Raw genomic sequence first — 72,089 nt, forward strand, 5'->3', positions numbered from 1 at the left:
AATCCCATTTCATGGAGGGCCCTCCTCAATGAGATTATCAGACAGCATTGTGGGGTCATTAATGCACCATTCAGTCTCTGTAGAGAGAAGGTACAATGCCTCAAAATACATACACTTTCTCACCCTGTGGCTCTTGCATTCCTTCTGCAATGTTACCTGAGCCTTGGAGGACTCGATACAAGTCTCCTTTACTGTTAAAACCTAAGCATCCCCTGATTTTCTGCTTTGACACATTTTGAGAATCCTCACCACCTACTTCCATGTCCCTGTAGGAGGTTCTGGGCTAGCAATGAGAACGGCACTCATACTTCATCCAACACTTCCTCTGGAATGTTTCCTGGGCCCTGTCAGATGTGATAGAGATGACTCCTCTTGTGCTAAGTAATTGGCTTTCTTTTCTTGTCACACTAATAAGTCTTGGGTCTCCCCTTCATTTGTTGCCATCTGTAAAAAGCTGAGTTTGAGGGAAGAATGGATCATAGGGTATAAGTGTAGGCATTTTGTAGACTTTTGATGGGCATTACCTCTCCTTTTAGCCAAAGTACAGTGGGAGCTTTCCTCTGTGTTCTCTGAATTTCTAAGCTATAGGCTCTGACTTGACTCTCAATTCAAGTATAAACGCCCTTACACTGATCTGACCTATTACCCAGTCAGAGAGCAGTTGATTACCCCCATAGCCTCTGTGCCAATTTTACGCTAGTACATACATTTTGTCTTAGCAAGATGATTTTGTAGTTTATAGGATTCATTACTTGTTCATACTATTTAGTGACTTTTATCCATTCAGTTCACGTAACTGTAGCCTATGTTGTCTTAAGCAACAGGCCTTTCTGGTGGGTAACCCAAGCACTTTTCCAATGGTCAAAATTAACTTTTGTGGCCTCATGGGTCTCCCAGACTAATAGTTCCCTGTGTGGAGTAATCTCATTTTGGCACTGGTATTTACCAGCAAGATTCTGTGGTTTTAGGGACTTGTGCCCAAACTATCCCTGTCATTTTTTAAAGAACATTCTTTTACTTTTCTGAGGAAGGTTTCATCATTAGTTTTGTAGATTTCTTCTTCTTCCCTTCTTTACCCATTCCCCTCCATGTTCACCCAACCCTTTTGTATTCTGTCCTTTTAATTGCCTCCCTAGTTTTATACTTCTGTGGTGGTTTGATTCAGGTGTCCCCCATAAACTTGGGTGTTGTGAATGCTAGCTCTCCAGCTGATGGATATTTGGGAATTAATGCCTCCTGGAGGGAGTGTATTGTTGGGGGCAGGCTTATGTGCTTTATAGCCACTTTCCCCATGCCAGTGTTTGGCACACCCTCCTGTTGCTGCGGTCCACCTTATGTTGGCCAGGGGGTGATGTCCACCCTCTGCTCATGCCATCATTTTTCCCTGCCATCGTGGAGCTTCCCCTCGAGCCTGTAAGCCAAAATAAATCTCTTTTTCCCAGAAGCTCCTCTTGGTTGGGTGATTTCTACCAGCAATGTGAACCCGGACTGCAACAGTAAAGTGGTGCCAAGGAGTGGGATTGCTGCTAGACACCTGAATGTGTGGCTTCAGCCTTTTGGAGCTGATTTTCAAGAGGAACATGGAAGGAGTTGAAACCTTGGCCTAAGAGATGCCTTGCAGTACTGTAAGTATAGCTTGATGGACTAATCTGATCAGAGCTGAAAGACCCGAAGGCAGTAAGAACTATGGACTTTGAGGTTTGGCTTATGAGGGTGAGAAAGAGCTTTGCTTGGACTGGGCTAGCAGTCTGTGTGAGAAGTTTGCTCTTGTGCCCATGTCCTGAGAAGTTGTGCAGGGTTGCTTTGCGTAGAAATGAACTGGTGTGTGCAGAGGGATATGGCACAGAAAGAAAAATCTTTGGGTGAACTGTTGCCCGTTTGGCTGCAACTGAAAGATTACAACCTTTGAGACTGGGCTAGCTGACCTGCGCTGGGGTAACGAGAAGGATGTAGACTCTTGAAAGGGCCTGAGTGCTCAAGGAGTGTCCTGTTCTTCAAAGTCTGCTTTATTCACCCCAGATTAACAAATTGGCACCCCACCTGGTATCGTGGAGTATAAGAAATGCTGGAAAGAGGGTCATTGAGTTTGCAACATGGTCTTGTGTTTTGGAAATGCCCGTGGGCAATGTGAAGTGGGTTTGCTGGTTGCCTCCATAGAGACCCCATGGGGCCATGAGGATGAACTGTGGCTTGTATGTGGAGACCCAGTGGAGATGCCGGGACCATGAGATGGCTGCCAAGAAGAGCTGCTGGCCCCGATGAAGTTTCCCATGACTGAGATTAGCCTAGCTGGAGGGGCAGAATTGGAATGCCAGAGACTTGTTGCTGGTTAGAATTGTTGGACTTAAAGATTCGTCACTGGCTGGAGTTGATGGACTTGAAGCTACAGAGTTTGATGTTTGCCCTGGTTGTTTTAAATCTTGTATTGGTTGAGTGTTTCTTTGCTATTCTCAGTGCCATCTACTGCAGTGTGAATATTTATTCTGTGCCATTATGGGTTTTTTGAGGTTACTTTTTTTGGTATTATGGTTCAGTTAAAAGATCTTGGACTATGGAGATGTATGAACATCATTGGGATTGATAAAAACTATGGGGACTTTTAAAGTCAGAATGAATGCATTGTATTTTACATCATTTATGGATATCAGTTTATGGGGGCCAGGGGTGGAATGTGGTGGTTTGATTCAGGTGTCCCCCATAAACTTAGGTGTTGTGAATGCTAGCTCCCCAGCTGATGGATATGTGGGAATTAATGCCTCTTGGAGGGAGTGTATTGTTGGGGGTGGGCTTATGGGCTTTATATTCATTTTCCCCGTGCCAGTGTTTGGCACACCCTCCTGTTGCTGTGGTTCACCTTATGTGGGCCAGGGGGTGATGCCCACCCTCTTCTCATGCCATTGTTTTTCCCTGCCATCGTGGAGCTTCCCCTCGAGCCTGTAAGCCAAAATAAATCTCATTTTCCCAGAAGCTCCTCTTGATTTCTACCAGCAATGTGAACCCAGACTGTAACAACTCCTCTGATCCCTCCCTGCCTTTTCTCTTTTCAACCTTTATTCTAGCTTCCTTACCACTATTACTGAAGTTTACTACAACTTACAAGTAAACCAAACGTTTCCATGTTAGGATCTGCATATAAGCAAGAACATGGGACATATTTCTTTCTAAGCCTATGTAACCTCACTTAGTAGAACTTTTTCAAGATCCTTCTATTTTATTGCCAATATTATAAACTCTTTTTTCTTACCACTGAGTACAACTCTATGATGTATATGTACCACATCTTCATTATCTAATCATCAGCTGATAGGCATCTGGGCTGATTTTATTTCCTAGGTTTTGTGACTAGAATAACAACAAACATGTTCAATTGGGAGTCTCTACAGGAGAGACTAAAGTATTTTTAGCTATGTGTTTCCTGGAGGCAACAAATGGCAGGATCCTGCCTTTTAATCCAGTCTGCAAACCTGTGTATTTTGAACGGTGCATTGAGGTCATTGATATTAAGAGTTATTATGGAAGGGTGTTCATTTATTCTCACCATTCTTATTTTCTAGTTTTTCCTGTTTTCCTTTTACTCATTTGTTTTAAGTGTTATTTGAGTGTGGTTTATTTTTTTCTATTCCTCCTGTGTGTGTTTTGCTTTCTCTTTAGCATTAAGAATTCCTTCAATTATTTTCTGTAGAAGTTGAAAAACTTGTTTCCTGGTCTCTGCTGCTGCTGCCTGGCATGCCTGGTGGGACAATGCTGGGTGTTGCACAGATCACAGGTTGCAATCACCTCAGTGGGATTCTGGCCGTTTTCCTCCTTTCTGGTGGGTCTTGGTCTCCCTGGCTTCTCCGCTGTGTCTTAAAATAACCTATACTCCTTCACTTTTCAGAAGAAGACTGTATTTTTCTGGGGTTTTTCTTAAATCCCTCCCTAGGTTGGTTTGGTGTGGCTCCTATGCTGCCATCTTACCTGGAAGTCCATGAAAAACAACCACCCATTTTTTGATACTCATTTGTTTTTACATTCAGTCTTCTACTCAGTTCTTATTGATCCTGCTCCATTTTACTCAGCTGTCTGTTAAGGTGTATTTGCTGCTTCTCTTTCATTTCATTAATCCATTTGTTCATGGCTTCATTAAACTTATCAAGTATGCTTATGGTAATTGCCCTTTTGAATTCTTTGGAGATTTTTCTAAGTAGTTATTAAATTTTTGTTACTTTTTTATTTATTTGATGGGGAGGGGGTGGATAATGGGAACATCAGGGCCTCTAGCCATTGGGAAAAAAAAATTCTAGAAACATACACCACTTTGTCCATGTGGTGTACATGGGTCCTAGTGAGAGTTCCACTAGGGGACTAGGCATTCTTATTGGGCGTATCTTGCCTTGGTTTCTTGTGTAAACTTGTTTTGCACTGGGTTTTGCTCATCTACAGATAGTTCTTTGTCTTGCTGACAGTGCAACAACTCTTGCATAGCCCATGTTTCATGGCCTGGGGAGTCTTGATTTGGGTGAGTGTGGGCTTATGGTCAGTCCACATGTCTGGGATGAACACACTGGAACATGAGCAGACGTTTTTTAATATGCAGTCTCCATGAAGATCCAGACTAGGGAAAGTGACTGGCTTTGGATTCCCTACATAGGGCAGAGCTCTTGTGCAGTGCTAATGGGCCTGACCCCCTGTCTCAGTGTGCACAAGTTGGGGTTGTACACATGAGACTGAGTGTGCACATAAGTGTAGCACACTGACCTGGACCCTGGGTCACCTTGTCAGTGCCCTGGGCTGGTGACTGCATTGAGCAGCAGTGTCCCTACAAGGGTGGCACAGAATTGAAGGCATGGGGCATCAATGCCAAATTTGACTGATTCTCAATCTGAGTGTATGGGGGTCAGGGTTGTACCTCAGGGATTAAGTGGACCCAGGAAGGGGAGCACTCACCTGGTCCATGAGTAGACTGGTTAATGGCCAGGGTTATGGAATATGCTGGAGAGTGTGATCATCTCTGGTGTCCCTTCTCTGGCAGTACAGAGAGGCAGGCCAGGCAGTGAGGTAAATATCAAATGGGCATCATGCCACCTATGAACTTGTATGATGGTTCCTTAGTTATAAAATAGCTTTTAAATCTCATTGTCAGTTGCCTTCTTTCCTGGTCAACTGGGGTCCTATTCAGAATGTCCTTCTCTAGAGCTGCATCTGGATGTATTTTTTTTTCTATATATATTTATGAGATTAAGCTCTTACATCAAGGTATTTGGTCCATTTGAAGTCTGTGATCTCCCTTGCTTCAGCATGGGTTACCCTGGCCAAATTTGAACATGTATTCCTTCTGAACTTTCTGGATCATGCCTTGCCCCAGGCTTGGTCTGGTTTGCTCTTCCTGTCTTCCCTTGTCTCTCTTGGCCTTGCTGTCTTCCTTGCCTTGAATTGTACCTGGCCCTAAATCACAGCCCATCATGCATGACCTGTCCTGTTCTTCCCTTTTGCCTTCTGCCTGCTCTGCCTTGCCATCTTCATTATCTTCCCTTCTACCTGTCCTGCCCTGGCATTCTCCATTGCCTGTCCTGGCTTACCATCTGCCTAGCCTGCTCTTGAGTCCTCACCTTGGCCTAGCCTGGCTTTATTTTCTCCATTGCTATGAGTTCCATCTTGCCTGACCATGCCTGCCCCGACCTCACCTGGCCCTCATAAAACCCCTTAACTAGGCTTCTTACATTCTCCTGCACATGCCTTCCACCTGTCTTCACTCACCTGCTTGCCTTCCACCTTGCCAGACCTTGTTATCCCTTGCTAGGCCTGGCTTTCCCTGAGGGCTTGCCTCGCTGTCCTTCCCTTCAGTCCCTTTGCCTTATACCTTGCCTGCTTTTGCCTGGCCTGTCTTACCTCTATCCTTGCCTGGACTTGGCTTCCTCCTGTCCTTCCCTGTTTTGACTTGCCACTTGGCCTTACCTCTTACTTATCCTAGCTTTTCAACCACCCTTTCCCCTTAGGCCTTGTTTTCCCCTTGCCTTGGTGATCTTGTGTTACCATACTCTTCTTCTGCACTTAACTGGCTCCTGGCCTGGCCTATCTTGGCTTCTCTTCCCTTTCGCTTACCTGGTCTTGCCTGGAATAACATTCAGCCTGGCCTGACCTTGCCTTCCTCCCTTCCTTGCCTGGCCATGCCTTCCCCTTGCTGGCCTCGTCTTGTCTTCCCCAGCCCTAGCCTGCCTTCTCCTCTTACTCTCCCTCAGGCCTGTGTTGCCTTACCTCTGCCTTCTGTCTGGACTTCATTCTCTTTGCCTTCCACATCGCATGGTCTTGGGACCTCTGTTTCTGTGCTTTGTCTCAAGTGTGGCCTTGTCTTCTCCTGAATGGATTTGCCTTCTGCCTCCCTTTTCTTGTCTGGTCTGTTCTCCTGTCCCTTCATCTTTGCACTTGCCCATCCTTCTCCCGTGTCTGACCATGCCTTCCTCCTGTCTTTCTCAGGCCTCCTCCCACCTGCCCTTGCCTTCCCTTTGGCTTGATTCAGCCTTGGTTCCCCCTGTCCTGTCCTGGATTCTCCCTTGCCTTCCCTTTGGCCTGGCTTTTTCTGGCCCATGTTTTGATTTTCTCCTTCCTTGTTGAGCTTCTTGCCTACCTTCCTCCTTGTCTGTTCTTGCTTGGCCTTCTCTTCTCCCTAGCCATGTCCAGCATTTCTTTCCCCCTCTTGTTGCATTTCACCTGTCCTGGTCTTGCATTCTCAGGTCCTAGACGGACCTTGTTTTCACCCTTGCCTGGCATTCCATATTACCTGGCTGGAGTTTGCCTGGTCTCTCCTTTCCATCCCATGGATTGGCCTGGCCTGGTGTTCACACTGACTGGGCCTGGCCTTGCCTGTTCTTTTGCTCTCTCCTTTGTCAGACCTAGCTTGCCTTCCTTTTGTCTGGTTTGGCCCATCCTTCTCCCTTCCCATGTCTGGCTTTGTTTTTGTTTTCCCCTGTCCATCATCCCTGGCCTTGGCCAGTTCTCACTTTTGCTTTACCTGGCAGTTACCTTTCCTATAAGTTTGCTTTCCTGTGACCTTGCCTTCTTACTTCCTGTCTAATGAGTTTGTATCTCAGTACATAGTTGAATTCTCTTAGCCTTTTTTTTTTTTTTTTTACGATAGGGTGTCACAGTAGCCCAGGATGTCCTATAACTGACTCTGTCACCAAGGCTGAGCTCAAACAGTGATTCTCCTGCCTCAGCCTGCATACTGTTGGGTTTAAAGGTGTGAGCCTGCTGTCTGGATAATAACTGATATTACCTCCTTCTTTCCAGGACATGAGTTACTGCCCCTGCTTAAAGCTGTGGAGCCCTCTGCACCTGACATTTCAGAGGCTGTCTCTGCAAGCAAATGGAGTGATTGGGTGCAGAGAGGGGATTGGCTAAGAGGTATCTCTACAAGAGGTAAGGTGCACATCATATACATACAGTGAAGAAAGCAGGGGTCTCCCTGCACCCCACAATTCAGAGGTTTCTGTCTTCAGAAACAAAAGCAGCAGCTCATGTGTTTCCCAACTCTCAGGGAGCCTCAGCACTACTTGTTTGCTGGGGCATTGGGCAGTGTGGGTGGGGAGCCCATCCCTTCCTAGAGAAGGAGACTGAGATAGTCTGCGTTCTAGCTTAACCCCTCAGCAGAAGACAGTGACACATGAGAATGTGACCTAAAGATAAGTTAGTGGCTCCTCACAGGTATGTACTCTGGATGAACATGGTGTCCTCTGCTGGTGAGGCCACACTCCACCCTTGCTATCTGTCTTCCAGCACCTTCCCCTGTGTGTCCAGCATCCACAAAGGTTTTCTGTGGAGCAGGTCTCTTGCTGCAGAGCATGTCCATGTGGAATGGTTGTAGTGGTCACCTCCTGGGTCCTGATAATCTGGCCTGTTCTTGCATAGATCAAGACCATTGGTAACTTTTTGTAAACCTAAGCCCACTAAGTACAATCTGTTCAGGTTCTGTTGGTCCATTTCCTTGTCAGTTCTTGGCCATGTAAGTCTTCCAGAGGTCTGCAGGGAATCAGCTTCAGTAGCATGCAATTTGAATTCCTATAATCATTAATAATGGTGAACATCTGCGTTTCATTTTATTTTTTTTGTTTGTTTGTTTTTTCAAGGTAGAGTCTCACTCTAGCCCAGGCTGATCTGGAATTCACTATGGAGTCTCAGTGGCCTCGAACTCACAACAATCCTCCTATCTCTGCCTCTGAAGTGCTGGGATTAAAGGCATGCACCACCATGCCTGGCTTCATTTTAAATTTTTGAGGGAGTTTTTAGAGGTTAATCAGGCAATTACTTAGTTGCTGTAGGTTCTCTTTTCCTGAATGCCATCTGCCCTTTCCTATCACTTGCATTTGCTTGGATTTGTCTTATTTTTTTGTGGCTGTTCTTTGTAGATGTGAATTCTGAGTTGTGGATGACTTCTCTGAGAATGTTGAGGAGCTTCCCTTGGGAAATAGTGGTCTATGCAAGTCCCAAAATTACTATTGCTTTGTAATGATGTTGGGTGAATGGGAGATCAATTCCACTTGCCACTTTCGAGGTGTTTGATCCTTATTACTTTTTTCTGAAACTGCCTACCTGGTTCTGCTTTACACCCTGCCTTCCTTTGGCCTGGCTAGGCATGGCCTTGTCCACTGCTCACATGGCCATGCTTTGCCCTAACCTTCATCCCCTCATGTTTCACCTAACCTTGTCTTCCTCTAGGTCTGCATTTCCTCCCCCTACTAGCCTTCTTCCTGATTTTGTCTTCATGTACATGGAATAGCCTTCCACCTTGCCTGGCCTTGTCCCTCCCTTATATTCCTGTAGAAGCTGAGTTTCAGATTCCATCTGGGTATTCTCTGAGTGCTGGCAAATTGAACCTAAGCAGCAGGTTTTGCAAGCAAGTGCATTTCATTTCCCCAGCCTCTGTTTTAAGCAGGGTCTTAACCTGTACATCAAGATGACATGTAACTCATGGTGTAGGTTAGACTAGCCTCACAGCTGTGGCAATGTTCACAGCCCAGGCTCCTGTGTCATGGGTTTACAAGCTTGATCTAACATGCCCCATTTACTCTATCTCCTTTGGTCCTGTATGTGTATGAACATAAATTTGATATTGTCACTAGATGCTAAAATTATTTTGATATCTTCTCTGTCTCTTGGAGGCATGTAGCAATGCCTGTTATCATTTTTATTTGTGACACCTTGCTGGGGCAGTGACTGGATAGTCCATGGTAAGAAATCAGGATACTAATGAGTTTATCCTTTCTGTGCAGGATAATCAAGAACAAAGTATTATGGAGACCTAAGTACCAGTACTAATGTGACTGATAAGGGCCAATAGCAATTGTAAAAGTGGCTTATATTAGTTGGTGAAAAAAAAAACTGTTGAAATTTTTTTTTAGAAATTTTGTTAGACTACAGACTAGCCTGAGATAAATTGTTTGAATGTCTGAATCTTTTTCACAGTTTTGAACATGTGAATTGTATGTAGTAAAACACACTCAAACAATTTATAGTGATAATTCTTCCATTTTATTGACACTAATTTACATTGTACATTTTAATTCTACTTTCCTTACATTTATTTGTCTGTTTTATAACTTATTTTTGAACAGTTAGATATTTAAAAGTTTTCCCTTTCTTATTTTCCATTTAAGTATATAGAACCATAAGAGCTAAGTTAAAATAATTATGGATATTAAAGAATTTTTTTGTTTTCTGACATGAAATACATTTCTACAATATATATTTTTAATTTTTTATTAATTACTTTTGTATTCACTAAATACAGTCAGTTTGGTACCATTATTAGGCTCATCTGTGACCTACCCCCACACCTTGGCCCCTCCTTGTTGAAGTATATGGGTCATGCATTCTGGAGTTAGCCCACAGTTATTGGTACAATAAGTGTCTCTGCATATCATGACCCAACATGTGTCTCTGACATTCTTTCTGCCCCATCTTCCGCAAAATTTCCCTGAGCCATGTTGGGTTCATTTGTGGTCTGCTTCAGTGATGAGATGTTGGGGGCCTCTGGGTCTCTGACTCTCTGATTTGGTAGGAGTTGATTTTTCTCTGTGTTGATCTCCTTCACCCTTGTGCTGGTACCTGGTTCACCAAGAAAACAGCACCCTTGCTTGTTTTGCCAGTTGTTCTTAGTTTCAGCCGGGGTCCTTTTGAGGTATGGTGGGGTGGCTGTCTCCTTAGGGTCTACATGTGTCTGAAAAAGAGAAGCGGATTCTCCAATGGAGAGTAAGTTAGAACCAGGGCAAATGAGATAACCCTTACTTTTTTTTATAGAGAATTTATTTTTTTAATTAATAAATTTATTTATTTTAAAAGATAAAACTTTCTTCTTGTATGTCAGGTAGTTGCTATAGCAAGAGAAAGCTGACTAGCACATGCCCCAAGAAGAGTCTCCTTCTGTGAGAAAGATCCTACCAAGAATTAGGAATTTCGGGTTCCTATGAAACACTGGTTTACTATTCTAAATTATTTGTTGTTTTAAAATTATTATTACATTTATTTTCTACAGACTGTGTGTTAAGTCTGGAGATTTGTTAGTGATTCCTCGAGATGTCAAGGAAATGGTGGTGGGGAGAATGGATAGATTTCATGACATCCTTTAATTTTCTGGAGAATACAGGTAAAGGAAAATTGACAAAGTTCTTTATAAAACTAACCTGATCCATGGTGACCATAGTTGATTATGCAGAGCATGATTTAGAACCTCAGCAGTGAGTGCTACCATTATGGCCTTCATTCTGCTGCTTTTGGGTTTTTTTTAAAAATTAGTTTTGTATTCAGCAAATACGGGCAGTTTTGGTACCATTATTAGGCTCATCCTTGACCTGCCCCTCCCCATTGGCTCCTCCTTGTTGAGGTATATGGGTCATGCATTGTGGAGTTAGCCCACAGTTATTGGTACAATAAGTGTCTCTGCATATCATGACCCAACATGTGGCTCTGACATTCTTTCCACCCCTCTTCCACAAAATTTCCCTGAGCCATGTTAGGTTCATTTTTGGTCTGCTTCAGTGATGAGGTGTTGGGGGGTTCTGAGGCTCTGGCTCTCTGATTTGGTAGTAGTTGATTTTTCTCTGTGTTGGTCTCCTTTCCCCTTGGCTGGTATCTGATTCATCAGGAAAACAGCACCCTTGTTTGTTTTGCCAATTTTCCTTAGTTTCAGCCAGGGCCCTTTTGAGGTATGATGGAGTGGCTCTCTCCTTAGGATCTACATCAATCAGAAAAAGAGAAGCAGATTCTACAACAGAGAATAAATTAGCACCAGGACAAATGAGATAACCCTTACTTTTTATAGAGAATTTAATAAGTGTTGGCCCTGTTGTAGCCCACAATTTATGGTAGCTTGATAATGGAGATTGGGCTTATGTTTGGATATGGTTTTGACTTGTTTCCCAGATCCAGCTATGAGTCCCATACCACTCATGGGATCAGTTAGCCAAATCAAGAGCAGCTGGTTCCCCACCATGGCTGTGTGCAACTATTGCACTTGTGTGAGCATCGCAACAGGTTATTTGCTGCTAAGTAGGTTAGACCATGAGTTGCTTGGACAGATATTGGTCATTTTTTGCCAGTCACCTATGTAGAACCTTGTAGCACTAGACATGCTGACTGTCTGGGGACTGACTCTCTTCCAGCTTCCAGCCATACCATTCCATTTTATGTGTCGACCACATAAGGTGTCTTCAGCAGTAGGGTCTTACCACTAACCTTTGGTGGGTCATCAAGTACTTGTTCTGAAATCCATCTTTCTTTTAGGAAAACTTGTAGGTCTTTCTGATCAAAACCTCATTGTGGATGATAGCCACATGCTGGTACTGGGAATTACAGGTCAGTGGCCACTAAGAAAAGGAAGAAAAAAAGATAACTAATATACGAGAGCTAGAGAGAAGAGAGGGCAAGTGTGGGGGAGAGAGAGAGAGGGAGAGGGAGGGAGGGAAGCTGTAGAAGATTAAGGTCAGCCTTCATCATACCGTCTCCAATGTCTTGTGGCTCAGGTATTCCCTCTAAGGGTATGGTGAAGGTTCAGCTATTTGGTCTGCCTTTTAGGAAGTAGAATTTTATGGTACCATTGTTGTTTGGGTCTAGATTTGTGTTTCCCATCCCTCCGTTGCCCTCCTCTCCCTTGGCTCCCTTCCCACTCATCCTATTGTGTACTCCAGGAGATGATTACTGGGTATGTAAGGCATCTTGGTTAGATTTGGGTTCAGTGCTGTAGATGAGTGAGACTATGTGGCGATTTTTTTCTGTGATTGGTAAGTTCACTGAGAATGATCTGTTCCAGGTTCAACTATTTTTCCTCAAATTTCATTATGTCATTTTTTCTTACTGCTATATACAATTCTATTGTGTAGATATACCACATCTTAGTTATCCATTCTTCTAGTGATGGATACCTGGGGTGATTCCAGCTCTTAGTTATTATGAATTGAGCTGCTACAAACATGGTTGAGCAAATCTGTCTGGCCTGTGTTTTGAAGGTTTTAGGGTAGATGCCCAGTAAGGGAATAACTGGGTCTGTTGGTATCTCTATAGTCAGTTTTTTCAGGAGTCTCCATATTGCTTTCCAAAGTGGTTATACCATATGCATATGCATATGGTTATCCAGTTTGTCCAGCACCATTTGTTGAAGATGTTGTCTTTTTTCCAGCCTATATTTTTCAGGCCTTTGTCGAATATCAAGTAGCTATAGTTGCTTGACCCAAACTCTGGGTCCTCAAGTCTATTCTATTGGTCTATACTCCTGTTTTTATGCCAGTACTATGCTGTTTTTATTACTATGGCTTTGTAATATAGCTCTAGATGAGGTATGGTGTTGCCACCAGAGGTATTTTTTTCTGAGTATATGTTTGGATATGCGAGGCCTTCTGCCTTTCCATATACAATTTGAGATCATTTTTTCTGTCTCTATGAAAAACACTGTAGGGCTTTTAATTGGAATTATGTTAAGTCTATATATTGCCTTTGGTAGGAGTCATCTTCACAATATTAATTCTACCTATCCAGGAACATGGGAGGTCTTTCCATTTTCTCAGCTCCTCCACAATTTCTTTTGTGAGTGTATTTATGTTTTCGTTGCATAGATCTTTCACTTCCTTGGTTAATGTTATTCCAAGGTATTTTTTGTTGTTGTTGTTGCTATTGAAAAAGGGGCTATGTCTCTTATTTCTTTCTCTGTATCTTTGTCATTTGCATATAGAAATGCTACCGATTTTTGTGCATTGATTTTGTATCCTGCTTCTTTGCTATAGGAGTTAATTGCCTTCAGGAGTTTTGGGATGGAGTCTCTCGGATCTCTTACATATACAATCATGTCATCAGCGAATAGAGCTAACTTAACTTCTTTCTTTCCAAATTGTATCCCTTTTATTTCCTTCTCCTCTCTTATTGCTTGAGCTAGGACTTCCAGTACTATATTGAAAAGTAGAGGCAAGGACCAAAAATATTCAGCAAAATACACACTTTTACTAAAAAGTGTGGTGTATACGAAATTGAAGCAGCAGCGGAGAAGTAGGAGAGATCCAGAGCATCCAGAGCCTGCACAGGCCAGCAAAAGCGGACCCGGCAGCTCGGCCAACCACAGCGGTGGCGGGGCGCACCAGAAAGCCGCCAGGCTTGGCTCGAGCTGCAGGAAAAGCAAGGTGCGGGAGCTTCCACTCACACTGGCGCTCTCCGCAATTCAGGAAACATGAAGGGAGAGCGGCAGTGAGCAGCGGAGGAGCAGAACGTGAGGTAGAAGAACATGTGGAACAGCGAGAGAACCAGAGCAGCTGTGGCTCCCTCCCCTCCCCCACCGCCTGAGCCCAGCTCCAGCGAACAGAGCAGTGTCCCGGGACCCGGCCTCGCCAACTTGAGCTGAAAGCGGGACCCAAACAGGAGCAGAGTTCGGCAGCAACATCAGCAGCTCCGGAACCGGTACCAACGGCCCCAGCAGCAGCAGACCCAGGAGCGGCAGCAGCAGCAGACCCAGTAGCAACAGACCCAGGAGCAGCAACAACAGCAGACACAGCAGCAGCAGCTTCAGCAACAGCAGTGGCTCCAGAAGTGGCAGCTACAGCAGCAGCAGCAGCAGAGGCAACAGCAGCAGTGGGCCCAGCAGCAGCAGCTTGAGCTGCTGACACACCCAGCAGAGGCAGCATTCGCAGCAGCAGTTCTAGCAGCGGGGGTGCTGATCTGCAGGGCCACAGTTGCCAGGCTTGGTTTGCCCCCCAGGAAAAGCCAGTGCCCAGCTCAAGAAATCAGAACAGCAGCCCGACGACCCAGGCAGCAACTTGACTGAGACCAAACTCATCCAAGATAACTGGGATTGCATCAGGGAAGGGTCTCACTTGGTCACAAGCTGACTTGGATCCCTCGACAGACCAGAAATCTTAACCTCTATATTGATAGAGGATCTGGTTGTTATAATAACAACTCTGGCATATATACTTGGGGCTGTTTTTGACTGAATGGGTACAGTGTTTAGTTAACTTTTAGAATCTACCTGTGTTTTATTCCACACAGCCTACTTGAATACTCCCATAGCAGGGAAACTCAACCTCTAGGAGCACCTTTGTAGATACTCTCAGAGTCTTAAGAGCCACATCTAACACCTTAAGCTCCTACCCTGAAAATATATAACATCAAACTAATTGATACAGCTAAGAATACCCAGCTAGCTAGAAAATGCAAGCATTAACTTAATCCAAGATGCAAAAATATATACATTATAACACAAGAAACACTAAAAAGCAAGACGATATAAATCCACCAAAAAGCATTAATGCATCAGAAATGACCTCTAGTGAGAACGAGTTAGAGGAAATGCCTGAAAAAGACTTCAAAAGAATGATTGTAAATATGTTCAAAAAAGTCAGAGAACAAATCAAAGGAGTCAAAGAGGAACTTAAAGAGGAAATCAAAGGAATCAAAGAAGATGCAGGACCCCAATTTCATGAAATAAAGAAGGCAATACAAGACATAAATAAGGAAATAGAAATAATAAAAAAAAAAACAGTCAGAATTACTAGCAATGAAGAACACAGTTAATGAAATAAAAAACTCTGTAGAAAATCTCACCAGTAGAATGGATGAAGGAGAGGACAGAATATCTAAGCTAGAAGACCAGGTGGCAGATCTACTACAGGCCAACAAAGAGAAAGACAAACTTATAGAAAAGTATGAGTGGGAATTTCAAGATATTCGGGACACTATGAAAAGATCAAATATTAGAATTCAGGGCATAGTAGAAGGAGAAGAATTTCACTGAAAAGGCATAGTAGATGTTTTCAACAAAATCATACAAGAAAATTTCCCCCAAATTGGGAAAGAGGTGCCAATACAGATACAGGAAGCCTTTAGAACCCCAGCCAGACAAAACCTGGAAAGAACCTCTCCTCGCCATATTATAATCAAACTTCCAAACACACACACCAAAGAAAAAATGTTGAAAGCACTTAGAGAGAAAAATCAAGTTACCTACAAAAGTAAGCCCACCAGGATTACAGCAGATTATTCAACACAAACTTTTAAAGCCAGAAGGGCTTGGCGTGATATATTCCAAGTTCTGAAAGATAACACTGTGAACCAAGGTTACTTTATCCTGCAAAGTTATCCATTCAAATAGATGGAGAAATAAGGACATTCCATGACAAAAGCAGGTTAAAGGAGTATTTGAAGACAAAACCAGCTCTACAGAAAATACTTGATAGAATCCTCCATGCTGAAGAAAAGGAAAAGCACACATATAAAGAACCTAGACAAAACAAGCAATACTCAAATACTATTTAACAGAAGAGAGCACAGGTAGAGCCAGAACCACACACACACACACAAAAAAAAATGGCAAACATAAATACACACCTTTCACCAATATCTCTTAATATCTATGACCTCAATGTCCCAACGAAAAGACATAGATTTGCAGACTGGGTTAAAAAGCAGGATCCTACAATTTGTTGTCTCCATGAAACTCACCTTTCTACAAAGGATAGACATTATCTTAGGGTGAAAGGTTGGAAAATGGTGTTTTAAGCAAATGGGCCTACAAAACAAGCAGGGGTTTCTATCCTAATATCTGACAAGGTAGACTTCAGCCCAACGTTGGTCAAGAAAGATAAGGAAGGTCACTTTATATTGATTAAGGGCACACTCCAACAGGAGGACATTACAATCCTAAACATATATGCAGCTAACATGGGGGCTCCAAAATTCATCAACAGAGAGGCATCTTGACTAAATCAGATCATAGAAGGAATGGGCCTAACAGATATATATATAGGACATTTCATCCAAATGCTACAGAGTATACATTCTTTTCAGCAGCACATGGAACATTCTCTAACATAGACCATATATTAGGACACAAAGCAAATCTTAACAAATTCAGGAAAATTGAAATAATTCCTTGCATTCTCTCTGTCCACAATGGAATTAAACTACAAATCAGTAGCAAGAAAGGCTATAGAGCCTACACAAAATCATGGAATCTAAACAATGCACTACTAAATGATGAATGGGTCAAGGAAGTAATCAAGAAGGAAATCAAAAAAATTATAGAGTAAAATGATAATGAGAATACAACATATCAAAATCCCTGGGACACAATGAAGGCAGTTCTAAGAGGTAAATTTATAGCCTTGAGTGCCTATATTAAGAAATTAGAAAGGTCGCAAGTAAACGACCTATTGCTTCACCTTAAAGCCTTGGAAAAAGAACAACAAAGCAAACCAAAAATCAGTAGACAGGAAGAAGTAATAAAGATTAGGGCTGAAATTAATGAAATAGAAACAAACAGAAAAAAAAAAACAATACAAAGAATTAATGAAACAAAGAGTTGGTTCTTTGAAAGGATAAACAAGATTGATAAACCCTTAGCAAATCTGACCAAAAGAAAGAGAGAAGAGACACAAATTAATAAAATCAGAGATGAACAAGGTAACATCACAACTGATTCCAGAGAAATTCAAAAAATCATAGGGACATACTATAAAAGCATATACTCCACAAAGTATGAAAATCTGAAAGAAATGGATGATTTCCTCGATCTATATGACCTACCTAAATTAAATCAAAATGAGATTAATCACTTAAATAGACTTATAACAAACATGGAGATCCGAACAGTTATCAATAATCACGCAACTAAAAAAAGCCCAGGCCCAGATGGATTCACTGCTGAATTTTACCAGACCTTTAAGGAAGAGCTAACACATTGCTTCTTAAGCTTTTCCAGGAAATAGAAAAAGAAGGAATTCTACCAAACTCCTTCTATGAGGCCAGCATCACCCTGATACCAAAACCAGGCAAAGATAGAACAAAAAAAGAAAATTACAGACCAATCCCCCTCATGAACATAGATGCAAAAATTCTCAACAAAATATTGGCAAACAGAATACAAGAGTATATCAAAAAGAAAGATCATTCACCCTGACCAAGTAGGCTTTATCCCAGAGATGCAGGGATGGTTCAACATACACAAATCTATAAATGTAATACATTACATAAACGGGTTGAAGGACAAAAATCACATGATCATCTCATTAGACGCAGAGAAAGCATTTGACAAAATCCAACATCCCTTCATGATAAAAGTCCTACAGAGACTGGGAATAGAAGGAACATATCTCAATATAATAAAGGCTATTTATGACAAGCCTACAGCCAACATATTACTAAATGGGGAAAAACTGGAAGCTTTTCCACTAAAATCAGGAACAAGACAAGGGTGTCCACTGTCCCCACTTTTATTTAATATAGTTTTGGAAGTCTTAGCCATAGCAATAAGGCAAGAGACACACATGAAAGGGATACAAATTGGAAAGGAAGAGATCAAGTTATCATTATTTGCAGGTGACATGATTCTATACATAAACGACCCTAAAGACTCTACTAGCAAACTGATAGAGCTGATCAAAACCTACAGCAATGTAGCAGGATACAAAATAAATACACAGAAATCAGTAGCCTTCATATATGCTAACAACAAACACACAGAGGATGAAATCAGAGAATCACTCCCATTCACAGTTGTATAAAAAAAAAAATAAAGTACCTTGGAATAAACCTAACCAAGGAAGTAAAGAATCTCTATAATGAGAACTTTAAAACAGTCAAGGGAGAAATTGCAGAAGACACTAGAAAGTGGAGAAACATCCCTTGTTCCTGGATTGGAAGAATCAATATTGTGAGAATGGCAATCTTACCTAAAGCAATCTACACATTTAATGCAATCCCTATCAAAATTCCAAAGGCTTTCTTCATGGAAATAGAAAAAACAATCCAAAAATTCATTTGGAGTCACAAAAAACTTGGAATATCTAAAATAATGCTGAGCAACAAAAATGAGGCTGGTGGTATCACCATACCTGATTTTAACCTATACTACAGAGCTGTAGTAACAAAAACAGCATGGTACTGGCACAAGAACAGACATGTAGATCAGTGGAACAGAATTGAGGACCCAGATGTAACTCCAGGTAGCTATAGCCACATGATATTTGATAAAAATGCCAAAAAAAAAAAAAAACCTCATTGGAGAAAAGGCAGCATCTTCAGCAAATGGTGTTGAGAAAACTGGATGTATATCTGTAGAAGGATGAAAATAGATTCTTCTCTCTCTCCATGCACAAGAATTAAGTCCTAATGGATTAAAGATCAACATCAGACCTGAAAATCTGAAACTGCTAGAGGTAAAATTAGGGGAAAACCTTCAACATATTGGCCTTGGCGTAGACTTTCTGAATACAACCCCAATTCCTCAGGCAATAAAATCATAGAATAATCACTGGGACCTCATGAAATTATAAAGATTTTACACTGCAAAGGACACAGTGAAAAAAGGCAACCTACAGAATGGGAAAAAAATCTTCGCCAGCTATATATCTGATAGAGGTTTAATATCTAGGATATACAAAGAACTCAAAAAGTTAAATAATAAAGAATCAAACAAGCCAATCAAAAAATGGGCTATGGAGCTAAATAGAGCATTCTCAAAGGAAGAAATACAAATGGGATATAAGCATCTAAAAAAGTGTTCTATGTCACTAGTCATCAGGGAAATGCACATTAAAACTACATTGAGATTCCATCTCACTCCTGTCAGATTGGCCACCATCATGAAAACAAATGATCATAAATGTTGGCGGGGTGTGGAAAAAATGGAACCCTTCTACACTGTTGGTTGGAATGCAATCTGGTCCAGCCATTGTGGAAAACAGTGTGGAGGTTCCTAAAACAGCTAAAGATTGATCTAGCATATGACCCAGCTATAGCACTCCTAGGCATGTATCCAAAGGACTCATCTCATTTCCTTAGAAGTACATGCTCAACCATGTTTATTGCTGCTCAATTTATAACAGCTGGGAAATGGAACCAGCCTAGATGTCACTCAACAGATGAATGGATAATGAAGATGTGGCACATTTATACAATGGTGTTGTACTCAGTGGTAAGGAAAAATGAAGTTATGAAATTTGCAGAAAAATGGATGGACCTGGAAAGGATTATACTAAGTGAGGTAACCCAGGCCCAGAAAGCCAAGTGCCACATGTTCTCTCTCATATGTGGATCCTAGATACAGATGATTGGGCTTCTGCATGAGAATGAAAATACTTAGTAGCAGAGGCCAGTAAGGTAAAAAGGAGACACAAAGTGTAGAGAAAGCAAGGGAGGAGGATACTTAATAGGTTGATATTGTATATATGTAATTACAATGATTGTAAGGGGGAGGTAGTATAATGGAGAATGGAATTTCAAATGGTAAAGTGTGGGGGTGGGGAGGGAGGGAATTACCATGGGATATATTTTATAATCATGGACAATGTTAATAAAAATTAAAAAAAATTAAAATTAAAAAAAAAGAAAAGTAGAGGTGAGAGAGGACATCCCTGTCTTGTTCCTGATCTTAATGGGAATTCCTCCAGTGTCTCTCCATTAAGTATTATTTGGGCCTTTGGAGCTTTGTATATTGCCTTTATTATGTTAAGATATGTACCAACTATGCCAATTCTCTCCAATGTTTTGATCATGAAGTGATGTTGTATCTTTTCAGCGGCCTTTTCTGCATCTATTGAAATGATCATGTGGTTTTTATGTTTAAGGTTGTTCATGTGGTGTATTACATTGACAGATTTCCTTATATTGAACCACCCTTGTGTTCCTGGGATGAATCCCACTTGGTCAAGGTGGATAATGCTTTTGATGTGTTGTTGGATTTGGTTTGCAAGGATTTTGATCAGGATCTTTACATCTAAGTTCATCAGGGAAATAGGCTGGTAGTTTTCTTTTCTTGTGGCATCTCTGCCTGGTTTTGGAATTAGGGTGATACTAGCTTCATAAAAGGAGCTGGGAAGCTTTCCCTATTCTTCAATTGTGTGGCACAATTTTGGGAAGATTGGTTTGAGTTCCTACATGAAGGTTTGATAGAATTCGGCTGAGCAGCTATGCGGTCCTGGACTCTTCTTTTTGGGGAGGTTTTTTATTACTTTTTCAATCTCTGTGAGTGTGATTGGTTCATTGAGGTGATTAATCTGCTCTGAGTTTAGCTTTGATAGTTGGTATGTATCCAGGAATTTATCCATGTCCTCCACATTTTCCAGTTTTGTGGAGTAGAGATTTTTGAAATAAGTCCTGGTGATTCACCCAATTCCACTTATGTCTGTTGTGATCTCTCCTTTTCATTTTGAATTTTGTTAATTTGAAGCCTCTCCTTTTTTTGCTTGATCATATTGGCCAGGGGTTTGTCAATCTTGTTCATTTTTTCAAAGAACCAGCTTTTTGTTTTGTCAGTTGTCTTAATTGTTTCCTTGATTTCCAATTCATTAATTTTTGCTCTGAATTTAATTATTTCTCTCTTCTGGAGCTCTTTGGGTTGGATTTTTCTTGTTTTTCCAGTGCGTTTAAAAGGTGGATGGTGAGGTTATTTATTTGGGATCATTACCCATAACATGGCCTTTCCTAGCTGGCATGTTCCTATATTTAACTAACGCATTTTGTGTCTGTTGTTGCAAGGAGAAAATCCTATGACATACATAGTGTGGTACTTGATTGGGGCATGTTTGTGGACATGAGTCTCCTCTTCAAGTCTTAGGAACTGCCAATCCATGTCAAATATTGGTAGGAGATGAGGAGGCTTTTGATCTTCAGAAATTTTGAAGAGTTGGTCAATGGGTGTGCACTGTGTCTAGCACAGAGGACAACTTTGAGAATGCCCGGGTCTGTTCTGGTCAGTTCTATTGCCCTTCTTCTCGACCTCAGCCTTCATCAGAAATCCTGCAGAGCATGAGTGTTGTTGAAAACACTTGCTTACTTGTCCTTTTTGGCCATTCATTGATTTATTTTAATGCTTGAAAGAGTCCACAATACATTCTCCGTGTTTAAAAAATGTCACAGGAAAAGAGATGTAGATTTGGTTTGATGGTATAGAGAAAGTTTCCTTTACTCTAATCCCACTCAGCCTCAGCCCCCCAGTAATCACTGACAATGTGATAAATATGCTTTGTGAGAAAGACAGAGGAAAGGGAGTGACCGGAGTTAGGCACACATAAGGGTCAGGTAGAGAACATTGTGTACGAAGGTCAAAATTGAATATTTTTGTCCCTTTGTTGAAATTGAGTGACTATGAATGTGTACTTTGTTTTATTTTAATGGGGAAGAAGAAAGGGAGAAGTGAAAGAGAAAGGCATAAGAAGAGGGAGTGACGGGGGTATGCACACCTAAGGGTTAGGTAGAGAATATTAAGTAGGAAGGAAGGTCAAAAGAGTCCAATGAATGTTTTTATCCCTTTGTAGATATCAAGTGACTATGCATGTGTACTTTTATTTCTGGCTTCTCTATTCTGTTCCATATAACTATATGCTTTTTGCCAATACCATGCTATCATTGTCCAAGTGTCTATAGTATAATTTTAAGTCACAAATTATGATAATTCTAGCAGTATTCTTGTGGCATAGGCTTGGTTTGCTTATATGAGGTCTTTTGTGACTTGATATGTATTGCTGAAATTTTGTCTTTGGGACTTGGAGTTGCATTGAATTTGTATAATACTTTTTGTGGTGGTTTGATTCAGGTGTCCCCGATAAACTTAGGAATTCTGAATGGTAGGTTCACAGGTGATGGTAATTTGGGAATGAAAGACTCTTGGAGGCAATGCATTATTGGGAAAGGGTCTAGAAACTTTCTCATGCCAGTGTTTGGCACACTCTCTTGTTGCTGTTGTCTCTCTGATGTTGGTTAGGGGTTGATCTGCACCCTCTGTTCAAGTCATTATTTTTGCCTGCCATCAGTGAGTTTCCCCTTGAGTCTATAAAACAAAACAAACTCTTCTTTCACCATGAGTTGCTTTTGGTAGGGTGTGTTCTTCCAGAAATGTGAACCTGATTGCAACAGTTTTAATAATATATCCATTTCAAAATATTTCTACCAATCCAGAAGCTTGGGATATTTCTTTATCTTATTTTATTTTTTCTTGGTTTTTCAAGGTGGGGTCTCACTCTGTTCCAGGCTGACCTGGAATTAACTCTGTCATCTCAGGGTGACCTTGAACTCATGGCAATCCTCTTACCTCTGCCTCCCGAGTGCTAGGATTAAAGGCATGCGCTACCACTCCCGGCTGAATGTTTCTTTATGATCTGGTGTTTTGTATATTTTTTCAATGCCTTGAAGTTTTCTGTATAAATAACTTTTATATCATTAATGAGGCTTTTTGCTAGATACTTTTGATATTGGCTAGCTTCATAAAATACATTAGCAGGTGTCCCTTCCCTTTTCATTTGTAGAAGAGATTGAGAAATGTTGGCATTAGACTTTTCTCAAAAGTTTCATAGGTGAAGCTGGGGAAATGGTTCTGTGAATAAACTGTCTGCCACATAAACAGGAGTAACCAAGTTGGGGTTCACAGACTCCACATACAAACCAGAAGTCATGACTGGTTTCCATAATCACAGTGTGCTTTGGTCAGAGACCAGACAGGAGAATTTCCTGGAAGTTCTAATCTAGCAGATATAGCAGTGAACAGTAATGGGTACAAGACTGAGTGCCTCAAAAGGAAGTAGAAGTTGAAGGTTAACACCTGAACGTTTTCCTTAGACCTAAACACGTATACAGTGGCATGCCCATGCCCACACTCCCACACATCAACACCCGTGCACAGAAATGCACATTATGCAAATACAAGCACATCAAAAACTTTGATAGATTTCAGCAGTGATTCATTATGTCTTGGATTTGCCTTTCTGGGAGACATTGGTTATTTTTCCCATATCTGTTCAGTAGGGTTCTGTTTATGTTATTTATCTTCATGCTTAATTTTGGTAGGTCATATGCATTTAGGCACTTGCCATTTAATCTAGGTATTCCAGGGTTTTTGTCATGTATGTTTTCTGAGTATTTCCTAATGGTCTCTTATCAGGATCGATTTTAGCAAGTCCTTTTCCTGTCTCTAATTTTCTTTATTTGGGCCCTCTATGTCTCTCTACATGTGCCTCTCTCTCTTTCTTTCTTATTAGTTTGCATAGGGATTTGTCAATGTTGTTAATTGTTTTGGAGAACCAACATTTTGACTGAATCTGTATATTGTTCTGTTTTCTCTATTTTATGTGTTGGTATTGTCTCTGTTTTGTTAATCTCTGACATAATTTTTATTACTCCTTGCTGCCTGGTTTGGTGTTGGTTTCATAATCATTTAATTTGCCTTATTTTATTACTACTCAAGTCAGTCTGAATGATCAGTGTTCATTCTTATGAGTATACACTTTCCTGTTAGGATGACTTGTGTAAATCCCAAAGGTCTGATAGGATCATTTTCATTCATTTCTAGGAACATTTTAAATTTCCTTCCTTATGCCTTCTATTATTTACCATTAATTCAAAGGTGTGTTTTAAAAATATTTATTGGGGTAGAGAGACTGCTTAGTGGTTAAGGCACTTACCTGCAAATCCTAAGGACCCAGGTTCAGTTCTTCAGGTCCCAAGTAAGCCAGATGTGCTGGAGATGGCAAGCATGCTGTTTCAGGATCATGAGGAATTGAGCACCAAAGAGCTGCACAACACAGTTCCAGCCAATCTATCTCTTCCTTGGAGTCCAATGTGGCCCTTCTATAGAAACATCTTTGGCTCTCTGCGCTACGGATATCTATGGCTTTCTGTATCACATTTGTCTTCTTCTGTCCTTCACTTGTTACACCAATCTCTATGTTGACTATTCCAGCAAAAAATTGGTGTTAGTGAAGTGTTGGTCAATGTATCTGTGTTGGGAGCTATGAATCAAACCTTGGCCATGTTAACAGAAACCACCATTTAGCAAGTTAAGTTTCTACTTCCTCACCTAATATTCAACTACCAGGGTATCGTATGCTTGGCTGAATACTCTCCCATGCTTTCGGTAGCTGATGAAGAAACAAAGGCATTGCAGCCCACCACTGAATAGCGGGCCTCCCCCTCTTTTGTATAAAAGAAGGGAGGAGATGTTGCCAGCCATAGAGCAAAAGCCTCTCCATTTTGCCTGGGCCTGCTCATAAGCTGACTCATTACTCAGAAAGCTGGTCCATCCAGCTTTCTGTTAGGTACTTCTGGAACATCAGTCAGCAGACTGCTTACAGAATCTTATCTTTTGCAAAGGCCAGTTTATGGTCAGGATGTGAAGCCTGGTGCAGTCAGGATGTTAAGCCAGTGAGGCAAGATTAGATGAACACCTAATTACATCCCTTCTAGGTTTCCTGACAACTCCTTGCCCTGGTCATGTCCCCTTCCCTGTACAACTCCTTGCCCTGGCCATGTCTCCTTCCCCCTACAACTCCTTGCCCTGACCACATCCCCTTCCTCATACACCCCTATATAAACCTACATGTAAGAATAAACTCTCGAGGCCATGACAAACACCTAGCATGGTCTCCTTCTTGTGTCTGTTTGCCTTCTTTCATTCAGGTTAATTTTCCCTTCGTTTCCTTGTTCGAATACCCGCTGGCTGGGGCATATCTGAAAGAAGCTCTGGCATAGAACTGGAAAAATAAGAAAATGGGTCAAACATAATTGTTTTCTTTAAAGACCTTAAAGAAAGTCAGGCATGGAGTACAGTACACTTAGGAGGAAACAATGAACCTCTTGGAACAATGTAAAACTTGTTCTATGGCTAATTTTTCTGAATGGTGGCAATTGCAGCAAACTATGACTCTTTACCAAGAATCCTTATAGGAAAAACAACTGAGGTCAGAAAGAGTTCGATTGGTGGGGGGGGGGGGGGACCAAAGTCTAAGTAATGGAGAGACATGGGAAAGGAAAATACAAAATAAATGGTTGGGGGACAAATGGGTTTATTGGATCAGTGATTAATGGTGGAAGCCCCCATTTTGTGGTTGTTTTGTCTCTCATCTTTAACATAGTTATTGAAAGTAGCAGCTCAGGAAACTGCAAGTGCTTGACCGCACATACATGGGGAAAATGTAAAAATAGTTAATTGTTATAGAGGCCTGATGACTGTACTTGAGGTAAATAATTATGGGATTGTTTGATGTAAAGAAATAGCAAAAAATTTATGTGAATTCTGTGGAACTGTACCTTTCTTGAAGTTTGTTCTTGCTTGGCATGATAAGAAAGTAAAAGACTGAGTCTAAGAGCTGTGGCAGCAGAGCAGAGAAGCAGAGAGAGAGAGATGGAGAAACTCAGCTGCCTTCAGCACTAGCCTGTCAGCTTGCACCAGAACTTGACTTCGAGTGGTTATTGTGCTGTTCCCATTATACCTCCCTTCAGGTCCCTCCATCAAGCCAGGGCTGGACCTCCGCACAGATGCACCAGGCAGCACAGGTGTCTGGAGTTCATATGCAGTGGGAAGAGGTCCTGGCATGCCCGTTATCTCTCTCTGTCTCTCTCTCTCTCTCTCTTTCTCATCTCTAATAATAAATAAACATAAAAATCATATATTTTTCTCTCTCTCTTTCTCACTCTGTGTGTGTGTGTGTGTGTGTGTGTGTGTGTGTGTGTGATTGTATGTGTATGTAGCTCTTTTGCTGGTCCATTTAAATACCTCTGATGCACATGAAGTGAGTGGCTTTGAAATTGAATCTGAGCTAGAAGGCTTTACATGCAAGCACCTTTAACCACTGTATCATCTCTGAAGGATCAGGTGTATATTTTTAAATATTTATTTACTTGTATATATATGCATATTTTTATGTGTATGACAGGGCTTCCTTTTTATTTTTTTTTATTTGAGAGCAACAGAGATAGAAAGACAGACAGACAGAGAGAGAGAGAGAGAGAGGGCGAGAGAGAGAGAGAATGGGCGCACCAGGGCCTCCAGCCATTGTAAATGAACTCCAGATGCATGCGCCCCCTTGTGCATCTGGCTAACGTGGGTACTGGGGAACTGAGCCTCAAACCAGGGTTCTTAAGCTTCACAAGAAAGCACTTAATCACTAAGCCATCTTTCCAGCCTTATGACAGGGTTTCTTGTTGCTGCAAACCAAGGATGGTTGGGAATTGAATCTGGGTCAGAACTGCTGAATCAACCTCTCAGCTCCTCAAAGGTGTGTTGTACAATGTCCACGTATTTGTGTATTTTCTGAAGATCCTCTTGCTTTTTAGTTTTAGCTTTATTCTTATGTGGTCTAATATGGTGTAATGTGACATGTATTGCTTTTGCATTTGGAAGGCTTGCTGTGTGATCTATGATGTGGTCATTCTCAGAGAAATTCCATGGTCTACCAAGAAGAAGGTTTATACACCATCTCTCTGGTAGAATGTTCTGTAAATGCCTGTTAAATTCAGTTGGATTATGGTAGATTGCCCTTTTTTGTGATGTTTTTTTTTTTTTTTTTTTAAGTAGAGTCTTGCTCTATCACAGGCTTACTGATAATTCACTGGGTAGTCTCAAACAACCTTGAATTCATAGGCATCTGCCTACCTCTCCCTCCAGAGTGCTAGGATTAAAGGTGTATGCCACAACATCTGACAGAATGTCTTTGTCTTTGAAAAAAGAAAAAAAAATGTATGTGTATTTAGATGTGTATAAGCATGCAAGAGTCTCTTGCCACTAAAAATGCAACAGCAGACACTTGTATCATGATTTTGGTCGATGTTTTTTTGTGGGTAGCCTGGGAATTGAACCTTTTAATTCCTGCGAACGTTTCATTGGTGAGCCATGTCGCCAGCTTCTATGTCACAATTTTACACATAAATATCTTCTGTGATTTCTTTTCTTTTCTTTTTTCTTTTTTTTTTTTTTGTTTAGACGTCTTAGCTGGATTCATATCATGTGCTCCCTATAATGGGCAACTGGCAAAGCATAGTCACTTTACTAATGGTAGAAGTTTAGTTATTATACAAGCAATATTTTGGAAGAAACCTTGTCAGTTTTAATGAGTAAACCAAACAGAGCCTATAAATAAACTGATTTTTAAATGTATTTAAAGTTTCATTTATTTATTGTAATGAGAGAGAGAGAGAAGGAGGGAGGGACGATGCATCAGAGCATATAGCCATGGCAAACAAAATCTAGATGCATGTGCCATTTTGTGCCTGTGACTTATGTGGGTATTGGGACCTTAAGCTTTGCAAGCAAGTGCCTTCACTGCTAAGCCATCTCTGTAGCCCAAGAAGTGGCTTTTGAATAAAATGCTTTTCTAGTGAAGCATAGAGGTAAATGTGTGCATTACTAGTCCTCTATAGGCTAATAGATGAAGATTGCCATGAGTTAGAGGCCAGTCTGGGGCGGTTAGTGAGTTCCACTCTAACCCGAGCTAAAGACTGAGATACAAACACACACACACACACACAATAGTGCTACAGAGATGGCTTTGCAGTTAAGGAACTTGCCTGCAAAGCCTAAAGACTCAGTTTCTATTCCCTAGTACCGAAGTAAGCCAGATGCCAAGATGGTACATGTGTCTGGAAGTTTGCAGTGGCCAGACAGTCTTGCACATCCATTCTCTTGCTACTTCCTTTCCCTCTATATGATAAATTAGTAAATGAAATTTCTTAACTATATATGTTTGTAAAGGTCCAAAATAAAGTATTTTTGGGGAGAGACTTCTGATGAGTTGTCCATGCTGACCTCAAACTTGCAAGGCTCCTGATTGGCTGGGATTGAAGGCACAGTTACCCCACCTGGCTTGAATATCAGTAATTGCTTGTCAGCAAATACAGCCAGAGTGACCATATCAATGAAGCCTTGGACAGAATGCACTAAACGTGAACCTGTAATTTGTACAGAGAGGTATGTCAATGAAACTGGGACAAGACAGAGCACCTGTACAGGCAACACTGGCAATACTCAGGTGAGAGATGATTGTGGGGGTTCAGGTGTTGGCGACAGCCTGGGCTAGTGAGACAAAACAACCACACAACAACGTGGTGCACAGTGAGGAGTGAAGCGTGTCACATTGTCTGCTGTGGTCCTTTACATCTTCTGAACAATACCACCGTGTGGCAGTTAGCAGTCCTACTAGGAAGACAGTTCAGGTCACATAGGCACATCCCAAGCAGTGAGGGCATTTAGAGAGGATTTTTAAACACTTATTCTCAACATCAAGTTCATGAGTGAATGTTGACATTGAGGGACTCTCACACCAAAGTCCTAAAAGTCACTATAGGCAGAACATGATTGAAAAGTTTAGAAGTTTAAAATCATTTGTTGTCATGTATTTATTTATTTTGATCTGGGATTTAAGCCAGGAACTTTCTCCTGAGCTGTTCCCTGAGGCTAAATAATTCTGTGAAAAAAACAAAGAAATATATAAAGTTGTTTTAGATATGTGGAATTAGACATGTGACCTTTGCCATTTTTTCATTCCTAGGAAGGTTTTTTTTCTTTTCATCTCAGGTCTGAAATGCATTAATGGTTCTGACTGAGTATGTACTCTGAAAGCATATGAGTAGTCTTAGGAAGAATATGATTGCAAAGCCCTAAAGCCACTTTTACTTAAAACCTACTTCTGATGCAAAATAGGACATATCATTTTTGTTGAAAACCTTTTATTTTCAAGCAGAGAGAAAAAAAGGAGAGAGAATAAAAGAGCCATTGAGCTTAAACCTCCTGCTGAGGCAAATGCACATGCCACTTTGTTCATACGTTTTATGTGGGTACTGTCAAGCTTTGTAAGGAAGCATCTTTAACATTGTGCCATGTCTCTGGCTCTTTGATATTTATATCAAAATCCATATACTTTAAAAATCAGAATGAACTAATAGAGCCTAAATTATGTGCCCAGCACTGTCTGTAACAACTTTTAATAGCATGGTTATAATAAGAATACATTTGTTTAAAAATAAAAGGATCTTGGGCTGGAGAGATGGCTTAGCAGTTAAGCGCTTGCCTGTGAAGCCTAAGGACCCCGGTTCGAGGCTCTGTTCCCCAGGTCCCACGTTAGCCAGATGCACAAAGGGGCGCATGCGTCTGGAGTTCGTTTGCAGAGGCTGGAAGCCCTGGCGCGCCCATCTTTCTCTCTCCCTCTACCTGTCTTTCTCTCTGTGTCTGTCGCTCTCAAATAAAATTTAAAAAAAAAAAGATATTCATAAAAATAAAAGGATCTCATTTTGCAGCCCAGGCTGGCCTTAACATCACTATACACCCTAACTTGGGCTTGAACTCATGAGAGGCCTCCTGTCCAGGCCTCTCTTGGAGTGCAATAACAGATGTGAACCAGTACACTGCCCTAAGTATGATTTCTAAACTCTATTTCTAAAATGTATCCATTAAAACTGTTAGGAATCATTGGTTTTCACATTCAATAGAGAAAACACTGGGCCACAAAAGACTTCTCAGAGAAGCTACCTTTTTGAGTCATACTCTGCCTTAGCTACCTTCCTACTCCATTAATGTAATGTAAACAGTCACCAAATTCTGTCTTGTTTGTCTTGCTGTGAACAAATTTCACACTTGGGCCTTTATGTGTAGGCTTGAAATCTCAGGCTCCCTCCCCATTGTGCTCCATCTCCCTGTTTAGTTCCTAGAACATCTAGATGCTGTCCATTTCTTTCATGTTTAAACTCACTTCTCCCTCATTTTAGGTTTCTTCCCCCTGTTTCTGTGGTCTGTGCTGCCTGAAATCAGTCCCCAATTCCTCTTACAATCTTTGACTTTCTACAGCCTAGTCCTTTCCTCTTTTCACCATCTTTCTCTTTTCATCTAGATGAAAGAAAATGTGCCAAAATACAAGAAAAACTACTACTTTTTTATACTTTACTTTGATATGTTTTTGAGAAAGAGTTTCCCATGTAAACCTAGGCTAGCCTGAAACACAGTATAGCCAGTGCTGGCCTTGAAAGCCTGCTTCTCCTGACTCCACCTTCCAATGCTTGGATTTAGTTCAGTTTGCCATGATCCCTGTGAAATTATTCTTATTTTTTAATAGAGTGAAATTCAAAATGCCAAAGTAGAAAGATCAGTGGCAGGAAACATCTAGGTAAATCATAATGGTTTTCTATTTCTGTTTAACAGTCTCAAGAAGTCTGATTTCATTCTGTACACACATGCCCTTCAAGCCTCGGTACTGAAAAGAGCCCAGAGCTTTCTTCGTCTGTCATGTTCTTGTGGCAGATAAAGCGACACTGTGTGAGAGAGTAAATGATATGTCCAAAATTACAAACCTAGTGAAAATAAAAGCAAAACCTAAGTCAGGACTCCAAATTTCTAGTTAAATACTTACTCACATTATTAAATAAATGATTAACATTTTCTGGGTCAGAAAATGGTAGTTCAAAATTTTAATCCCAGCATTCATGAGGCAGTGGTGGGAGGGTTGCTTTGAGTTCAAAGTCACCCTGAGACTATATAGTGAGTTCCAGGTCATCCTGAGCTTGAACAGACCTACCCTGAAATCCAAAATAAATAAATAAATAAATGAAACAAATTACAAGTGCACATGGATTCCTAAATTGGAACATGACAAATTTCTGTAATCAATTCATGAAAAAAATGTGTAGGAATATAATGACTTGATGACTCAGGCCTTTATGATGTGATATTAAATGCTTTGAATTTATATATATTTCTTTTCCTATGCTGTGTAAGTGTGGCTTTTACTAGATGAGGGTTTATATATAGTTTAATACAGAAAAATATGGCACAAGAGAGGATGGAAAGAATCTAATATTCACAGGGTGGGAACGTGTACTCTCATGCGTTGTCCTTCCACCAGAAACAGCCTAGTGCACTGATGACCCCAGAGTGAAGACCGAAATCCCAAAGGAGAAGGGCCCACTGTGGAATGTGTCTTATTGAGAGGGAACATAACCGCATGAGATTATGACCAATATTGCACTAAGTTCATGCAATAAAGTTCTCCATAAAAAACTCTTGTAAAACATAATCACACACAAGTATGTAGAACTGCTTTTAATTTTTTTTCTCAATTTTTATAACATTTTCCATGATTATGAAAAATATCCCATGGTAATACCTTCCCTCCCCCTACTTCCCCCTTTGAAATTTCATTCTCCATCATATCCCCTCCCTATCTCAATCAGTCTCTCTTTTATTTTGATGTCATGATCTTTTCCTCCTCTTATGATGGTCTTGTGTAGGTAGTGTCAGGCACTATGAGGTCATGGATTTGTCATCATTTATTTTGATGCAGAGTCTGTGTGTGTTCTTGTTTGTTTGTATGAAGGTGCATGCGTGTGGACTCTGTGTGGAGGTCAGAGAATAACTTCATCTGTCCATCTCATTTGTGGTATTGTTGCTCACTTTAAGTAGATTTTTTAAGATTTATTTTTACTTATTTATTAGAGATGGAGAGAGAGAGGGGGGCAGAGAGAGAGAGAGAGTTAAAATGGGCACATCAGGGCCTCTAACCACTGAAAATGAACTCCAGATGCATGTGCCACCATGTGCATCTGGCTTTTGTGTGACCTGGAGAATCAAACTTGGTTCTTAGGCTTCATAGGCATGCACCTTAACCGCTAAGCCTTCTCTCCAACCCTAGTTGCTCACTTTAGATTTCACCTGCTATTTTTTTTTTCTTTTTCTGTTATTGTTGCTGTTTGTTTGTTTGCTTTTGCTTGCTTGCCAGCGACATCCAGGGAGAAGACTTGTCTCAGCCTCCCATCTCCCACTAGCATCAGTATGCAGTGATTATAAAAGGTTGCTATGGCTGCTGGCTTTTTCCAGAAGTCCTTGGTGTTGAAATAGGGTACACCAGTTGGAGCACAAGCTCTGTATTAATTGAGGCATCTCAGCAGATAAAGCACTCTTGATTTCACATTGTATGCATGCATATGTGGTTGTGCATGTGGAGACTTCAGAACAACCTCCTGCATACTTAGGAATGAGTTCTTTCTCTTTTGCAACAGTATATCTCATTGGCTTAAACCCACAAATTAGCCTGGACTGCCTGGCCAGAATAAAGTACAGGTGTGCATCCATGCTGGACATTTTACAGAGGTCCATGAAGTCAAGCTTAGGTCCTCAAACAATGTACTGGGCTCTCTCTCTCCAGCCCGAGTACATGTGGTTTACAGAAATAAAATTTATTTATTTATTTATTTATTTATAATTTTTATTAGCATTTTCCATGATTATAAAATATATCCTATGGTAATTCCCTCCCTCCCCCCCCCACACTTTCCCGTTTGAAATTCCATTTTCAATCATATTACCTCCCCATTACAATCATTGTAATTACATATATACAATATCAACCTATTAAGTATCCTCCTCCCTTCCTTTCTCCACCCTTTATGTCTCCTTTTCAACTTACTGGCCTCTGCTACTAAGTATTTTCATTCTCACACAGAAGCCCAGTCCTCTGTAGCTAGGATCCCCATATGAGGGAGAACATGTGGCGCTTGGCTTTCTGGGCCTGGGTTACCTGACTTAGTATAATACTTTCCAGGTCCATCCATTTTTCTGCAAATTTCATAACTTCATTTTTCTTTACCGCTGAGTAGAACTCCATTGTATAAATGTACCACATCTTCATTATCCACTCATCTGTTGAGGGACATCTAGGCTGGTTCCATTTCCCAGCTATTATAAATTGAGCAGCAATAAACATGGTTGAGCATGTACTTCTAAGGAAATGAGATGAGTCCTTTGGATATATGCCTAGGAGTGCTATAGCTGGGTCATATGGTAGATCAATCTCTAGCTGCTTTAGGAACCTCCACACTGTTTTCCACAATGGCTGGACCAGATTGCATTCCCACAAGCAGTGCAGAAGAGTTCCTTTTCTTCCACATCCCCGCCAACATTTATGATCATTTGTTTTCATGATGGTGGCCAATCTGACAGGAGTGAGATGGAATCTCAATGTAGTTTTAATCTGCATTTCCCTGATGACTAGTGACGTAGAACATTTTTTTAGGTGCTTATATGCCATTCGTATTTCTTCCTTTGAGAACTCTCTATTTAGCTCCTTAGCCCATTTTTTGATTGGCTTGTTTGATTCCTTATTAGTTAACTTTTTGAGTTCTTTGTATATCCTAGATATTAATCCTCTATCAGATATATAGCTGGCGAAGATTTTTTCCCATTCTGTAGGTTGCCTCTTTGCTTTTTTCACTGTGTCCTTTGCGGTGCAAAATCTTTGTAATTTCATTAGGTCCCAGTGGTTAATCTGTGGTTTTATTGCCTGAGCAATTGGGGTTGTATTCAGAAAGTCTTTGCAAAGACCAATATGTTGAAGGGTTTCCCCTACTTTTTCCTCTAGCAGTTTCAAAGTTTCCAGTCTGATGTTAAGGTCTTTAATCCATTTGGACTTAATTCTTGTGCATGGCGAGAGAGAAGAATCTATTTTCATCCTTCTGCAGATATATATCCAGTTTTCAAAACACCATTTGCTGAAGAGGCTGTCTCTTCTCCAATGAGTATTTTTGGCATTTTTATTGAATATCAGGTGGCTATAGCTACTTGGGCTTACATCTGGATCCTCTATTCTGTTCCACTGATCTACATGTCTGTTTTTGTGCCAGTACCATGCTGTTTTTGTTACTATGGCTCTGTAGTATAGGTTAAAATCAGGTATGGTGGTGATACCACCAGCCTCTTTTTTGTTGCTCAGTATTATTTTAGATATTCGAGGTTTTTTATGATTCCAAATGAATTTTTGGATTGTTTTTTCTATTTCCATGAAGAAAGCCTTTGGAATTTTGATAGGGATTGCATTAAATGTGTAGATTGCTTTAGGTAAGATTGCCATTTTCACGATATTGATTCTTCCAAGCCAGGAACAAGGGATGTTTCTCCACTTTCTAGTGTCTTCTGCAATTTCTCCCTTGAGTGTTTTAAAGTTCTCATTGTATAGATTCTTTACTTCCTTGGTTAGGTTTATTCCAAGGTATTTTATTTTTTTTTGATGCAATTGTGAATGGGAGTGATTCTCTGATTTCATCCTCTGTGTGTTTGTTGTTAGCATATATGAAGGCTACTGATTTCTGTGTATTTATTTTGTATCCTGCTACATTGCTGTAGGTTTTGATCAGCTCTATCAGTTTGCTAGTAGAGTCTTTAGGGTCGTTTATGTATAGAATCATGTCACCTGCAAATAATGATAACTTGATTTCTTCCTTTCCAATTTGTATCCCTTTTATGTGTGTCTCTTGCCTTATTGCTATGGCTAAGACTTCCAAAACTATATTAAATAGAAGTGGGGACAGTGGACACCCTTGTCTTGTTCCTGATTTTAGTGGAAAAGCTTCCAGTTTTTCCCCATTTAGTAATATGTTGGCTGTAGGCTTGTCATAAATAGCCTTTATTATATTGAGATATGTTCCTTCTATTCCCAGTCTCTGTAGGACTTTTATCATGAAGGGATGTTGGATTTTGTCAAATGCTTTCTCTGCATCTAATGAGATGATCATGTGATTTTTGTCCTTCAACCCGTTTATGTAATGTATTACATTTATAGATTTGCGTATGTTGAACCATCCCTGCATCTCTGGGATAAAGCCTACTTGGTCAGGGTGAATGATCTTTTTGATATACTCTTGTATTCTGTTTGCCAATATTTTGTTGAGAATTTTTTCATCTATGTTCATGAGGGAGATTGGTCTGTAATTTTCTTTTTTTGTTCTATCTTTGCCTGGTTTTGGTATCAGGGTGATGCTGGCCTCATAGAAGGAGTTTGGTATGATTCCTTCTTTTTCTATTTCCTGGAAAAGCATAAGGAGCAATGGTGTTAGCTCTTCCTTAAAAGTCTGGTAAAATTCAGCAGTGAATCCTTCTGGGCCTGGGCTTTTTTTAGTTGGGAGATTATTGATAACTGCTCGGATCTCCATGTTTGTTATAGGTCTATTTAAGTGATTAATCTCATTTTGATTTAATTTAGGTAGGTCATATAGATCAAGGAACTCATCCATTTCTTTCAGATTTTCATACTTTGTGGAGTATATGCTTTTATAGTATGTCCCTATGATTTTTTGAATTTCTCTGGAATCTGTTGTGATGTTACCTTGTTCATCTCTGATTTTATTAATTTGTGTCTCTTCTCTCTTTCTTTTGGTCAGATTTGCTAAGGGTTTATCAATCTTGTTTATCCTTTCAAAGAACCAACTCTTTGTTTCATTAATTCTTTGGATTGTTCTTTTTGTTTCTATTTCATTAATTTCTGCCCTAATCTTTATTATTTCTTCCCGTCTACTACTTTTTGGTTTGCCTTGTTCTTCTTTTTCCAAGTCTTTAAGGCGAAGCATTAGGTCGTTTACTTGCGACCTTTCTAATTTCTTAATATAGGCACTTAAGGCTATAAATTTACCTCTTAGAACTGCCTTCATTGTGTCCCAGAGATTTTGGTATGTTGTGTTCTCATTATCATTTGACTCTATAAATTTTTTGATTTCCTTTTTGATTTCTTCATTGACCCACTCATCATTTAGTAGTGTATTGTTTAGTTTCCATGATTTTGTGTATGCTCTATAGCCTTTCTTGCTACTGATTTGTAGTTTAATTCCATTGTGGTCAGATAGAATGCAAGGGATTATTTCAATTTTCCTGAATTTGTTAAGATTTGCTTTGTGTCCTAATATATGGTCTATTTTAGAGAATGTTCCATGTGCTGCTGAAAAGAATGTATATTCTGCAGCCTTTGGATGAAATGTCCTGTATATATCTGTTAGGTCCATTCCTTCTATGACCTCATTTAGTCCAGATGCCTCTCTGTTTATTCTTTCCTGGGATGACCTGTCAATTGATGAGAGTGGGGTGTTAAAGTCACCCACCACCACTGTGTTTGGTGTTATCTGTGACCTTAGTTCTAATAGTGTTTGTTTGACGAATTTGGGAGCCCCCATGTTAGGTGCATATATGTTTAGGATTGTAATGTCGTCCTGTTGGAGTGTGCCCTTAATCAATATAAAGTGACCTTCCTTATCTTTTTTGACTAACGTCGGACTAAAGTCTACCCTGTCTGATATTAGGATAGCAACCCCTGCTTGTTTTCAAGGCCCATTTGCTTGAAACACCGTCTTCCAACCTTTCACCCAAAGATAATGTCTATCCTTTGTAGAAAGGTGAGTTTCTTGGAGACAACAAATTGTAGGATCCTGCTTTTTAACCCAGTCTGCAAATCTATGTCTTTTCGTTGGGGCATTGAGACCATTGATATTAAGAGATATTATTGAAAGGTGTGTATTTATGTTTGCCATTTGTGTGTGTGTGTGTTACTTGTGCTACCTGTGCTCTCTTCTGTTAACTGGTATTTGAGTATAGCTGGTTTTTTCTAGGTTCCTTATATGTGTGCTTTTCCTTTTGTTCAGCATGGAGGATTCTATCAAGTATTTTCTGTAGAGCTGGTTTTGTCTTCAGATACTCCTTTAACCTGCTTTTGTCATGGAATGTCTTTATTTCTCCATCTATTTGGATGGATAACTTTGCAGGATAAAGTAACCTTGGTTGACAGTTGTTATCTTTCAGAAGTTGGAATATATCACTCCAAGCCCTTCTGGCTTTAAAAGTTTGTGTTGAATAATCTGCTGTAATCCTGATGGGCTTGCTTTTGTAGGTAACTTGATTTTTCTCTCTAACTGCTTTCAATATTTTTTTCTTTGGTTTTTGTGTTTGGAAGTTTGAGTATAATGTGGCGAGGAGAGTTTCTTTCTGGGTTTTGTCTGGCTGGGGTTCTAAAGGCTTCCTGTATCTGTATTGGCACCTCTTTCCCAATTTGGGGAAAATTTTCCTCTATGATTTTGTTGAAGATGCCTACTATGCCTCTGGAGTGGAGTTCTTCTCCTTCTACTATGCCCTGAACTCCTATATTGGATCTTTTCATAGTGTCCCGAATATCTTGAAATTCCCACTCATACTTTTCTATAAGTTTGTCTTTCTCTTTGTTGGACTGCATTAGGTCTGCCACCTGATCTTCTAGCTTAGATATTCTGTCCTCTCCCTCATCCATCCTACTGGTGAGGTTTTCTACAGAGTTTTTTATTTCATTAACTGTGTTCTTCATTGCTAGTAATTCTGTCTGGTTTTTCTTTATTATTTCTATTTCCCTATTTATGTCTTGTATTGCCGTCTTTATTTCATTAAATTGGTGTCCTGCCTCTTCTTTGATTCCTTTGATTTCCTCTTTGATTTCTTCTTTGATTGTTTTCATGTGTTCTTTGACCTCTTTGAACATATTTATAATTATTCTTTTGAACTCTTTCTCAGGCATTTCCTCTAACTCTTTCTCACTGGAGGATATTTCTGATGCAATAATACTTTTAGGTGGATTTATATCGTCTTGCTTTTTAGTGTTTCTTGTGTTATAATGTATATATTTTTGCATCTTGGATTAAGTTAATGCTTGGATTTTCTAGCTAGCTGTGTATTCTTAGCTGTATCAATTGATTTGATGTAATATATTTTCAGGGTAGGACCTTAAGGTATTAGGTGTGGCTCTTAAGACTCTCAGAGTATCTACAAAGATGTTCTTAGGGGTTGAGTTTCCCTGCTATAGGAGTATTCAAGCAGGCTGAGTGGAATAAAATACTGGTAGATTCTAAAATTTAACTAAACACTGTACACATTCAATCAAAAACAGCTCCGAGTATGTATGCAAGAGTAGTTATTATAATGACCAGATCCTCTATCAACAAAGAGGTTTAGATTTCTGGTCTGTTGAGGTATCCAATTCAGCTTGTGACCCAGTGAGACCCTTCCCTGGTGCAATCCCAGTTACCTTGGGTGATTGTGGTCTCAGTCAAGTTGCTGCCCGGGTCGTCGGGCTGCTGTTCTGATTTCTGGAGCTGGGCACTTGCTTTTCCTACGGGGCAAACTGAGCCGCTGCTGCTGCCTCTGCTGCTGTTGTAGCTGCCATCCCCGGAGCCACCACCGCTGCTGAAGCTGCCGTTGCCGTGTCCACCGCCGCTGCTCACCCCGAAGCCACTGCTGCGGGATCTGCCGCCGCTGCCGCTCCTGGGTCCGCTGCTGCTGGGGCCACTGGTACCGGTGCTGGAGCCGCTGAAGTTGCTGCCGAATTCTGCTCCTGCTTGGGTCCCGCTGTCAGCCCAAGTTGGCGTGGCCGGTCCCGGGCCGCTGCTGTGTTCGCTGGAGCTGGGTTCAGGTGGTGGGGGAGGGGAGGGAGCCGCGGCTGCTCTGGTTGTATCGCTTCTCAACGTGTGCTTCTACCTCGCGGTCTGCTCCTCCCTCTGTTGCTCGCTGCCATTCTCCCCTCACATTTCCCGTGTTGCGGAGAGCGTGGTGTGAGGGGAAAATCCCGCACCTGGCTTGTCCTGCGGCTCGAGCCGAGAGTCCGGCGGCTTTTTGCCGCTCCGCGGCTGCGGCGGGTGGCCGAGCCATCCCGGAGCCGCTGTTCCCGCCTGTGCAGGCTCTGGATGCTCTGGAACTCTTCTACTTCTCCGCTGCCACCTCAATTTCCTATACACCTCACTTTTTAGTAAAAGTGTGTATTTTGCTGAGTTTTTTTGGTCTTTTTCCCCCCTAGGCTGCTTTGGCGTGGTACCTATGCCGCCATCTTAACCGGAATTTCCAGAAATAAAATTTTTAAGTAATCCTTTGTTGGCAGGAGTGAAGCATGTTTTTAAATTTTTTGTTTGCTTTCAGTAAATTATTCCCAGAAATTTTATTTCCAAGCCATGCTTTATTTAAGCACTAAATCTATGGTACCTCTAAGAACTTTAAGTGTCTGACAGCTTATAGTGTTATTATGAGATTTTGTGTATTCTTACTATATGAAAGTCATCTCATCTATTTGGTGTGAGATACAGGTGTTAAGTCATCTTATGAAATATGCATATGAGTAAGTATCTTGCCTGAGGATATTCATGCTCCAGGTTTATGTGCTAACTTTGCAGAGTTAGTAGCCAGAAAAGGGGAACATATTGGCTTGAACTAGAGACTATCAGTAATGTTGGTTTTCAAATAGTGTGAATGTTAAATATTGTCCTTTAATTTATATCCAACTGCTTTTAAAATTCATTTTATTTTATCTATTTGAAAGAGATAAAAGGCAAATAAAGAGAAAAATGGGTATGCCAGGGTCTTTAGCGCCGGAAACAAACTCCAGATACATGTAGCACCTTGTGCATTTGGCTTAATTGTGTCCTGATGATTCAAACCTGGGACCTTTGGCTTTGTAGGCAATGCCTTGGCTGCTAAGTCATATCTACAGCCCTTAAGCATGTCTTCTATAACATACATCTATATACCATAATTCTTACCTTCCACTGCTTTTACATCATTTTTATCTGCTTCATCTGCAGCCCTCAGAGGAAACACTCTCAGAGACTACCTACAAAATTTTATATAAAAATGAGTTATATAATGTACTTCAATGGTATTAAAAACACATGTGAAATTTCCATTTTAAAAGCAATTATGGGCTGGTGAGATGGCTTCTCACTTTAGGAACTTGCCTACACAGCTAAAAACCTAGGTTCAGTTCCCCAGGACCCATGTAAACCAGATGCACAAGATGCCTCATGCATCTGGAGTTCTTTTGCAGCTGGGTGAAGTCTCTGGAGTGCTGATTTTTTCTCTATCTGCATGTTTCTATCAAAATAAATAAATAAAATATTTAAAAAGAAGTTTTTTTCTAAGACACGAATACCAGTGGGGAATATCTCTTTTAATGGATATTAATGAAGGAATGATGTGAAATGCCGAGTGCTTCTATATGTTACCAACCTTCAGCTGGAGGTGAAACTGAGGAAGTCACCAAATGAGCTGTTGTTATTGTTACCAAGTGAAGACTTTCTTGTATGCAAGAATGAAAAGTAAATAAGGAAGAGGGACTGAGAAAGGAAATATTGAATGACAAAGACAGGGAGCATGCAGCAAAAGAAGGAAAAATAGTGAAATGAGCATTGTTTATGTTTAAAACCATGCCACTTTCTAGAAAAAGATCTAAAGTGGAGAGATATGGAAGTAGAGTTCCCAGAGACCTTCCCTGTGAAAATTTACACAAGCGTGGGGAGGGTGTTCAGACAGACAAAGTCATTCTTGAGCTCTGCACTTTTGCATTATCAGGCAATGGCAATGTTTACACCACCCTCTGAGTAGCTATGTAATACTTCCTGCTCAAGGAATAACAGATAAGAATGACTCTCGGTCATCAGTCCTGAGAAACAATCAAGAGCAAGAAAGTATTCACTTCTGAGCATGTTTCTGGAGATGGTGGAAAGACAAATAGTGAAGGAGTCAGCAATCCCAACTGTGGACTGGGGAGATGGCTCAGCAGGGAAAGGTGCTAGCTTGCAAGGCCTGCCATCCCTCTTTTGATTCCTTCTCAATCCAGATTCAAAACTACTGCACCTCTGGATTTCCCTTGCAGTGACAAGAGGCGCTGGTGGTACCATTTTCTTAATGTCTTTTTCTCTATGAAATAAATTTTAAATGTAGAAGTATTTTGTTTATTTATTTTAAAGAGAGAGAGAGAGAGAAAGAGGCAGACACATGATGGCCACACCAGGGTCATGGGTCACGGAAATGATTTCCAGATGCACGCACCAGTTTGTGTACCTGATTTTATCAGTGAACTAGAGAAATGAGCCTGAGCTTTGCCAGGAAGTGCTTTCAACTACTGAGTTATCCTCCCAACCCCACAAAGTATTCTTTCAAAACATATTATAGTTATAAGATAATATAGCTCAATAGTAGGAAGTTCCTTGTGGTTGTAATCCACAAATTGCATATAAGTATGAATCCACCAAGAGGAATATTACTGTTTAAAAGCAGGGGAAAAGATGCAACTATGTGTTAAAACAGCATTAGAAAAGGAATTAGGATATATAGAAACTAGTGATGAGGAAACATGAGGGATCTCACTTTCAATGGCTTCAATGGGCTTGTATTCAAGCCCAAGATGAGAATATTGCTTCTCATGGTTTTAGTGGCAGGCAGAAGAAAAGTGGGGACAGAGGTAACCTGAAGGGATTCAATTCTTTAATCCATAAATATTAGGTATCATGGGGTTATACTTAATGGGTATTACTTATTAATAGTAGGTTAATCAAAATACTAAACCATTGATTTTAAGGTTTAAATTATTGTTATAATTTTATTGTTTTATCAAGCTAAGGTCTCACTCAGGCCCAGACTGACCTGAAATTTACTATGTATTCTAGGGCGGCCTTGAACTCAGGGTCATCCTCCTACCTCTAGCTCTCCAGTACTGGGGTTAAAGAAGTGTGGCACCATACCTGGCAGGCTTAAATATTTTTAATAGTATGCACAATAATGAGCTCAATTATGACCTTTTAATACACATATGTTGAGCTTTGTTGACATAGACCCCTGTCATGTCTGACAAAGGATGCTGCAGTTACCTTCCCATGACTGGGACAAACACCTAACAAGAAATACCTTATGGGAGGAAATGCTTCATTACAGGCTTACTGACTCCAGGAAAGCTTCATCATGTTGGAAGAATTTGGCCTACCTCATATATCCACAGCACAGCAGAGAGAGAAACAACAGCCAGTGCCAGCAAGGGAGATCTGATTCTGAACACATTTTAGGGCTGGACTCAAGATCTGCCGCCAGTAGGCTCCACCTGCTGGAGAAGAAATAGGCCCGTGGTGTACTTCTTCAATTCCAGTACTCAAAAGGCCAAGATAGGAGCATCTTTCTGAGTTTGAGGCTACTCTGAAACTACATAGTGAATTCTAGGCCAGCCTGGGTAGAAAAATCCCTTACCTCAAAAAAACAAAACAAAGAAACAAACTAACAAACAACAACAACAACAACAAAAACCCAGAAACTATGGGGTCATTTACAGTGCTCCAAAATGTAAGTCTTGTTATTCCATGTCCTGGTACTATTCTTTTCTAACCATGTTCTCCAAAGGTATATTTCTGCTTTCATGTGTTTTGGCTGTATATACATCTTTGTAGTCTCAGGGTGGCCTCGAACTCATGGCAAATCTCCTAATATGGCCTCCCTGTGCTGGAATTAAAGGCATGCGCCACCACTCTTGGTTTGTATGTACTTCTGGTATCAAAATATGACAGTAAATATTTGAGATCTCCATTGCAAACATTACACAATTAAATAAATTTGAAATATTAATTCCAAGTTGAGTACAAACTATTATCTCATGTTTTCATATCCATCAAAAATGAAAACAGAAATGATTAAATGTGTATAATTATGAAATAGTCTCTTACCATTTCACTGAGAATCCTTACATGAAATCTATTGTAGCTCAATTTGACAATGAAAAAATTTAGGTTTTCCCTGGATTACTATGAATTTGAGGCCACCCTGAACCAAAATAGGGAATTCCAGGTAACCTGGGGATAGAGCAAGACCATATGTTGAAAGACAAACAAAAATATTGTAAGCTAAAACATGAAATTAAAGTACATGAAAACTAATTTTTCAAGATTTGTTTTCATTTATTTATTAGAGACAGAGAGAAAGAGTGAGAATGGGCATGCCAGGGCCTGTAGTAGTGTAAACAAACTATACACGCACGCATGTGCCACCATGTGCATCTGGTTTGTGTGGGACATGGAGAATGGAACCTGGGTCCTTAGGCTTCATAGGCATGCGCCTTAACTACTAAACCAAATCTCCAGCCAGTGAAAACTAATTTTTAACATATAGTTATTAAGCTGATAGGTGTGTTTAGTTATGTAAGGCTGTGGAATCTTGCTTTGAAGATTTGTAAAGACTGTTATGACTTTTTTCTTTTATTAGGAATTAATTGCTACAGTGATTAAGAAAGGTATAGATAAGTTAGTTTCCAAGTTGGCAATATTTGTATAATAATTCCTAGTGCTTTGTTTAATTTCACGTGTATGTACAAATATAGATTTATGTGTTTTTTGACATTTAGAGTCCTGCATATCATTTTTAATACAGATATAAAAGAACAACATAAATTAATTATCATGCCAAAAGTGGAATTTTCTTTGCTAAAGTAAAATCTGATGATGATCTCATATACCAGTATTAAGGGAAATGCTATGAAAATATTTCTTCATTATGCCTATATTATTTTTTCCTTTTTCCAGTTTTGGATGAAATTGATGGATACCAACAATATGAGGTAATAGTTCCTACTTATCTTTGATTCAAAATGCTGGTAGAGTTGAAAATATAAAACAAAGTTCTATCAAAACAGAGTTCTATCATTCAGGTTTGAATATTTAGAACTAATGCTCTTTCCATTGAATTTTGCATTGACAGTTTGGTCAACACTGTGGCCTGATTTTTATGGCTTATTAGCAATTATTTTGCTCTAATACAGAAGGCCGTAGTGGTAGGGTGTAGTGATACCCACCATTAATCCCAGAACTCAGGAGATAGCAGTAGGAGGATTGCTGTGATTATGAGGCCACCCTGAAATAGCTAGTGAATTCCAGGTCAGCCTGGGTTAGAATGAGATGCTACCTCAAAAACCAGCCAGGAATGGTGGTGCACACCTTTAATCCCAGCCCTGGGGAGGCAGAGGTAGGAGGATCACTGTGAGTTCAAGGCCACCCTGAGATTACATAGTGAATTCCAGGTTAGCATGAGCTAGAGTGAGACCCTACGTCAAAAAAAAAAGAAGAAGAAAAAAAGAAACCCACAAAAACCAAGCAAACAAGTCACAGTGATACTGAATTTACACTTGGGTTTAATACTTACTTCTGTTTCAGTACGTTTCAGTTGTCCTCCAGAGTATAGATTTACATTTTGACATACAGCGTTCTACTATTTTTTTTTCAAAACAATCATTACACAATCACACAAATTAGACACCCAGGAAGCACCTTAATTTTTTTCATTATTGTGCTTTGACCATAATTTCCTATGTTAATCCTGAGTTAAATTATAACATGCTATGTCATCATTATGCATATTCAGTCATTTCTGTTTATATTTTTAGGCTATTGTATTGGACATCAGAAACACCAGGTAAAACTTCCTACCCCACTTTGAATGACCAGGCTGGTAAAGATGAAACCATAGTTGGGTGCTTGAACTTACAGGCAAATGATTTTACCGCTGAGACATCTATCTACCCAGTCTCAAGATTCTTTAAAAAAAAAAAAAAAGTGTCCTGCGCATGCTCGGAGGGTTGGCCTCTGTCAGGCAAGATTTGGGGGCGGGGCTATTGCAAGGTCCGCACATGCGCACTGCTTGCCGCGTGCATTGTGAGGTCGGTGCCAGAGGCTCCGCGGCTCCGCGTCTCTCAGTCGCTGTGGAGACAGAGCCCCGCCCAGGGCAGGACCGGCGCCCGCAGACTCAGGAGCTGAGGCGGATCCGCAGCGCTGGATGCAGGAGATGGAGGCTGAGCAGTGGAGCCCCGCGATGTCCGCCCAGGAGACACCAGACGGACGGGTGGACAGAGGCTGGACGCGGCGGACCTTCGTCTCCTCACAGGTGCGCTCAGCTACGCAGGGCTGGGCCGACTCGGGCCGCCCGTCCGCGGGCGTCCAGCCCCTGCACGGCCAGCGTTGGGCGAAGACCCCGGTTCTCCGCAGACCCGGAGGGGCCGAGCACAGGTCTGCATGTTTCTGTGTCCAGTCAGCGCCCTGGGAAGTGCGGGCCAGGCCGAGGCTTCTGGAAGCAGAGGCTCAGGTAAAGTGGAGAATGTCATGTGGGGACATTATTAGAGCTGGTGTTTGTGCTGTGCCCTGTGGACCTTAGTGGAGCTGCATTGTAACTGTGCCACTTGCTGATGAATATGCAGTCAGTGCCTTGGAGAAGTCGGAATGCTGCAGATACAAGGATAATTATTAATATAAGGTTAGTTAGTAGTGCTATTATGAGATTAATCTGCCATCCTGTCAATGGTTGTAATAATTTACTGATAAAATTAATGAAGACAGTATAATTTCTAATGTATATATGGGATAGAGATAAAATTGTCAAGGTGAAATTAGTGGTAAGTATAAATATTACTGGAGTTAATATAAAAAAGTCAAAGAGTATAATTGATTAATTGCTGTGTCATAATGATGACCATTATTTATTATACATGAATGTTAGATGCAAAAACTAGGATTTTTCAAGCTGGCTTAAGCACTTGGGATGAGAGCTAGGAGGAACACTATGAGATGGAGACCACGCTGAGAGTATATAGTGAATTTTAGCTCAGCCTGGGTTAGGTGAAAGCTACCTAAAAAATAAAAAAATGGGATTTTTCATGATTGTGCTTTATTTAGTCTTCCTCAGCCACCAGTAAGTTTAGATAAATTGTAGGACTTAGAGTGTATTAGTTTCTGTGATGCTGGTAATAGTTTTAAGATCTGTTAATGCTACCTCTTGAGTACTTCTGCTTTTCAGAAGTGGAATGGTGACAGTCCCAGTTTCATCATTAGTGGGAATGTTATGTTCAGGGGTATAATGTCATTGTCTGATTTATGTCTCTGGCCTTGAATGTATAAAGTTGCTTTAAATGGCTGGTAAGAGAAGGGTTGAGGTGGTTGCTTGTGTCAGGAAATATTCCCCTGCTACTTATGTTGGCATGGAATTTGCTATTTTAATTAGAATTGTGATAATTATTAAGTTGTGCATTTCAAGTCCTGCTCATATAACCTAAGCATGAGACCTAAAGATGGTGATTAGGGACGCTTAGATAACTGTTACAATAGTAGAAATTAGTCAGAATTTTTCTGTGTACAGGAAGGATATAGACCAACATTTTCAGTGGATGGGCCTTCCAGCTTAATTATCCAATTTCACTTATATCAGACTTTGTTGTATAGATATATTTAAGAACAGGTTCAAATCTTAACATTCTAGAAATAAAAAGTCTTAATCCTCTGTGATTTCTTCTATGAATGTAACTCTGTTTTTGTCATTGAGGCAGAGTCTCACTGTACCTCAGGGTGGACTCAAACTCACGGTGACCAACCAGGTTGAACCTCCCTAGTGCTGGGGCTCAATTCATGTGCCACTATGGCCTGATCAAAGTGACTCTTCTTTTTCAAACATATTTCTGTATATAAGGTGTATTATACAATGTTATAATAAGTAACAATACATATCATATTCAAAGAGTCAATGCTAGGTGTGGAATTTTTTAAATAATTAATTCCTTAATTGGACATATTGAAATCTTTGGTATGATGCTCATATTCATAAACATATAAATGACAGGTTAATATTTAATTATGAAGTCTAAGATTAATCATTCTTGAATAAGTGAGTTATAAATGTACCTAACAAGCCAGTAGTAGTAGTTAGGACATTTATAAGAATAATATTTATATATAAATAATATTTATAAATAATAATAAATAATATATACAAATAATCTTATATATAATAATAGTCTTAGTGGGCCTGAAGTTCATTCTACATCAAAACCAGACACTACTTCAGACATTCCTCAGATCAGATAAGGCATGATGGTTTCTGTCAATGACATTATAGCTAAGGGTGGGTTGGGTAAAATTAGTCATGTTCATTTTTGTGTATGAGTTAGTGAGGACCGAGTAAATGACCCATTCAACAAAAGAACTGGGAGTAGGGTGATTTCTAGTGATACTTCACATGAGATTGACAAGGCTACAGGTGAAGGGCCCACGAAGACAATGTAGAACAAGATAACTAGTATAAAAGAGTTAGAGAGAAGAGAGACTGAAAGAGAGGGCAAGAAGCTGTAGAAGATTAAGGTCAGTCTTCATTATACCCTCTCCAGTGTCTGGTGGCTCAGGTGTTGTCTCTAAGGGCCTGGTGAAGGTTCAGCCATTTGGTCTGCCTTTTACAATGTAGAATTTTATGGTACCACTGCCATTTGGGTCTAGATTTGTGTCTCCCACCCTCTCCCTTACAGGCCCCTCTCTCCCCACCCACCCTATTGTCTAGTCCTCGAGGTGTTTGATGGATATGTCAGCATCTTGGGTAGATTCAGGTTAGGTGCTGTAGATGAGTGTGACTATGAGGCGATTTTCTTTCTGCGATTTGGTAAGTTCACTGAGAATGATCTGTTCCAGGTTCAACCATTTTTCCTCAAATTTCATTGTGTCATTCTTTCTTACTGCTGTGTAGAATTCCACTGTGTAGACATACCACATCCTAGTTATCCATTCTTCTAGTGATGGGCATCTGGATTGATTCCAGCTCTTAGCTATTACGAATTGAGCTGCAAAAATATGGTTGAGCAAATCTCTCGACTGTGGTTTAAAGGTTTTAGTGTACATGCCTGTAAGGAAATAACTGGGTCTGTTGGTAATTCTATAGTCAGCCTTTTCAGGAGTCTCCATATTGCTTTCCAAAGAGGTTGTACCATCTTACATGCCCACCAACACTGGATGAAGGTTCCTAATTCTCCACATCCTCACCAGCATTTATTTTCATTTGATTTTTTGGATGTTTGCTATCCTTACTGGGGTAAGGTGGAATCTCGTAGTTGTTTTCATTTGCATTTCCCTGATGATTAGGGATGATGAACATTTTCTTAAGCGTGTGTTTGCCATTTGTATTTCTTCCTCTGTGAATTGCCTGTCCTGCTCCATTTGGGGAGTGGGCTGTTTGACTTTTTATTTGTTAGGTTTTTTTGTTCTTTGTACATTCTAGAGATTTGGCCTCTGTCAGCTGGATAATCAGCAAAAATTTTCTCCCATTCTGTGGGTAATCTATTGGCTTTGCTTATCATATGATTGCCTGTAAATAACTTCTTCGGCTTCATGTGAATCCCATTGGTTGAGTGACTGTTTAAGATTGTGAGCTACTAGGGTTTTGTTCAGGAAGTCTTTTTCCATTACTATATAATGGAACGTTCTTCCTATATTTTCTTCCAGTAGTAGAAGAGTTTCTGGTCTTATATTGAGGTCATTGATCCATTTGGACTTGAGTGTACTACATGACGAGGTGTGTGGATCAAGTTTCAATTTCCTGCATGTGGTTTTCCAGTTTGTCCAGCACCATTTGTTAAAGATGCTATCTTTTTTCCAGCCTATATTGTTAGGACCTTTATCAAATATCATGTTGCTTGACCCAAAGTCCAGGTCCTCAAGTCTATGCCATTGGTCTATACTCCTGTTTTTATGCCTGTACCATGCTGCTTTTTATTACTGTGGCTCTGTAATATAGCTTTAGATCAGGTATGGTGATACCTCCAGAGGTAGTTCTTTTGCTGAGGATATGTTTGGATATCCGAGGCCTTCTCCCTTTCCATATGAAATTTGACAGCGATTTCTCTGTCTCTGTGAAGAACAATGTTGGGATTTTTACTGGAATTGCATTAAATCTGTAAATTCCCTTTGTTAGGATTGTCAGCTTCATAAAAGGAGTTGGGTAGCTTTCCCTGTTCCCCAATTGTGTGGCACAGTTTGAGGAAGCTTGGTTTGAGTTCTTCCATGAATGTTTGATAGAATTCAGCTGAGAAGCCATCTGGTCTTGTAGTCTTCATTTTGGGGAGGTTTTTTTTTTTTTTATTACTTTTTTCGGTCGCAATGAGTGTGATAGGACTGTTTCGGAGATAAGTCTGCTTTGAGTTTAGCTTTGACAGATGGCATGTGTCCAGGAATTTATCTATCTCCTCCACATTACCCAGTTTTGTGGAGTAGAGGATTTTGAAATAAGTCCTGATAATTCTCCCAATTTCACTTATGTCTGTTGTGATATCTCCTTTTTCATTTAGAACTTTTTTCATTTGTAGCATCTCTTTTTTTTTTTTGCTTGATCAAATTGTTCATGGGTTTGTCAATCTTGTTTTCTTTTTCAAAGAACCCGCTCTTTGTTTTGTCAGTTTTCTTAATTGTTTTCTTAGTTTCCAGTTCTTTAATTTCTGTTCTGATCTTTATTATTTCTTACCTTGTGGAGATTTGTGGGTTTGATTTTTCTTGTGTTTTTAGTGCCTTTAGGTGAATTGTTAGGTTATTGATTTGGGATCTCTCTGTCTTTGTTATGAAGATATTTAGTGCTATGAATTTTCCCCTGACAACTGCCTTCATTGTGTCTCATAAGTTTTGGTACGATGTGTTCTCATTGTCATTTATTTCTAAAAATTTTGCAATTTCATTTTTTATTTTGTCCATTATACATTTATTGTTTAAATGTATGCTGTTCAGTTTCAAGGTGCTGATGGGATTCTCGGTGGGTCTTTTGTTGTTAATTTCTAGCAATATATCATTGTGATCTGAGATCATGCAAGGAATTATGTCAATCTTCCTGAGTCTGTGGAGGCAGGCTTTGTGGCCCAGTATATGGTCTATTTTAGAGAATGTTCCATGGGCTGCTAAGAAGAGTGTGCAATCTGTGGATTTGGATGGAATGTTCTGTAGATGTAGGCCTAAATGCTCTATGGTTTTGTTCACCTCTCTTACTTCCTTGTTGTGTTTCTGTTTGGATTATCTGTCTATTACTGATAATGGTGTATTGAAGTCCACAAAATGGTGATGTTGGTGGTTATTTCTGTTTTATTGTCAAGTAAGTTCTGCTTTATGAACTGTGGTGCCCTTGTGTTTGATGTGTACAAATGTATGATCATAATTTCCTCTTGGTGGATCATTCCCTTGTTAAGTAATGAGTGGCCTTCTTTGTCTTTTTGATTATTTTTTGTTTGAAGTCTATTTTATCCAATATTAATATAGCCATGCCTGCTTGTTTCTTATTTTCGTTTGATTGGAATATTGTTTTCCACCCTTTCACCCTGAGGACGTGTCTGTCTTTAGTGGTGAGGTGGGTTTCTTGAAGACAACAGATTGAGGTTTCTAATTTTCTGACCCATCCTGTTAGCTTATGTCTTGATGGGTGAATTAAGGCCATTTATATTTAGGGTAATGACTGTGAGGTTTGATTTGATCCCTGCCATATTGTGTTGGTGTATGTCGTTTGGTTTTCATGGACTTTGAAGTTTTTGGTGCGTTCTCTGAGTTTGGTCAGGGAGGTGCTTGCACCTGAGCTCGGGTAGGCTAGGCAGGTGAAATGGACCTGGGCTTTCACGTGAATGGGCACCAGCTGTAGCAGTAAGTGAGCAAATGGGCAGAGGGAGCAGGCTAAGCTTGCACAAGCCGTTATCAGCAGTGTCTGTGGTGGGAAAATGGAGCCTAATTTTCTTAGTTTTCTTAGGTAATTGTTGTTTGGGGCTAGGGATAGTGGGTTGTCTAATCCCAGTTTGTTTCCTAGCTATAATATGGTCAACCTTCTTATTGCTTAAGAATGTAATCTCCAGATTGGAGCCTTTATGTGAGGTAGAGGAGGTGTGTTACTAAGTGCTGATCTCGATGTTAATTGCTTCAGCCACATTAGGTATTCAAAGCTCACTCTGTACTTCTATTATGCTGTGATGATGTTATGACTAACTGCTTGCTCTTGACATGTTTTCCCCACCATGATGAAGTTTCTTTTCAAAACATCCAGAAGGAGGGAATTACCATGGCATATTGTTCACAATCATGGAAGTTGTTAAGTATAAGAAAGAAAAACATATAAATATATATATTTGTTTGTTTGTATTTAACATATATTAAATAAATAAATTATATATGTGTGTGTGTATATATATATATATATTTTTTTTTTTCATTTTAAAGAAGATAGCAATGAAGAGAAACAACAAACAACTAAACAAAGAAAAACTGCCAGCTGGAAATAAACCTTGTATTTCCATAAGCTGTTTTGAAGTAATAAAGTAAATAGTACAGAAAGTTTTTACGAAGAGGCTGATGCTACAAAAAGCACAAACATGTGACTTTGTAAAGTTTTAGTTTCAGAGAGCGAGAGAGAGAGGGAGGGCGGGAGGGAGGATAAATATGCCCATTCAAGTGCCTTTATCTACCACAAATGAACTCCAGATACATGCACCACCTTGTGAATCTGGCATATGTGGGTGGTGGTGTATTAAACCTGTGTCCTTAGCATTTGCAGGCAAGTGTTCTAATACTAAGCTATCTCTCCATCTCCCAACCATGTGATTTTTAGTCTTTTGGAACTAGTCTTAAGGAGGAATATGCAAGGAATCTGGCACTTTGGACTAAAAAAGTGTAGAATTGTAAGCAGAACTTAATTTGCCATTCACATGAGAGTATGAAGGACTAAAATGCAGAAAGAGATATGAATTATGTAGACTCCTGAGTTTACAGAGGGGAAAGATGTCTTTGTTAGGATCTGGACTAAATGTAATTTGATATTCTCACTGTTCTCCTGTTGTCCTTTGACCTTGAGTAATGATGAATTTAGAAGTAATGTACTGATGTGTTTGGTGGAGAAAAATATAGAGCAGAATATATGAAGGATATAAAGATTGGCAAGAAGGAAGTATGTACAAAGAAGTTTTAGGACGCAGAGTATGTAGCCACCTTAGTTGCAATTGTTAAAGGATTACCCTGTTGAAGGGTGGTCCAGCTCCTCTGAATGGGGGAAATAGCTAATATTCACTGCAGGTGAGACTCAACCTAGTGTAGGCTCAAAGTAGAATGTATGCTTAAAAGGGGGGCCTGAAGGAAGAATGCTGAAGGAGTTTCTTGGTCTTTGGAATATGGCTTCATTTCAGCCTGGATAATGAATTTTTCAGCATCACCCACTTGGCATTGGTGTTTTGAAGTATTACATATGCAGAAAATACATGGTCATGGAGTGTACTCATTGTTCTGGAACGTTTTGGGTCTGGACAGTGTTTTGATCAGGTGTTTTGTCCAAGGAACAAGAAAACAACTGCTACAGAAATATTTAAACCTAGATGCCAAAAGCTAAGTCTACCATTTTATCCAATGTAAAATTTGATTTCATTTCCTGTTTTGTAAAGTGGCAATAAGAGTATATAGTCTCATAACAACATTATAAGTCTCTTCATTGTGTATGTTGTCAAGCACAGAGCAACAGTTCTTTGAAATTGATAGTTTTGGGTGGGAGGTAATGTAACTGCATTGCATATGTGTGCACATACTTTAAAGTAGATGATGTAATTAATGTGACAAGAACACAGGCATTGGTCTTAAAGATGAATCATTATTTGGCATGGGCAAGTTTTCAGTGGTTTGATTCCTGAATCACTGGGCACATGTTTATTAATTACTTTTGTTCATTTACTGGAAGTTCATTCAGTTGAAGGTCCATTGAAGCAGAGGTTACTATTTGTGTACGTTTCTCAATTTGTTTTCTAGACGAGGCCTCATTCTAACAGAAGCTGGCCTGGAACTTACTTTCTCGACCAGGGCTGACATTGAACTCACAGGGATCCTTGTACCTTTGCCTTCCTAGTTCTTCGATTAAAGGTGTGTGCCACTGTTACTAGCTGTAGTGTCTGGATTTATTAAAGATACCCAGCAGTAGTTACTTCCTGGATATTTCAACATTAAAGCTATAAAATCACTATGAATGTAGACCAAATATTCCTTTTATGTATGAGCCAACTCATAAAGTCAAATGCTTTGTGTTTTTTCTCTAAATGAAGCTTTAATCATAACCAAGAAATATTTCTGACCTATATGGTCTTTGTGCCTTTTTCATAGGATGATAGAAGACCATAAACATATTTATAATATATGTTAATTTGGAAGCAGAGGAGAGAGGGAGATGGAGGGCAGGAGGGTGAGAAAGAACGAAATGGACATGACAGGGACTCCTGACACTGCAAACGAATTCCAGATGCATGTGCCAGTTTGTATAAGTGGTTTCCATCAGTACTCTTGATTTGAACTTGGGGTGCCAGGCTTGGCAAGCAAGCATCTTTACATTTGAGCCATATCTCCAGCTCCTGGTATATGTTTTCTATGAGAGATTATTTTCTGTGGCAATTAGGTAACATAGTTGTAGGGGATATGCTTCTGATGTAATTGAGAGTTATGTGCACAGGAGATGGGTTTTGAGTCTAATCAACTAAGCATTTATGTGCAAATAGGTTAGGTTGTACCTAGATTCTTTTGAAAAAAATATTTATTTGCAAGCTGAGGGGTAGAAGAGAGACAGCCAGAGAGAGAGACAGAGAAAGAGAGAGAGAGAGAGTGAGAGAGGGAGGGAGGGAGGGAGGGAGGGTGGGAGAGAGAGAGGGAGGGAGGGAGGGAAAGGGTGGTAATGGGCACACCAGGGCCTCTAGCCACTGCACATGAACTCCAGACGCATGTACCTCCTTTGCATTTGGCTTACATGGGTTCTGGGTAATTGAATCTGAGTCCTTTGACTTTGCAAGCAAGGGCCTTAACCGGTAAGCCGTCTCTCCAGCCCATAACTAGATTCTTTTTTTTTTTTTTTTTGGGTTTTCTAGGTAGGGTCTCACTCTAGCCCAGGCTGACCTGGAATTCATTATGGAGTCTCAGGGTGGCCTCGAACTTATGGCAATCCTCCTACCTCTGCCTCCCGAGTGCTGGGATTAAAGGTGTGCGCCACCATGCCTGGCATCCATAACTAGATTCTTAACCTCACTAATTTTCTTGTACTTTAAGGACTATGTGTGTTATTTATTCATTATTTATATATGTAGGAGAAGTATGGGTGCAGAAGGTCTCTTACTGCTACAAACAAATGTGAGATTTAATTTTTCCAGTGTTTACATCTGCTTATATATGTGTGACTTGAGAATTGAACATAGTTTATAGCCAACCACCTTTAATAGCTGAGCCATCTCCTCAATACACTTTTTGTACTTTTTCAAAAGAGTTTTATTGACAATCTTCACACAGATCCATAATTTTGTTTGATCATTATTCTCTTCTCTTTTCATCTTCAATCCTTTCTTCTGCAATGTCCTTCTACTGAACCACTTCTTTATCTTTCTTGTCCCTCTTCTATTTTGATGCCTTTTTTACCTCCCTCGTCATCCACCTGAAAATGTTGATGTGTCCAGTATTGTGTAAGTCCTGTGCAAGTGATGACACCTGCTGTGAAGTCATGAATACAAAGGATGCTTATGAATAAAAAGGATGCAAGGTGTCTAGAAGATAGCTTTCCAAAGGCCTTTTAGCACCCTCTTCAGTGTTGTTACTGAGCCTTGCATTAGGTGGCATCGATGTGTAATTTAGTGTTAATAACTCAGCAGTCACCTTTTCTTTTTAAGATATTTTTATTTATTTATTTAAGAGAGAGAGAATGAAAGAGAGAGAGAGAGAGAGAGGGAGGGAGAGAGAGGGGTAGAGAGAGAAGGAGAGAATTGGCACCCCTGGGATTCCAGCTGCTGCAAACACATTCCAGATGCAAACACAACCTTGTACATGTGGCTTATATAGGTTCCAAGGTCTTGAACCTGGGTATTTGGCTTTATAAGCAAAGACCTTAATGGCAAAGCCATCTCTCCATTCCAACAGTCATGTTTTCATTGATCTTTGATGACTTTTGAGCCTTCTTAATAGTCACCACCATCTGCAAAAGAATTTATCTGAACCTAAGTTAGGTCATCACAAATCTATGGGCAACGATAAATCTTTAGAGAGAAATTTGATAGGTACAATGTTTTCATTTAGCCAAATTATGCTAATAGCTTCCCTCAGGGACTGTATCTTTCCAAATCATAATTTTTTAAAATACTTAATTGCTTCATTTGAGAAAGAATAAGGCAGACGGGGGTAGGGGTGGGGGTGGAAGAGAATTGGCATGCTAGGGCCTCTATCTACTGAAAACAAACTCCAGATGCATGAGCATCTGGCTTATAGCATAACGAGGAATCAAACCTGAATCCCTAGGCTTCACATGCAAATGTGTTAACTGCTAATCCATCTCTCCAGCCCCAAAGCATATATTTTTTGAATAGGTGTTTATTATCAGATACATTCCCTCTCATGAAGTAAACTTCATTTGGAATCAGACAGCAGTCAGTTACAACTCTCTCCAAACCACAAAGTCATTCTAATTTGCATTTCCCTGATGGCTAAAATGTGCAGTACTTTTTGAAATATTTTTGCCCATTCATATTTTGTCTTTTGAGAACTTTCTGTTCAGTTCCATATCCCACTTATATTCATTGTTTGATATTGGATTTCTTTATTTTGAATTCTTTATATATCATAGTCAATTTTTTTCTTCCAAATTTTATTAACAACAAAAAAATACATAATGTTTTTTTTTGTATCTTGTCTGACTATTTGAGGCATGTTACAATGACCATCATCCTTTGCAGTTGTGATAACTTACTGGGGAGTATGTAGGTGGTGCCTGGTAAGAAGTCAGGATGCTACCAATTCTACCCTATTCTGTGCAGGGCAATCAAGAACACAGTATTATGGAGACCTAAATACCATCACTAATGTGACCCAGAAGAGACAATTGATACGTGAATATCAGTTTGTGTGGATTGGAGAAAAAAAATAAATAACTTGGAAATTTGGTAGAAATTTGGTTGAATATCTAAATATTTGCACATTTTTAAACATGTTAATTGCATGTAGTAAAAGACTTAGAGTATGATTTCGCCATTATACCATTTTGTTGAACCTAATTTACTTTTTAATTCTACATTTCTTGCATTTATTCTGTGTTTTAAAACTTTTCCTTTTGAACAATTAGCATTTTCAAATTTTCCACTTTTTTGTACTCCCTTTTAGTATCTACAGCCAGAAGAGTTAAGTTACAAAGAGTGATGGGTATCAAAGCATCTACTTTTTGTTTTCTGACGTGAAACACATTCCTACAATTTTTTTCTTTTTCAAAGTCTGTTTGCTACATGTGTTTTTGAGTATGCACTCTTTCATCTGTCTGCCTACTTAGTATTTCTTTCCTAATATATATACATACATACCTACATATACATATATATATATACATATATATATACACACATACACACACACAAACACATACGTACATATATACGTATACATATACATATACATATACATATACATATACATATACATATACATATACATATACATATATATGCACACACACACGTACATATACATATATATATATGTGCAAGAAGAAGAGAGAGAGAATGGGCATGCCAGGGACTCTTGCCACTGTGAACAATCTAGACACATGTGCCCCTTGTGCCTTTGGCTTACTGGGTCCTGGTGAACTGAAACTGGATCCTTTGGCTTAACTACTAAGCTACCTATCCAGTCCTGTTTAGTATTTCTTCATAGGTGAGTGATATTTCATTTCTGGGATTATTCTTGGTTGTTGTAAAAAAAATAGTGTTTTTTTTTTTTTTTTTAGAAAAAGGTTTTAGATAAGAAAACAAAAATGTTAACCTCATTCTCATTATGAAAGGCCTCATGATTTGTTTCTTCAGAAAGTCATGACTTAACAGAAGTGAAATCAAATGGAATTATGTGATTATTTAACTCAAGAACTGGCCCTATGCTTATTCACAAGTTTGCTTTAGGAGAACTGTATAACTCATCCATCATCCACCTCTCTTTAAGACTTGGTCTTCATTTGCACTAGAGTTCACCACCTCCCCAAGTAGCAGGTTGGCTAGCCAGTGAAAAGAGTAAATGATATGTCCAAAGTCACAAAGCTAGTGGATATAAAAGCCAAAACTGAAGTCAGGACTCCAAATCTCTGGTTCAATACTTTCTACTTTCCTTCATTATTCCAAACATGTGAGGTATTTTTTGTTTTTGTTTTTTGAGGTAGAGTTTCACTCTAGGCCAGGCAGACCTGGAATTCACTATGTAGTCTCAGGGTGGACTGGGATTAAAGGTGTGCACCACAACACCCAGCTTTAAGCTTCCAGACAGTTTTGACTGTACATAACTTTGTGGGTGTAGGAGGCCATCTAATAAAAATGAACTGATAACTTTTTTCCCTTACCTGTCAGAGAGAAGCAGTTATATCACTCTAAGGCATACAAGAGATTTCAACACAGTACTTGGACGTTTTTCATGTCTGAAATCAGCATTGTGTATGTAATATGAAGGATAATGTTAACTTGTCACTGTCCACTTGACAAATTTGTTTAGAGACAGCTCCATGGAAACCCCAAAATGCTACCAGATGATGGTTAGTTTAGAGGAAGAATGATGTCATAAGCAGGTAGTAGCCAATAGGAAGGTCAGCTTCCCAACCAAACCACATAGAGAAACTGGCAGGAGAGTTTATAGCAGCCCTAAGTGGCTGAGACCTTGGCAGGGGAAAGCCTGCAAGACAGACTTGACAATCCTTCTTAAACCTGTCTCCTATCTTAGAGGTGACATCTTTGTGGTTCTGATGAGTGTTCATGGGAAAAGTTGTCTGTACCTTACACAAGACATTTCACATTCCTGTAGATCGTCACTGTTAGTGTATGTTAAAAGTATAGTTGTGGGCTGGAGAGATGGCTTAGTGGTTAAGCGCTTGCCTGTGAAGCCTAAGGACCCCGGTTCGAGGCTCGGTTCCCCAGGTCCCACGTTAGCCAGATGCACAAGGGGGCGCATGCGTCTGGAGTTCATTTGCAGAGGCTGGAAGCCCTGACGCGCCCATTCTCTCTCTCTCCCTCTATCTGTCTTTCTCTCTGTGTCTGTCGCTCTCAAATAAACAAAAATAAAAAAAAAAAGTATAGTTGTAATCCTTGGGAAGGAAGGAAAGAGACTCTAGGTTGAGGTAACCATGTTATTCTGAAACCATTATACTTGACCTGATTGGAGCAGTGACAGCAGCCTTGAAGAGAAAAGAGGGATTAAAGAGCACTTCTCCTTATTGGTTTGAAGAATACAGTGATTTTTCTACCTATCCTTCGTTATATGTGCAATAAGTTCTTTTTCTCATCTTCTTCCTCTTTTTCTTCCTCACCTTCCTGCTCTATGTCTTCTTTATCTTGCTGAGACTTTCATAGCAGCTTCTCACTCTATAGCTCTTGATGACATTGAACTGTCTTTGTAGCCATAGCTGGCTTTGAGCTCATGGGCAGTCTTCCTGCCTCAGCTTCCCAAATGCTAGCTTCCTAGCTATGATCTACTGACCACAGTTGCTCTCTTTATTCTCACATAGTGAAATTTATGTGGCAGTTGTAGCTTCCTCCTCTTGCTACTGTCCCTGTGGAGTTCGTACCTCTAGCATTTCTGTCAGGCTATTGTGTGAGGTAAGGCGCAATGGAGAAGAAAAGTAAGTAGACAAGGGAGTTAGAATAAAATAAGACATTATAGTAGCACTGGGAATATGGGTTCAGGAAAGTCAGATCCATATACATGTTTTGGTTTCTTTGAGAAACTAGTCAATAAACCATTAAATATATAAATACTTTTAATTAGATAATCTAAATTGGCTATGTATATCTTTTCCTTAAGAACAAAATGTAAATGTGGCTTTTCCTTTTGTTTTAGGGAATAACTCTCTTGTGTTCAACCAACAGTGTATTTGTGGACCGTATATTGTTTTTTAAACTTTGTTTGTTTGTTTGTTTGTTTATTTGAGAAAGAGAAAGATATAGAAATAGGCAGGTAGAGAAAGAGAGAATGGGTGTACCAGGGCCTCTAGCACTTCAAACAATCTCCAGATGCATGCTCCCTCTTGTGCATCTGGCTTACATGGTCCCTGGGGAGTTGATCCAGGATCTTTTGGCTTGCAGGCGAGCACCTTAACCGCTAAGCCATCTCTCCACCCTGTAGATTACTTTTTATGATTCATACTTATAAACTTATGTACTTACAAATATTTCATTTTTAAGTTGCCTCCCTGTGACACTTTGAATGTAAAACACAGCCCAGAGCTTCATCCTCCTGCTCAGTGTCTGGTTGTGGCAAATGAGGAGGTGGAGCCTTGAGTCACTGGGGTGGACCTTAAGGTTAAGTAGCCAAGCTCCAAGCTCAGTATTTAGATTACTTGTACCCAGATATGTGACAGCTCATTTTCTTGCTGCTTTCTACCTCCTGCTTCTGGCAAGATGTGATGCAAACCTTCTATGATAAACCCTTCCTTGGAGACTGTAAGATGAAGTGAACCCTTTCCTCCATTAAGCTGGTTTTGGTCAGGTGCTTTGTCCCAACAATAAGAAGGGAATTTCAGCTCTCCACAAAGCACTAATAATAGTAACCATGTCTAGATTTCTGTTCTAAAAAATCAACAGTCAAGCTAGTCAACTGGACAATTAAACAGTAATTTGAGGTGTAAAGATTGAACCAGGGTCATGTATACCTACAACCCCATGTCAAACAAAATATTTTACATAAAAATATTACTTAATTGCATAGAAGTGGACTATAGGAGTGTCCTATTGCACACAAATTCTTGGCTGCCTTCATCTTTAATATGTTGAAATTCTTTCATGCCATAACCTATCTACGAAGGCTACTGTCTTAGTCACTGTAACTTGCATTGACAGTGTACCAGAGGAACAAATCAAGGAAAGAAAAGCTTATTTTATCTCCCATGTAGAGGTTTCTGAATATTCACTGGTACCATCCGTTCACACTAAGATGAAACAGAATCATCAGGAATATAGATTGTATGACCTGACTGCAGAGAGACCTGGGCCTGCTCTGTACTTCATTCTGCCAGTGTGTTTTGGTCTCTGTATATTTTAAATTTGTTGATCTTTTAAAAAATATTTATTTGGATAGGAAGAGAGAGAATGGGCTAGCCAGGACCTCCAGCCACTTCAAACTAACTCCAGACACAGGTGCCTCCTTGTGCATTTGGTATATGTGGGGGCTGGGAAACCAAACCTGAGTCCTTAGACTTCACAGACAAGTGCCTTAGCCACTAAGCCATTTCTTCAGCCCCCTTAACCGTTTTCTTAAAATAAGTAATTTCTTCAAAATTTACGTATCAAATATAAAACACATTAAAATGAATCATGGTCTCACTAGCTAGATATAATCAGCATTCTTTTAGATATAGATTTTTTTCCCAATCTCTATTTATATACACTTTCTAAACTAAGAATAAAAATATTGTCAACATGATATTCTGTTTCCATACCTAGTATTTGTTTTCCTTTTTGTGTGTGTTGTAAGTACATATTTGTGCATGTAGTGCCCATGCCTGCAGACGCCAGGGGAGAAGGTCGAATGTCCTCCTCTGCTGCTCTTCTCTATAATTCCCATGTCAGAGTCTATTATTGAGCTGGTAGCTTGCTGTTTTTAAGTTATACTGGCTATCCAGGTAGCCTCTCCATTCCTCCTGCCTTGGCTGTCCCCAGCACTAGTACTATAGTTTTGAATGGTCATGTTGTAGCCTTTGATGTGGATCCTGGAGATGGAACTCAGATCCTCATGTTTTCAAGACAAGTACTCTATTGCTGAACTATCTCTTCAGTCCCCACTTTTCTCATAGCTGGCAGGTATTTTGAATATCACTGCTGAGACTCAAACCCAGATTCTTCTGTATAATAAGAAAACAGCTCTAGCATTAATCTGCATCCTTACCTCAAAGACAGAACTTAACAGCTTTTAATAATTCACATGAATGTGCCTTTAATACTGTTTCTTAATTTCCTTAATAGTTCAGAAGTGAATCGCTCTGTAGAAAAACTTCTTTTTAAAAAACTTTTTGCTTGTGTTTCTGAGTGTATGGTGTGTGCATGGGTATTCCTCTAATGATTGCCCATAAGTTCCTGAGGAAGGGTGCTGACTTTGGTCTTAGTTGAACTTGGTGCCCTGCACCATCACTGTTCTGCCTGGTTTTGTTTTTTGTTTTCTTCCAAGCTAGGCCCTCACTCTAGCCCAGGCTGACCTAGAATTCACTATGGATTCTCAGGGTGGCCTCTAACTCACACTCCTACCTCTGCCTCCCGAATGCTGGGATTAAAGGCATGTGCCACAGTGCCTGGCTGGTTGGTCTTGTTTTGAGCCTGAGTCTCCTTTTACTGATTCTGGGGCTCTGATGTGCCTTGGTGTTGGGTCCCCTGCCTGACTGGGGTTACAGGAGCTTGTGGCCATGCTTAGTGGTGCATGTGAGATCTTGAGACTTGAGCTTGGGCAGTATCAGACTCCCTGAAGCCCATAACTGCTGTATACACTTAACTGCTGAGCCACATCGCCAGCCAGAAATTATATTTTTCAGATTTTAAATTTCTTTTTATTTACTCATTTATTTAAGAGGAAAAGAGGGAGGCAGAGAGAGAGAGGCAGATAGAGAGTGAGAAAATGGGTGTGGTAGGGCCTTTAGCCATTGCAAACAAACTGCAGATGCATCTGCCCCCTTCTGCATCTGGCTCATGTGGGTCCTAAGAATAGAAACAGGTTCCTTAGGCATTGCAGGCAAACGCCTTAAATGCTAAGCCATATCACCAGCCCCTTTTTAGGCTTTGATAAGTATACATATAAAGTTCTCTAAAATTATTTATTAAAAAACATATTTCTACTAAAACTGTCTGACAGTTTCTGTCTCGGGGACTTTCTATGAAAGCAGGCTTCATTACAACATACAACGTGTTAGTTTGAGGTGTTTGTCAAGTTGAACAGTTAAGAAAAATCAAAATTCTACATTTCTTTAATATTGGATCTTCTCATCTATTATTCACTGCATCATGTTTATGTGGGACTTGTCTGTAAATGTCCAATGAGCTAAGTTTGCTGGGATGTCATCTGATTTGTTTGAAATGTTTATATACCACATTCAATATATAAAATTACATTAATAGGACAAAATGAATGAATAATTTGTATTTCATACTTAAAATTAGTATTTTCACATTGCTGCCAGTATTTGGCAATCTTATGTTTTTGGAAGATAATTCCTCTACCTCCTTTTCTCTCTAACTCTTGTCTCCTTCTTGAGACTAGGGTGGTCTTGATCCTCCTGTCCAAACCTCTGAAATTCTGGGGCTACAGGCAGCTATACAACACCTATCTTTTTTTTTTTTCTTTAGCATGTAATAAGTTTAAATGTTTATGTGGTCCATAGTGTTGGGAAAAAAGGCCCAGAGAAGAGGGTTTGGCTGAGGACTGCCTTGGTTTTTAATGTGCTGACTGGGAGGAGGTGGGGACAGGGTAAAGTGCCACAGCTCCTGCCACTGTGCAGAGCTGGGTGCTGGCTCCTTCCCACTAACAGCGACAATACAAAGAAGTCACTCTTCCCACACTTAATCAATGATGTACTTGAAGTCTTAGCTTTAGCAGTTACTGCTAAAGAGAAAAGGGCTTCAAATAGGAAAAGATGAATAGTATCCTCATTTTCTGATGGTATATATGACTATACACATCAGGGAACTTAGGATGGGGCCTCAACAGGTTCTGCACAAGGCCAGGTATATTGGAATTTTCTAACACCAGCATTATCCCCAAGGTCCTAGTTGCATAAGGCCTGAGGCAGCTCATCCCTGGCTGTGCAGGGCAGAAACACTGTGAACTGACTCCATCACTGGACCTGGTGACCAGCTTTGGTCTAAGTATAAAACAGATGAACTTGTGGGGGACATTGTTCATTAGCCCTGGCAAGGTGAGGAAATGGACGCAGAGCTCCCAGCCATGACTTCTTGTTGCCTTGTGGAACTGTTGCCCCTTCCTTATGCAATTTCTATTTGATACCTGCTTTCCGTCCAAGTGGGTGCTGTCCCAAAGGCCTGCGCATGTGATATGAGCCAAGGCCAGCATGAGCTTTTATCATTATTTTAAGTGATTATAATTTTATTAATTTTTAACTTGATTGTATGAACATATGGCATATTGCTCATAGACCCATCGAGGTTATACTGTGTAAAAACCTTTTCTGTTAACAACTTCCATGAATGTAAACAATGTACCATGATCATAATCCCCTACCACCACCCTCTCTTTAACCCCTCCCTAATACACCCACCATTGAGTCCCTTCTTTCCACCTAGTCTCCTGTTTTGATGCCATCATTTTCCCCTCCGTTTATGCGGGCATTATGTAGGTAGCATCAGCCAATGTGAGGCCATCAATATCAAGGCTACTTTGTGCCTGGAAGACACTATTGTATCCACACCTCCCTTCTTTTGAGTCTTAGATTATTTTGTCAGATCTCCACAATGGTCCCTGAGTCTTGAAGGATGTGATACACATATCTTAGTGATGAACACTCCACTGTCACTTCTCAGCACTTTAGCAAGTTGAGTCAGCCCAGTGGTCACCACCATCTGAAAAGAGACACTTCTCTAACCTTTGTCCACTGAGCTTGGTGTGACTGTGACAGTCCAGCACCCCAACTCATGGTTTAAACCCCAAACAAGCACCAGGCTCTATCACTTTCTAAGACACCCCAGTTTGTGTATCCTATTGACACGATGCCAAGGAATCTGAGTTCCTGTATCACTAGGCTGGATTAGTTTTTTTTTTTTTTTGTTGATGCAGCCAATTGCATGTTCCTGCTGTAAATAACCCTAATTAGCTTACTGGTTCACTAAGCTAGACCTGGGTGGAATCATTTCTTTGCCCTATCTGGGCTGAATAGATGTTTGCTCATGTCTCCCTGGGAAAACATTAACTCAACAGATGACCATTGTTGTAGAATTGTCAATTAAAAATAAATTGTTGATGATAAGATAAAAATTTAATGATATATATTTGTAGCCAGGTGTGTGGTGCATACCTTTAATACCAGCACTCAAGAGGCAGAAGTAAAGGGATTGTCATAAGTTTGTGATCACCCTGAGACTACACAGTGAAATCCAGGTTAGCCTGGGCTACAAGAAGATGCTACCTCGAACCACTCCCCCCAAAAAATTGTGAGCAGAGAGAAAGAGAAAGACAATGAGAACAGGTCTTCAGTGTGTTGCCTCTGTAAATGAACTCCAGGTACATATACCACTTGTGTATCTGGCTTTACATGTGTACTGGGGAATTGAACCCAGGCTTCCATGCTTTGTGAACAAGTACTTCAACTTCTGAGCCATTGCCCTATCCCAAACTTGCTCTTTTATAGATGAGTAAATGTGTCATACAAATTAACAAACTTGGGCTAGAGGGATGGCTTTGTGGTTAAGGCGTTTGCTTGTAAAGCCAGAGGATCTTGGTTCCCAAGACCCATGTTAGCAAGATGCACAAGGGGACACACGCATCTGGAATTCCGTTGCAGTGGCTGGAGGCCCTGGCGAGCCCATTCTGTCACACTTTCTCCCCCTTTCTCTGTCAAATAAAAATAAAATATTTTAAAAAGATGGGTACACTTAACCAGGTGCGGTGGAGCACACCTTTAGTCTCAGTACTTGGGAGGCAGAGGTATGAGGATTGCCTTGAGCTTGAGACCACCCTGAGATTACATAGTCAATTCTAAATCAGCCTGATTAGTGAGACCATACCGTCATAATAATAATAATAATCATAAACAAAGTTTTCCACAGTCAAAAGAGTGGATAGTATAGCTAGTATAAAAATTGATTTTCTTCAAAACCAAAAAATTAGACGCAAGAAAGTAATTAAAATGTGTTAAATGATAAGCCACAGAATGAATATATGTGGGACCCACACCCACATATTTACATAAAAAAGTTCTGGTAGTTGGCAAACAATCCCAAAGTTTGTGGAGCAGTTAGTCTGGCATTTTCAGTGGAGCAGGAAACAAAAGAAACCCTGTCTCAAACAAGTTGGAAAGCTGAGGGCCTTTTACAGATATTTTATGTATTCACTTGAGAGAGAGTACACTAAGGCCTCTAACCACTGTAAAAACACTTCAGATGCCTGTGACAGCCCCTTTGTGCACCTGGCTTTACATGGGTGCTGGGGAATCAACCTCAGGGCCTTAGGCTTTGCAGACAAGTGCCTTAACTACTGAGCCATCTCTACAGCCCAAAAGATATCAAGTTCTGACAGCTTGAAAAATATTTTATTTGTTAATTGCTTTGTTTTGGGGAGAGAGGGTTTGCGGGAGGGAGGGAGGGAGAGGCACAAGTCCTCTTACAATAGCAAATGGCCTCCAGATGCACAAGGGGGTGCACGCATCTGGAGTTCTTTTGCAGTGGCTGGAGGCCCTGGTGTGCCCATTCTCTCCATCGAACTGCCTCTTTCTCTCTCTCTGTCACTTGCAAATAAATAAATAAAAATGTAAAAAGAAAACTTTCTGAGAACATTTCTGGATGGACCCTTGCCCAACATTTGAGATGCCTAATAGGAACAGAACACAATCTGCTCCTATAAGGCTTAGAATATGTAGGGGAACACAGGAATAGATGATTACTGATAATACAAAGCATGTCAGATCACAGTGAAGCCAGGCATGGTAGTGCACGCCTTTAATCCTAGCACTCAGGAGGCAGAGGGCGGAGGATTGCTATGAGTTGGAGGCCAGTCTGGGACTACATAGTTCCAGATAAGCCTTAGCTAGAGTGAGACCCTACCTCCAAAAAATCAAAATAATGTTAATAAATGATGAGATTTGGGCTGGAAAGATGGGTTAGTGGTTAAGTGCTTGCCTGCAAAGCCTAAGGACCCCTGTTCAAGGTTCGATTCCCCAGGACCCATGTTAGCCAAATGAACACAGGGGCATACATGTCTGGAGTTCATTTACAGTGCTCACCCATTCTCTTTATCTGCCTTTCTCCCTCTCCCTCTCTCTCTCTCTTTCTCTCTCTCTCTCTCTTGCTCTCAAATAAGTAAAAAATAAACAAAAAGTTAAAAAAATAATCAGTTGATTCTTACAGATAATTCATTTTCGAATTCTTACGTTCTTTTCCTAAAATAAAGCAGAGGTGGTGAGGTACTACTATTCTCATCATTATTTTAACATCAATTCTTGGACTAGAAATCCAACAGCTACTACTTGAGATGTTTAAGCCTTTCAGAATCATCCTGTTAAAGAAGTTGGACAGGCGCACATCTGGGATAACCATGAAAAGGCTGAAATACATTTTAAGGATCACATTGACATTGCCTGGAGAATGGAGCCTCATGGGACATATTAGACCAACCTGGACCAAGGAACTGTGCACTGGTCCCTGTTCAACTTTCTGGCTCAATAGTTACATTAAACCGTAACCTAAAGTAAAACTTGATACTACATTTATGTAGGGTCATATAAAATTTTATTTATTTGCAATCATAGAGAGTGGGCACACCACTGAAAATGAACTGCACATGCATGCAGCACTTAGTGCATCTGGTTTTAGGTGGGCACTGGGGAATCAAACCCCGGTCGTTAGCACCTTAACCTCTGAGTCATCTCCAGCCCCTAAGCTAGGGTCATGTGAAATGCTCAATGTCCATGTCTTTTACATGCCTCAAAGAGATTGGGCTTCACTATGGGTGAAAAGGATGTCAGGGTTTGGTTAGTCCTTAGCTAGAGGAGGACTTTTATTTCTACATGCTGCTATATACAGTGGTTTTAAAATAAATTTGTTTTTTTTTTTAAGTGAGTCTTGTCAAAGCACCTTTTCCACTAAGGGAAATCTCGTGATACTCAGGCCAAGGGCTGAGAGACCCATGACCAGAGGCAGAGAGCTGGGGTGGTGGGCCAGAGCCAGGAAAGGACACAGGTCATGAGGGCAGGCAGATGGTTCGCAGCCTGCGCCTCTTGGTCTCTCTTTTACAGGCTGAGCTGCACTCAGAGGAGGAACGTGAACAACATGGCTCTCTGATTTGCAGCTGTGGGTTGGTTGGGTGAACAGATGCCAAGGTTCACCTTGGGCCTAGGCCCATGATTGGTGCTCAAGCATGGCCCTTCCCCCGCCACACCCTTCCCCTCAGGGCCCTCCTGGAGAGCCCCAGGCTCAGATCCCTACAGCACAGAGGAGGGTGGACCCCAGGTGGCCAAGTCCCACAGGACCAAGACACCAAAGTGAACCCACAGCAGTCACTGAGCTGGCCTGGGCCCTGGCAAGCACCACTTATCAGTGGGCGATGTAGGCGCCCTGCGCTTTGTGGGGAGAGCTAGGTTCTCTCCCCCTGGAGCAGCCACTGCCAGCAGTAAGCCCAGGCTAGACCCTCTTCTGGACCTCTGGTCTGGGAACCCAGAACCCTGAAGATATTCTTTGCCCTCTCTTAATGTTATGTGAGTGCTTTCTCCAAGATAGAGGACTTTTTTTGTTTATTTTTTATTTTATTTTTATATTTTATTGGCAACTTCTGTAATCATAGGCAATAAATCATAATAATTCCCTGCTCCCTAACTTTTCCATTCAAAAATCCAATCTTGAACATAAAGAACTTTTTAAAGAAAAGTGATTCAAAATCTATGTAATCAGTGATCTGAACTTCAAAAATATGCAGTAATAATGGCTTATTTATATTCCTAAATGCATTCATCTATAAAATTTGGTGAATTGCCTCTGTGTTAGTTTTCAGGAGAGTTTATTTAATATTTCAAGGGTTTTATGGTCATCTACAGACCTACACAATAATAAAGTTGTTGTTCACTTTTGTTTTTAAACTCGATTTCCCAAAAGTAAGCTTTAGTCATCTGCCCCAATGCCAATTGCAAATTTCTCCCAGGTATCTGGACATATACCACTAACAGATATATGTGCGTGTGTGTGTGTGTGTGTGTGTGTGTGTGTGTGTGTGTATACATATATGTATATATAGAGAGACAAATTGATATGGAATATTTAAATTATAATAGATATATTGGTGTAGCACAGAAACATTGTGTTTAATTTGGTAGTATCTAAGGATAGAGTCATGGTTGTTTTTTTATTTTTATTTTTTTGTAACCACAGTAGGTCATCTTTGATTCTTTTTTTCTTTTCTTTTTTTGGTGTTTTGAGTTGGGTATCATTCTAACCCAGGCTGTCTTTGTAGTATTAGACTGCCTAGAACTCTCAGCTATCCTTGTACCTCACCCTCGGAAAGGCTGGGATTAAAGGTGTGTGCCACGACATCCAGCTCATCTTTTGATTCCTTTAAGTTGATGGTTGTGTTTCAGACTGCTTCCCTTTCTTTCCTGAATGCTTGTCTACATTCTACATTTTTCTTCTTGAAATTACCTGGTTTCATCTCTCATGTTAAAAACAGAACCTTTTGTTTGTTTACGCCTCGATTTTATTTTTAAGGTTTTGGCTTTGGGGTGGGTGGATGGGGACATGTCAGGTCACGGGCCTCTGGTATGCTAGTCAAGCACTCCACCACTGAGCAGCCACCCCGCTCAGGCAGTGAATTCTTCTGTCTTTTACAATGAGATAGCAGATTTATAATAAAAAATCCTTCTCAGTCAACATTTTTTTCTTGCTGTTCCCCATGAAGAACTCTACTTTGGGGTACTAAAGACAGTTCTGTGTTCCTAATCCTCTCTCATGACTTCCCAGGACTTTATTTGTAACCACTGTATATTCTTTGTGAGCTCCCAGTTAGTGATTGAGGGAATCAAGCTACCTAATAGTTGACTAATTACTTGTTGTTAGTTTCCAAAATGCTCTTTTATAGTTAGGGTCTTTTCTTTTTTTAATTTTGTTTATTTGCTTATGAGAGAGAGAATGGCAAGCCAGCAAACAAACTCCAGTGCCACCTTGTACATATGCCTTACATGGGTTCTGGGGAATCAAACCTGGGTCCTTAGGCTTTTCAGGCATGTGCCTTAGCCACTAAGCCATCTTCCCAGCAGATACAATAATTATTTATTTATTTTTATCTTTGCTTTTCATGGTAGGGTCTCGCTCTAGCCTAGACTGACCTAAGATTCACTCTGTAGTCTTAGGGTAGCCTCAAACTCACTGCCATCCTCCTACCTCAGCTTCATGAGTGCTGGGATTAAAGGTGTGTGCCACCATACCTGGCTTAGTTCCTTCCCTTCTCTCCCTCTTTACCTCCCTTCTCCCTGTCTTTAAGTTTCTCTCACATTCTTGAGATTAAACCTACAGCCTTACATATATAAGTAGCTAATCTCTTTAGTACTCAGCTATATCCACAATACCCCCACCCATTTAAAATTTTGAGTGTCTTGCTAAATTGTCTAGGGCTTGTAGTCCTCTGTCTCAGCTTCCTCAGTAATTAGGAACAAGGTCTGTGCCACCAGTTGGCTTAGAGCTAGTTGTTTCTCAATATGGCCTTTTGTAATACTTAAATTTCTTTTTATTTCATCCATTATATGGTACTGAAATAGTACTTATTTTTAGAGTTGTTACATTACAAAATACTAAGCCAATAATCTTGATATGGTACATCAGTTTTAATGTTGCACAAGAAACTATGAGAGGCTCATTAGTTACTTTTTTTAACCAATAAACACAAAAACTACATATATTCACTACAGAACTTTTAAAAACTTTCAAATCAAGAACCAGATGAAAACTAGGTACAGTGTTACATGATTGCAATTCCAGACTTCAAGGGGCAGAAACAGGAAGACCAAGAAGTCAGGTTAGGGTAAACCTGATCTATATTGCTAGACATTGTGTCAGAAAACCAAGTGTGCTGAGATCTCCTAGTCAAATCTGGGACAACTGAATATATCAGGAGACAGGGTTGGAGAGATTGCTCCATGGTTAAAGACACTTGCTTGCAGAGCCTCTTACCACTTCAAATGAACTCCAGGGAAATCTCTACCATAGGCCTCAGATCCCATCCGATGGTAGACAATCTTACCAGTGGGTTGGTGGAAGCTGTGTTCCATTCTTGCATTCCCAGAAGGATCACAAGTGATCAACTGATAGTCACCAGGGAATTAGTTAAGACACAGGGGTGGGCAAGAAGTGGCTAAATAAAAGTAGCCTAAGGTAATTTGGCTCTGACTTGTAATATTCCATGTCTATGTGGTCACAGGGGTTTGATCAGTCCTTTCAACCTTGCTGGATGCAGGTGTAGCAGATTCAGTGCTTTTCTGGGAACTCTCATTTATTGACAGGCACTTATCTTTCTCACCCATTCCTGTGTGTGTCAAGGATACTGGGGATGGAACCCAGGAATTTTTGCATATTGTACAAGCACTTTGCCTTAAGCAACACAGCACTATTATTATTTCTTAAATGTCTTTTTTTTTTTTTTTTCAGACAGGATTTCACTCTGTAGACCAGCCTGAACTTCAGGTACCTTGATTTATGATCCTGTACTATCAGGACTAGCTCTGTAGTCTTTATGGAAGTGAACTGATAAGCTCAGGCCTGGGACTGGGATTTGACATAAATGAAAGAACTAGCTGCAATTCTGCCTTCTGTCAATGCAAAAAACATAGCTCTTATGTCAAACAGGATAATAGATTGCTTATTCTGGAGCCAAATATGAGTGACTATGGCCCAGGAATACAGATTTAGGTTACCCCAAGATCATGTTCCAACAGAACAAAAAACAAAAAAAAAGGGGGGGGGACTTTTCAAATACATTGACTGACCATCACAGGCCTCAGTTGCTATATGAGGACATTCTTAGCCCTTGGGTTGGTGGAAGCTGGGTTCTGCTTTTGCATTTCAAAACCAATTACACCTGATCAATTGATAGTCACCAGGATGTTAGTTTAGACACATGGGTGGTAAAGAAATGGCTATTAAGAGGCTAAAGTTAGCCCTGGGTAATTTGGCTTTGACTTGCAACATTCCATCTGCCTGTGATCACAGGAACTTTATCAGTTTATTCAGCCTTGCTGGAAGTAGGTGCAGCAGATAGAGCTGTTTCCTGGGAATTTTAGTTCACACTTCCTGACTCCACCTTGCCCTGCTGCATGTTCCTCTCAGTGACAGATCTTGGGAGCATGCAGTATTGTTCAATGGGACTCCCATTTTAGTGTCCTTGCAATCATCCAGAATCCCAGAGCACAAGTGAGGAATTCCCAGTGACAGAGAGTCTTATAGACCAAGGTTCAGTGTTGGTAAGAGATATGGGTAAGACAAACTTGATAAACATACAGACTTTAGGTACGTCACTGGGTACAGCAAGGGTGGACTCCGTCTGCTCCCCAACTTCTCCTATATATATATGTGTGTGTGTGTGTGTGTGTGTGTGTGTATGTGTGTGTGTATGTGTGTGTGTATATATATATATATATGTATGTATGTATGTATATATGTATATGTGTATGTGTATGTGTATGTGTATGTATATGTATATGTGTATGTGTATGTGTGTATATGTTTTTTGAGGTAGTGTGTCACTCTAGCTCAGGCTGACCTGGAATTCACTATGTATTCTCAGGGTGGCCTCAGACTCTCAGCAACCCTCCTACTTCCACCTTCTAAGTGCTGGGTGTAAAGGCATGCAGTACCGTGCTCTACTCAGATATGTTACACTGCTGGAGTTGAGTCCAGGTCACTCAGTATTGGGAATGGGGGGAAGCCATGGGCTTAGAGAATCAAGGAGATAAGGAAGTGGGGACTTCATATCAAACCCGGCTTGGGGAAAATGTAGCCAAGGATTGTTGTAGAGTTGCCTGTTTCTCTTCAAGTTTATTCCTTTATAATTTACCACCCCTTTTTTGTGTTGCTTTTGGGACACAATCTTACTCTGTAGAAAAGGCTGGCCTGAAACTCAGTAGGTAAGCCATGCTATCTTTAAATCTTCCAGCAATCCTCCTGTCTCAGACTCCAAAATACTGGGGTTTATAGCAACCTCTGGCTCCCTTCCACTTTTTGTGTCCCCATCTTTGCCTTTGAGTCTGTCTTGGACACCTTTAAAGGCAGTGCAGAGCCCTGGTCTTGGAAAGGACTTTGCCCCTGGGTCTTTATCAAGGATATAGTTAATCCAGGATACAGAATTGCAGGAACAGCTGTGCACCCAGTCCTCACCCTTTACACCTTCTGCCAGCCCTCTCTTGAGAACCTCTCAGTAACATATTAATGTGCAACAGGGCAGGAGGCATAGACCTGCTTGGGTTTGAATCTCACGTCCAAAGTTAAGCATGGTGGCACAGGACTGTAATCTTAGTTACCGTAGAGCCTTAGCCTGGAAGAACTATAAAAAATGTGACAGCAGCTAAGGCTGCATGGTGAATTTAGATCAACCTGAGTAATTTAGTGAGACACAGTTTTAATATAATGAGTATGGTGATTGGAAGGCTTGGTGTGGTGGCACACTCCTTCATTCCTGCTCTCAGAAAGCTGAGGCAGGGGGATTGTCATGAATTCAAGATCAGTCTGTTGTAGAGGTGGGTTCCTGGGGCATCAAACTTCGGACCTTAGGCTTCATAGGCA

The sequence above is a fragment of the Jaculus jaculus genome, unplaced genomic scaffold, assembly GCF_020740685.1.
Source record: "Jaculus jaculus isolate mJacJac1 unplaced genomic scaffold, mJacJac1.mat.Y.cur mat_scaffold_53_1_689399_arrow_ctg1, whole genome shotgun sequence".
Classification (NCBI taxonomy): Eukaryota; Metazoa; Chordata; class Mammalia; order Rodentia; family Dipodidae; genus Jaculus; species Jaculus jaculus.